The sequence below is a fragment of the Meriones unguiculatus genome, chromosome 14 (assembly GCF_030254825.1).
Source record: "Meriones unguiculatus strain TT.TT164.6M chromosome 14, Bangor_MerUng_6.1, whole genome shotgun sequence".
In the NCBI taxonomy this organism is placed as follows: Eukaryota; Metazoa; Chordata; class Mammalia; order Rodentia; family Muridae; genus Meriones; species Meriones unguiculatus.
In genome coordinates, this window is record NC_083361.1 from 69,267,782 (window position 1) to 69,337,896 (window position 70,115).

Below are 70,115 nucleotides of genomic sequence, written 5' to 3' on the forward strand. Positions count from 1 at the left end.
CTTTATAAGAGTTGCTATTGTCATGGTGTCTTTTCACAGCAATAGAAACCCCAGAGGCACCCATTAGACATCTGTAAGGTGGCCTTAGCCCAGGTTGTCACCTTGGACAGACTTCATGCTAGGCTCAAGGGCTCTGATGAGTAGTCTTGTCTCAGTAAATCTGCCTAGGGGAGAGTCCCAGTTTTATAACTCAGCACCCCTGTGCTGGTCAGACTCAAGAAGGCTGCTTCATTTTGCTCAGTTTCCCAGGAAGTGGAACTTGCACATTATAACCCCCACCCCCTCAACAGTTTTAACTGAGAAATGCAAAGTAGACTGCAGGATTGTGCTTACCCGGAAGGCTATCTCTCCCCTATAGCGCAAGGGAAGCCAAGTTATTAGGAGACTTGGTGGGCTTAGAACAATGAAGACAGATCTGGCTCTAAATCCTGCTCTCCTAGCCATGCCGACTCCCGTTCTTTGTTAGCCTCTCTGACTTGAGCTGTGAGGACTCTACACTCTGATGCATATAGGCACCATGTTTATGATAGCATACAAGATGGATATGAATTTATCCCTCAAGGAGTTTATAGCCCTATACGGGAGGCAAGAACCAAAGCCACAGCATGATAACCCAGCATGATGGTGCCGCCTACAGTCTCCGAACACAGGACGTGGAGAAAGGAAGAGCATCACTTCAGTCATCGTTGTCTACATAGGAATCTGAGGATAGCCTGGGCTACACAATACTCTGTCTCAAAGCAAACAAACAACAAACAAAAAGAACCACAGAACATACACTAGCAGACACAGCAATAAGAAGTGCTATGAAGAAAAAGAGTAGCAGTGAATATTGACTGCATCTTCGCTTTGATGGTCAGACTTAGGGGCAGCTGAGCTAAGATCTGAAGCATGTTGGAAGAAGAAGGGGGAAACCAAGAGCAAACCAGACAAAAGAAACAACCAGTGCAACAGCTCAGAGGGCAGACACAGTCGAGGGGACATGTCCTGACACTTGTGGTGTTGGATGACATCACTGTTAGGTGATTATTTCTTCTTCTTCTTCTTCTTCTTCTTCTTCTTCTTCTTCTTCTTCTTCTTCTTCTTCTGCTTCTGCTTCTGCTTCTGCTTCTTCCTCCTCCTCCTCCTCCTCCTCTTCTTCTTCTTCTTCTTCTTCTTCTTCTCCCCCCCCTTCTTCTTCCTAGGTCCCCTAGAAGAGCAGTGGGTGACCTTAACCTCCAGGCATCTCTCCAAAGAACTTAGTGCACGTTAAACACTTGCTGTGGCCTCTTAAAAAAAAAAAAAAGAAAAAACATACAAAAAAACAAAACCTAAGGTTGTGTAGCCATGGCTGTTCCAGAACTCCCTATGTAGCCCAGGTTGGCCTCTAACTGAGTGATCTGCCTGCCCCTGCCTTCTGTGAGCTGCCTCACTGGAGCCTCTTGATATAGTCAAATGACACAGCAAAGGAGGCACAGAGGTGGCTGCTGGGGTGACAGCATGCTCTTTGCAGTACACTTTAACACAGTCCCTATTTGTCATCATCACTTGTTACGTACGGGACATACTTGCATGTTTTTATACAAGTGACAGTGCAGTGGATTTGACACCAGAGTCGCCACAAACACATAGTGAGTTGTGTTAACACAACAGCTGCGATGTTGCTGGATGATAAGAATTTTTCATCTTTACAATAAGAACTGTACCATCACGTATTTGGTCCCCTTGTTGACGGAAATGTGATTACGTGGTACCTGACTGTTCAGAAGGATGGGATGGAACGAGAGCTCATGTGCCGAGGACGTGGTCATCAAGAGACCGTGGTGTTGCAGTGTGAGTCTCAGGAAGAGGCAAGACCAAGGCTCAGACGGATGTTGGCACCAGTCCTAAGAGCAGCGTGCAACCGCTTAGGGCCCGCCGCCACAACTGGATGTAACACACACTTGGTGATGGTGATCTTAAGATCTTAAGTTATTTCTCCTCAGGAAAGAGTCTGTAAGGAGGGAGGAGATCTGTGTATGGTTCACCCAGAGCTGGCAAAGCAGCCTAAGATGTCCTTGAGACTGAGGCTTCTTCAGCTTTCTGCTTGCCCTACTGATCCCAAGTAAGCAAGAAGTGGTTTCACGTGTGACATCACAGGAGAAGAACTAAACAGGGTAAGGAAGCTGTCTAGCATTGGCGAGCAGTGGCCTGGTGGCACGTGCCTGCAGCCCCAGCACTCTACTGTGCAGAATGTTGGGGGGTCACTTGACCTTTCATGGCTCTGTGGTTGCCACTGTCTCTGGGCAGAAGGAGCCCCCTGCTGGTACTTGAGAGCCTGGAACCAACAAGGTTACGATTTCTAAGGGCAAAGGGAGCAGATGAGGAAGGACCCTTACTCTGGAGCCGAGGCCGTGAGTAGGTGGGGAGTTATGACAGGAGATGATTGCATAGATTGCATTCCGCCTTTTAGTAATTAAACAGTAAGCCAGGCAGTGGTGGCACACACCTTTCATCCCAGCTCTCAGGCGGCGGAGGCAGGTCATCTCTGAGTTTGAGCATGGTCTACAGATCGAAGTCCAGGACAGCCAGGGCTACACAGAGAAACCCTGTCTCAATATGATAATAATAATAATAATAATAATAATAATATACATCCAGGCCCGTAATGGGATATGTCCCTAAGAATCCAAAGAGCTGACAGTTCTGACCAAGTAAGTGCCCTGGTTGCATGCTGAACCTCTTTGGTTCCACCAGATCCCTGGTAAAGCTTCTGACTGGAGCAAATGGGGCCAGGTCCTCTCGGGATTCCTGAGGCAGGCAGGGTACCTGTGGGGAGAGACTGCCTGGTCTTGACCTATGTTATGGAAGCCTGTGCCCTGCTTCTTGCTGCTGCGGAGCCAGAAGTGCCAGAGAAGCAATTGGTTCCTGTTTGTCTGGGCTGCCGCCCTACAACCCAAGACCTCCTCGCTGCGAACACCCACCTTCTAGGCGCTGTGACAGGGAAGGTGGGGCTCACATCTGCTCTGTGAACCCTACCCTGAGCCAGCTGGAAGCAAAGCCACCTGGGAGACAACATCAGGGCCTCCCCCACTGCTGGCCCAAGGCTGACAGGAGGTTCTCTCAGGGCGTGCTGATGGAAGGCTCACAGGGTGTGCTCTGCATTTCCTCTGTGCAGTCAGGCGAGAGCCAGGCTCCAGCGGGGAGCCCACATTCTGGCTTCTCACCCTCGCCAGATTCTGCACCCCTCCCTCCCTCCCCCACCATTCCAAGAGGACTCTCGCTCCTGAGGTTCCCCGGTCTCGGGCTACGGAACACGCCTCAGACCTTGGCAGGCTTTAGGCTGCACTGGATCTCTCAGGAACAGAAGCGTCACAGGGGCCATCCAGGCAAACTGTTGGCGGAGTAGTTTCGTTCTTACTCAGGATGTGGGCTGACTGCCCAGTACAGCCATCCCTTGCAGAATTCACACTGGGGCTCACTTGGAAAGTCATTCTGGGACACAATGTCCTTCACAGTGCGGATCCTGAGCACAGACTGTAATTCACAAGGAAAGGGGTCCAATTTCCTTGTGAACTACCCACAATCCATCCTGCCCTCCAAGCAGCAGATGGAAACATGGGTTAGATACCTCCAGAGCAAGCTCAGAGTCCCCAGATCCCAGCACGGGGAGCAGCTGGCCACTCAGTCCACCTCAGGTTGTTTCTCTTTCGAAAAGTCACTCCATTATGGTACTTGCTCTCTGTCATCACACTCCCTCAGAGGACAGCTGGAAAGATGGCGGCCAGCACCTACTTCACTGAGTCATTGTGACTGAGGAGTTATTGAGACGGTGCAGACAGAGCTCGGAGCATTGAACTTGCCATCCATGGAGCACTCAAGTAATCAGATGGTTGTCACCGTCTCCTGGGACTCACAGTCTGTCTCAGGACTCCCCCCAACTCCCCCACACACACCACAGTGCTTTTCTCCTTCGTGTCAGGACCCCCACTCCTTCTGTGCCTGTAGGGCTGTGACTAGCAAAAAAAAAAAAAAATAATCTTTATCCCTGACCCTGAACATTGACTTTCCAGCTCTCACCTGTGTTCAGGAGGAAGTGGTAGGCTCTGCCCTGGGAATGGAGGAGTGTGCCAACAGGAAATGCCACAGGAGCCTGCTGACCTGCAAGCTGACTACGCTTAGCCCGGGGGTGACCAGGTTCACCCGTATGCTCGCCTCCTCACGGAACTGAAGGAATGGGGCCATGAAACTTGCTTCTGTAGGCGTGACAAAGTGGAAAGTCATGTGACGTGGTGGCCTAGCTCAGTTGGGAGAGTGCTTGCCCAGTGTGTGTGAGGCCCTGAGTCTGATCCCCAGCACTGCAAATGCCAGGTGTGGTGGCAGGACCAGCCTGTAATCCCAGCATTAGGGCCCTGAAGGCTGGAGGCCCAAAGTTCAAGATCATCCATCCTTGGCTACCTGGCGAGTCCCAAGCCATCATGGGATATAAGAAATCATGTCTCAGTTTTGTTGTTGGTGGTGGTGTGTTTGTTTGTTTTTGCTTTGAGACAGGATTTCTCTGTGTAGCTTTGGCTGTCCTGGAACTTGCTCTGTAGACCAGACTGACTTCGAACTCAGAAGTCAGTCTGCCTACCTCTGCCTCCTGAGTGCTGGGATTTAAAGGCATGTGCCACCACTGCCAGGCTCAATTGTTTTTTAATATAAAAAAATTTTTTATATTAAAAGGTGGTGAGCTAAACAAGAAATAATTTTTTTTTTGCCTGTATACTTAACAAACTCACCGAAACTGTAGAGTTCTCAGCTAATGAGCAATAGAAACCAAAATGAACAGCCCCCTCGCTTCCCCTGACCCTTGCCAGTGATGGAAGGAAAATGGTACATTCAGAAGGAGGAGGTAGCCTTTGCTGTAAAATCCATGAAAGCCAGGTGCCCCATCCTGGAATCCTCGGGACAGCTCGAGAGAAAGGTGTCTTGGTTTTCAGACTATCTCAGCTTGCTCAGATGAAAATAAAACATCTTAGCCCCTCATTGTGTGGAGAGCTGAGCCAGGTGGAAAGTAAACCACGCCCAAGAAGCAGCCATTCCAACACTCCAGCCAATCAGAGATTTGCAAACAGCGTTCACTAGACTGAGTCAAATTCTCCCTGGTTGCTGGCCTTGACCCTGCTGGGTGTGGGTCCCGATGCCCCCCTCTAACCGGCCCTGCACTATGTCTGAGGCCTGTGAGCAGCAGACCCGTTCTTTCCCTTGGTGTTGGATAGTGGCTGTGAGCATGCCTAATGTGAAGGGCTCCTTGCTAGCTCTTTGGCTAAGAGTTTTTCTGGAATGGGAGGTGGCCCCTAAAAGAGCTAAATCAACTGCGGGGCTGCCTCCAAGGAGCAGCGTGGGGCTGGGGGCTGGTGTGCCAGCAGCTTCTTTGAGGCCATTTTGATGTCTGACAGATCGCATGTGTAGTCATGAGGTCTTCTCTGAGGTCTCTCCGTGAGCCAGTACCCTGCTTCCTCACGCTTGTGCCTCCCTCAGCTGTCCTGGCGGGGTGTGTAGGACCTCAGAGAACCAGAGAGCAGCATGAGTGCCAGCGAGGCATCACAGTGAAGAGGCAGGGCACCCATCCATCCTCCAGCCCTCTGTCCTTCCCTGGTGTCTGTATCCCAGTCCCTCAGTCTCCCACCTGCCCAGCCACTGGGCCTCAGAGAGGTTTCACTTCCTGGGTGAGATCCCTGCTGTCCACTCCAACCCTGACGGGAGCATTGGTAAGGGCACAGGGCATCCTGGGCTGTAGGAGGGGAGCTGCCAGCCTGCCAGCACCGGGCTCCCTGCCAAGCCCTTGGCTTAATCCTCAGTTAGTTCCCATCCTCAGCAGTTCACAGATTAAGGGCTAAGTTAACTTAAGAGTCCAGGGTGAATCTAATCTTTGGGCTCCAAACTCAAGGTTCATCTTGTGACGTGCATAACACCAAATGCTTGTTTAGGAGGCCAGCGTCCCTGGTGCTGCGATGTAGGGACTGGGAAATAACCTACTCACTGCTGGACTCACCTCTGGCCTGCTTCTGGCCACCAAGAGGAAGAAAAGGCCAGAAGAGGAGGAGGCATGAGAAGGACAGAAGATTCGAAGTGGATAAAATCCTTTCCCTTCATGGAGGCTGAGGGTGCCCCCTTCAGGATCAGCTCTGGCCTCATCCCATTCTTGCTCAAGGTAAACATTTATTTTATGATCAAGGGGGCACAGCGCCCTGACAGGGGGTATTCTATCTCTGCCAGATAAGCAAGTTTTGGAAACCCTGGAATAGTACAATATCCCATTGAAAAATGAATAAGATAAAATAGTGTACAGTTACGGGGAAATACAGAAAATACCCACGCTCTGTTTATTTCTATGACATCTTCATGTTTCGTTTTGCATGTGCTGTGATCGGTGACCAGGATGGCTGAAGGCCTGGTGGGGAGGCGCACACCTGTAATCCCAGAGCTTAGAATGTGGAGGCAGGAGGATTGGGCATTTAAGGCTATCCTCTGCTACACAGCAGGTTCAAGGCCAGCCTGGGCTAGACGAGACTATTCTCCCAGGAGCGGGGGCTACCCCTACCTCCAGCCTCTTCCAGATTTCCAAAACAGCCAGTGTATGCCTCTGGGTGAGAAGGAGCTTTTGTATCATAAAGAAGCGTTCACTGTTAAAGAGTGTGCATCATTAATTATTGAAGAGACTTTGCTGATCCTGTCAGGTAAGTTTAAATGGTTAGTCTGAGGACTGAAGATGAAAGCACTTCCCTCCACTTTGCACAGGCCGCTTGGGTGTTAGGAAGGAAGGATAGGAGAAAATGGCGTGGCTTTCCGTTTGTTTTTGTGACATGTGATGCTTCACCCTGAGCCACCTTCTGTTTGTGACAGCGATGGTGCTTTCCGGTCTCTTCCAGTTTTGGAAAGTGAGTCGCTGATCCCGTGAGAAAAGGAGGCTGAAGACACGAAGATGAATTTCTAGGGTGGCTAACAGAACGAGGAGGGTGGGGGTGGGGTGAGGACAACCAAAGTGGCTTCCTAGAGGAGGCAGCCTGAAGCAAGGCCCAAAAAAGGTTGGCTCGGGAAAGGGCAGCAGACCGGAGGGCAGGAGCTCGGTGGGCCTAGCCCTGAGTGGGCCTGCTTCTCCCATCTCGTTTTCCTGAAACAGGGCTGGGGTCCCCGCCCCAGCTGTGACCCTGAGCTCTGGGGAGGCCCAACCTACTCCAGCTTTGGACTCTGCCCAGGAATTTCCACAGAAGTGAGCGGGCCAAAGCCCAAGCAGGTTGGACCCAGCCCTCCACACAGCAACCTGTGCTTCGGTCAGTCTTTCCCGCCGCCGCCTGCTCACTGCAAATACGTGAGTAGCCCAGGCGGGTCTCCCCTCTCCGCAGCTGTGCGCCTGCGTGCCCGGGTAGCGGGCATTCCCCAGCTCTGGCTCCGCTCCTCGCGAGGGTGTGTGTCCCGGGAGAGCGGCTGGTGTTTGACCAGCTGCTGTTTGGACAGAGTAGGGTACTCCCAAGGCGTGGACAGGAGAGGGAACTGCCTCGAGGGAAGGGGATCTTGGGGCTCTTATTACAGACGCGCTAAAACCTAAACGCAGCCTCACTGAGGAGAAGGAATAGTGGGTTCAGGACGGAAAAGTCCAGCGGAAGGACTGGCTTCTGATATGTTTGGACCCCGGGGCTGGAACCATGTATTCAAGCTGGGTGAAACAAATACTTCTTCCACCGGCAACGGTTTTCACCTGTTGTAAGAAGCCATGACCACTAGGGCCTCTTTTCTGAACAGTGCCCATGCCAAGCGCCTCCAGCAGTCCTTCCTTCCCTTCCTGGTGGCAGGGGGACAGTTCACTGTTTCTGCTTGGCATGCCTGGAGCTTGCAAGGGCTTGCCTCTCCCAGGATCGGGAGTGAGGGCAGGAAAGGCTCTGTGTGTGTCTCCGTCTCTCTCTGCTTCCTCTTCTCTCACCTGGCTCTCCCTTCAGCTTTGGACCCTCCCTGACCTCTTTGTCTTTCAGCTGAAAGGCCTGGCCCATGGCGGAGGACACACCGAGGCAAAGAGAGTCCATCTCTCTCACACCTGTGGCCCACGGCCTGGAGAACCTGGGGGCCGAGTTCCTGGAAAGCATGGTCTGTCCCCTTCCTCCATAACATCTCCTGGCTTGTCCGCAGCTCATGGATGGGAGGGTCCTGGGTCTGTCTGCGTCCTTCCCTCTGTCCTCTCCTCACCTCTGCTTTCGTAGTGCCTCCTCACCACAGAGCAGCCTCCTTTGTTTCACCCCTTAAACGTGACCTGAGCACCCCCTGTGTGCTCAGCAAAGGTGCCAGGAGGGAAGAGAAGCAAATGATGGGATAGGTTGTCTGAGGAAGACTTGGCTCTCAAAGGACTTGCAATCTTGTCTTGGCTCCCCAAAGGCCAAGCTAAGGACCACAGCTCCAACTGTGAAGCCTGACATGATATACCCTTTGTCCTCGCTCCCTTCCCTACAAGGCTCCCTCTCCTTGATGAAGTGCCTCCCCCGACTACATGGACAGTGAGGCAAGGGGCGCCCTGGAGTCATGCAGTGGGGTGGGCCTGCCTGGGACCTTCTTCAGGGGTTTCCTTCTGGTCTCCAGGAAGCCACGGTGAAATTCTGAGGGCAGGATGTGCCTGCACATAGTAGATGCTCAATGTATGCGCTGCAGAATATAGTTGAGTACCCCCTTTTCCCAGGCAGTAATCCAGTCTATGTCAGTCCACTCGAGAGGCACCGTGTGTGAACAGAGCGGCCAGGGCCTGTCTTGTCTCAGTGCCCTTCAGCCTCAGCTGTCTCTTGGTGGGAAGGCTGGTCCTGACTGTTCCCTATCGGCCTTAGGAGGAAGGCCGGCTCTCACACAGTAACTCAGGCCTGCCGGAAGGCGGAGGCAGTTGGAACAAGGCAGAATGGAAGTCCTTCTCCGGAAGGTAGGTGATCTTTGTGAGGGACCCGGGTCACCAGGGCAAGAGTATTGGAATTCTGTCCAAGGGAGGACGAGGGGCAAGTGAGCTTTGCAGGCCCGAGGGGCAGGCCAGCCCAGGTGCCCATCTTGTAAGCTTGTAAGCAGCCAGGATGCAGTCTCAATGGAAAACCCAATGTGGGTACAGACCTTCTCAGGCCTCGAACCGGCCAGGCCGCCCTGCAGCCTAACCTCGTCCGCCTACTGCCCCATTCAGTTGCTGAGCCACTTTGGGGACTCCAGGCCTCAGTTTGTAACACTCCTGGACTGGGCCAGACTTTCTACTTTCCAAAGAGGCAGAGGGATACGCCCACAGGGTCTGGTATGAGCCTGGGGGGCTCTGGCTGGCCAAACACTCCAAGGACGGAGTGTGGCTCTGGAGGGGTGGGGGGGGCGCGTCCTCTGGCTGCTTCGGGGGAGGGGAGGGAATGGAGAAGATGTCTGTCCCTTCCCTTGGGAAGGGAGCCCCTGAAACCGTAGCAGAGGTTGGATTTCATGAGCAACAAGTAAGCATCAGGAGATCTGGGCAGCAGCCCTTCCACCAGGGACACACAAGTGCCCAATTGACCTGAGGACTAGTGTCCATTCTGGGCCCCTGAGGCAGGAGAGGTGGCCAACGGCATACTTTTACCTTTCTCTTGAGCAGGCACTGAAGATGCAGACAATAAATGTCCCTGTCCCAGGAGAGCCAATACAGAGTTTGAGAACCTCCCCACCCTGCTCAGTGGGCAGGTGGAAGCAGAAAGGAGGTTGGGTAGCCATAGCTGTGCTTTTCTGCGTGTCCATAAAGCCTCACCTATGGGTTAGTTCCCTCCCTCAGCCAAGGGCAGGGGTGGCCCTGCAGAGTGGCCTCCGTGCTCGACAGGTGTGGAACCGTGGCTGTGTCTTTGCACCGCGGTTGCTTTTCAGCCCGGTAAGGTAACAAGGCCTACCCTGGTTCATCCCATTACCGCACTGGAAACATGCTTGAGTAGCTTCCCCCTGCAGGCTGTGGGGCTCCCCACTGGGGTGAGAGTTGAGGCGGACACTTGTGAACCCTGACGGCCCTCTCCTCAGGAGTCTGCAGCTGACTATGCGAGCGAGAAGCTTCTTCAGGGAGCACAGGCAGCTGTTTGGATGGATCTGCATAGGTCTGCTCTGTGCCGGTAAGCAGACCCCACCCTGCCCCGTTCAGAAGACGGTCACTGCCCTCGTGGCCTCCATGTCACAGGGCGGGCTCGTTCACCCAGCCAACCAGTAAAGTTTGTTGAGCACCAACGTGGCCAGCTCAAAATAGCAGCTCAGGGCTCCATCCAGCCCAACCAGACCCCATTCCCAAGCCCTTCTTCAGGAGCACAGGAGTATGCTCATACAAAGCCACACGTCACGTGGGAGGATGGTAACCTTCAGGGTTCATGGTCTCAGGAGAGCTAAGTCAGGGGGAGGGCAATGAGGGTTGAGACCCTCCCACACCACACCCCTCAAAGCACAAAGGTCAAGGGGCAAAGGTGAAAACAGGCAGGGTGTGGGCTTTGATAGTCTAGTGTGGCTGGAGGATAAAGTTGCTGAAGGGTGCCCAGGCTGAGTCTCCTGGGGCTGGACGACTCTGAAGGGAAGGTAGTTGATATATTCGGGAACTTGGATTTGACTCTAAGGTCCAGAGACGTGCATGGAAGGATTTAAACTGAGAAGCGTCCAGGTTGACATCACACTATTAGACCAAAAATGGCTGCAGGAGAGACACAGAAGACACTGAGGCCTCAGTGTGAGAGAGAATGAAGCCAAAGACAGACTGAGCCGATGTGGGGATCCAGGGAGCCATCAGTGCCTGCTGACCCATGACCGTGTGTGCAGGATGGAGGAGGTCTTAGGTTGAGGGTAGCCTCATCCATATAGTGAACTGGAGGCCAGCCTGCGTTACATTAGCTCTTGTCTTCAAAAACAGCTTGGTCAGGGAGATGCAGGCTCAGTGGCTAAAAGCGCTTGTCACGCAAACCTGAGCACCTGCGTTCCACTCCCAACACTGAGGCAGGTGTGGAAGGAGAGAACGGGTTCCTGGCAGCTGTCCTCAGTCCTCCACACCTGTGCGGTAGCATCTGCATGCTGGCCCCGTGAGGTTACAGCTGTCTTTCAGAGTGGGCTGGGCTTGCATCTCAGCTGGTGGGGCTCTCAGCTAACCATGCGCAGGGGCCCCGGGTTCAAGCCCAGTGCTACACAAGACTGGGGACGGAGGCACATCCTGTGCTCCCGCTCTTGGGAGACGGAGGCGGCTAGATCAGAGTTCAGGGTTGGTTGTCGTTGGCTACATGGTGAACGTTTTGTTCCCATGGTATAAGATCCTGGCTGTGTTGCTGTTGTTTGGTTGGTTTTAGAGTAATAATTCAAGGCTGTCTTGGCTCTAGGAGGAAGGGAGGGATGGAGAGAGGGAGGGAAGAAGGGATGGAGGGATGGAGGCCTTACAGCTAGAAGGGGCAAAGAGAGCCCTGTTCTGTGAGAGCCACCTGGCAAGAGAAAGGGAGCTTAATTTCTGCCATGTGGGTAACTTTCGGTTTGTCGCCCCTGAGTGACAGGAGCTTGACTCTGACCACTCCTTCAGAACCCTTTCTCCAGCAGGCTTTAACTGTTGCCAGTTCCTCAGTGTCTACTGACCGTTGACTTCTGCAGGGCAGATGACTCTGGGGTCCCTCTTCTCCTGTGTACCTGCCCTGGGCTCCTGCCTCCCTCCTTCCTGAGCCACTGTGGGGTGTCTCTTCCAGAGCTTCTGTGCCTGCTGCGGACATACAGCGCTCAGAAATTCTTCCTACCTACAGGCCCCATACAACATTCCTCTCTGAAGGCCTGTGCCCCCTTGGGACTCCTCTCAGGAAGCAAGGCCTGGCGTTCCTCAGCTGGCCATGCCACAAACACCCTGGGCTTAGGCCAGTTTGTGAGGTTCAGTCTTCCCCTGGCCCCAGGACCCTTGCTGTGCCCTGTTCTAAGTAATGGGATAGCAGGAGGCAGGTGAGGTGAGACTTACATTTCTGTGAACTGCTTCACCATACATTTTCCATCACTCTTCAAGGATTTTGAAACTCAAAAGCCAGGGAGAGGCATTCCATCTCTGCTGCTGCCATGTTCCTTTTGTGAGGCAAAAGCTCAGACTGGCTCAGTGGCTCATAGGAGAGCCAGGCCAAGGAAGACAGAACTCTAGGAAGAAAACTGTCGTCGGTGAGGCTGAGAGATGGCTCCATCAGTAAAGGGCATGACACACAAGAACAGGTTTCAGCACCTGTCTAAGAACTCCATCATGAATCTGATTGTCCTTTGGGGCAGGAGATGTATTAGTGTTGTGAGGCCTTTTGCACACATTTTGCCAGGGCCTCAGGCAATGCTGGGCAAGCCTCCATCGTTGAGCCACAGAAAACTGCCTGGACATGGGTTCGAGCCAATAGAAAGTTTTAACTAGCCAGCCAACAACTACATTGGGTGTTTTGGGATGCCAGTGTAGCATCAAACCTCTCTCATGGTGAGCGTTTAAGCACAAAACCCATGTCCTAGGCTGACGTATTTCAGTTAACAGGAACAGTTAGCCAGAAGCGGAACAACAGAAACTAAAAAGCAAGGTTAGTGCATTTAGAAACTTTCCCAGAACCATGGACTTTGATGGATTCAGTTTTGTTTTCATTTTGGCTTTTGGTGCTGCCTACATGCTGAGTTTTACAGCCTCGGTGGCATTTCCATCATGGAGTCAGTCGTGCTAAGTCTAGGGGCCCTGTTACAGGAGAGTTCTTAACACCATGGGCAGGCAGCATGTCCGGCCCAGGAGACAGATCAGGGTTCCCCTTAGAGGTCTCAGAGACAGAAGGACAGTCACATACCATGTGGTTAATGAGTAGTCGATGAAATGTACTTGTAGTCAGGTTGCCTGGGCAGCAGGGGAAGCAGAAAGCTATCCTCCTCATTCAGGGTGGGGTCACAGCAGGGGGCGGTTATCAAGTTCCCAGAGTCGTGTAACCTGAGCTTGCTGAACTCTTAGAAAGGAGAGTTGCAGACCCACAGACATAGTAGGGTGCCTGCCATTTCTCTCACAGCAGCTGTGAGGGCGGAGGGAGAGGCTGCTGTAGGTGAGCATGGCCTAACCCAAACCTAACAACAAACTTTTCCCCCTCAGACACATAAATAAGCATACCCCCACACACAAACAGATCATTTATTAACAGCAGAGGATGGAGGCACAAATTTGCACCCACAGAAACATAAATAAGCATTCCCCCCCCCAATACACACAGATCATTTATTAACAGCAGAGGATGGAGGCACACGCTCTGGTGTCATATAGAGTCAGACTTATCCAGCCTGGTCTTCTGTAGGTTCCCTTTGTGTCATTCCGTCTCTTAGCCTTTGCCGTCACTGTATGATGTGCAGAGGCCTTTTTCACACATTTTGCCAGGGCCTCAGGCAATGCTGGGCAAGCCTCTATTGTTGAGCCACATCCCCATTCCCTTAATAATCCTCTGACACAGTAGAGACAAGTGTTTTCCTTGTCAATGAGGAAAGTGAGGCTGGGAGGGACTGAGTGATTTGCCTGACCTTAATGCTCTGGGTGGACGAGGCAGGGCCAGAGGCTGGGCCACCGCAGGGTATGAAGCAGCCTTTTCCCCTGCTGAGCCCTTCAATGACTCCTCTTGCAGCATATACTGCCTTCTTGATCATCGCCTGCCTCCTGGATGTCCAGAGGGCCCTGGCGCTGCTGGTCATCACCTGTGTGGTTCTTGTCTTTCTGGCCTACGGTCTGCTAAAGAGACTTCTAGGGCCCAAACTGAGGCAGTGCATCAAGTTTCAAGGCCATTCTTGGCTGAGTATCTGGCTGAAAAGGTGAGTGAGCCCTCGACCTTAGGCAAGCCTAGGGTGGCTTTAAAGGCATCGGCCAGGTCTGTTTCCACCAGTGTTTTGGTTGGGTTGCGTTGGGTTGGGTTTTGCTTGTTTGTTTGTTTTAATTGTTGCAATAGGTAACTGAGGGCTAAGGCCAGACCTGTGAGAATTTCCTATATTCAGAGAGTCTGGCCACCAAGACCAAGACACCTTTCCAGATGTCTCAGCAGGCCACCCGGGGCTGGGCCACCTACAGAGGTTATGGGAACATCCCTGGAGCCCAGCTCAACAGCCTAGGTTGGGCCAGGTTTAAATTAACCCCTAGGGATTCTGATATAATTAGCCAGGGCCCTGAATAATAGTTTGGTGTTTGATGCCTGGAGTCTGTGGTGAAAGGAAAGAACTGACTCCCAAAAGTTTTTCTGTAGTCTCCGCAGGCATGTACACACACACACACACACACACACACACAGATACACACCAGCAATAACTAATTTTTTAATAAAACATTATTTTAATAGTCCTAGATAAGAAATGGCTTGGTAGTTAATGCTACCATTCTTGCAAAGGACTCGTTTAGTTCCAAGTGCCCACACTGGATGGTCTACAATTGCCTAGAGTTCCAGCAAATATTCATTCCTCAGCAGGCTCCTGCAGTCATGTGAATGCACCCACTCCCACATACGTACATACATAGATACACACACACACAATTAAAAATAAACCTCAAAAAACCAAAAAGCTCTGGAAACCACAAACCACAGGGACGCCATAGAGAGAAGTGGGAGGCCAGCGGGAAAGAGTGTCAGACCCCCTGCCATTGTTCTCTGCTGCCCTAACTGAGTGCCACAGGCAGAGCAATTTATAAAGAATAGAGGTTTACTTCGGCTCTCCGTGCTGGAGTCTGAAAAGTCCAAGAGCTCGGTGCTGGCCTCTGTTTGGCTGTAGGCTTCAGCTCATGGCAGCCAAAGGGAAAGCCAGGGCCCGAGGAAGAGAAGAAACAGGAGAGGCCACCTTGATTTACTCTACCTGCCAGCTACCCTCAGTAACTAATCCGGACCTCACTCATGTCCCCTGAGATTAGCCTGTTTCTCCAAGACCCAATTATCTCTTCAGGCTGCTCCTTCCAGCCCAGGGACAGTTAAATTTCAGCATGCCAAGCCAGACGTGGTGGTGAGCGCCTATAATCCCAGCACTTTGTTACACGGAGGCAGGAGGATGGCAAGTTTGAAGCCAGCTTGGGCCACATGACACTGTGTCTCAAAACAAAAGGAAGTCAACCTGAGTTTTAATGGGAAAGACCACACCCAAGCCATAGCATCCCTCCCTGGCCCGCCCCAACCCCGTGTTCCTCACACACGCGACATGACTGCCCAACTGTCCAGAGTCTCCACTTGGTCAAACATCAACTCGAGAGGTCAGAGTCAGAAGTCTCATCTGAGGGTCAAGGGGAACTCCTCTTAGCTGTCAGCCTGAACATCAAAACAAGTGTTCACTCCCAAAACACATCCAGTCCAGAAGGGTGAGACTCAGGGACATGGGGCAACAGGACCAGAGCAAGTTTGAAGTCCAAGAAGGTAAGACCTTACTTTTTAAAAAAAAATGTATCTTCTATATATGTGTGTGTGTGTGTGTGTGTTTATGTATTGCTTGCATGTGGGTGTACATGATAGGTGTTGCTGGGTGTGGCTGCGCATGCGTGAATGTCAGAGGACAACTTTTGGGAATGTGTTTTCTCTATCCACCATGGGGGTTGAATTTGGGTCTTCCGGCTTGTACTGCAAGCACTTTTATTCCTGAGTTACCTTGCCAGCTCAAGATCTTAAATCTTCAGACTCCAGAATCATGTTTCAGTCCAGGTTCAGCCTCCTGGGCACCGTGGGGTTGGACAGCTCAGCCCTGGGGCTTTGCTGGGCTCAGTCTACAGAGCCGTTCCCCTGGGTTGGAACTGTGCGTTAATGCTGGTGGCGTTCCCAGGCTGATTTTGCCCATAGAACCATCGTTATGGGGTCTCAGGGTGGTCTTATTTCTGGCCACAGGCCATTACACCCACATTCCCAAGACTGCTCCCAGCATCCTTTACGGTCTTCCAGGGAGAGGAAGCCAGGCTCCATAGTTCTTGCACGCTGTGCATCTGCAGAAGCAGCACAGCACGGACAGCTTGGGTCCAGCCCAGGATTGTTATTTGTCCTTCTACGGGGATGGCAAATGGAACTGAAGATGAGGCAGCTAGCTGCTCAGAGAGAAAACTCCAGAGAGCTTTAGGGTTTCTCTGGCACATCTGATTGCTGACGTCTGACTTCTGATTGCTGAACACCTCTGAGGAAACGATGCCAAAGAACCACCCAAAAGAATGGGAGGGAATTCGGGCTGGAATTGCCAAGAACCAGGAAGAGGGTTTGTTCCCAACATTCAGAGCAAAGAACCTGTAACCCACAGGGTATCTCAGTCTCTGGACCACTAAGGGTGTGTGTGTGTGTGTGTGTGTGTGTGTGTGTGTGTGTGTGTGATGCTAACGTTTGGCTTTCTCTCTCTCTTTCTCTCTCTCTCTCTCTCTCTCTCTCTCTCTCTCTCTCTCTCTCTAGAGGTCTAGCTCTTGCTGCTGGCCTGGGCCTGATCTTGTGGCTAGCTCTGGATACCTCCCAGCGGCCAGAACAGCTGGTGTCCTTTGGAGGGATCTGTGTGTTCCTTGCCCTTCTCTTCGCTGCCTCAAAGCATCACCGTGCTGTGAGTGTTCAGCTGGCCACGCAGGCCGGAAGCCGATGGATGCTCCCTGTGGGCTGGGGTGAGATGGATATTCCTGTTGGGAGAACACCTGAGGCTCAGCCGGGGAAGAGCGGTGTGCGCTGGGCTACGTTTCCCACACACCTGTTGAGGGACGATGCTGGGTAGGACGTTATCGGTCTAAGCGGAAGCCCCTGAATTCCCCAAGGGGCAGGGGGCTTTCTGGATAGGACAGCTGACGTCTTTCTAAACTCACAGGCGCTGGGGATATTTATTTCCTTGTCGATGTGTCCCTCAGCTCTGTGGGCCCAGGAACCATCGTACCCCAGAAAATAGGGAAGCTGAACTTCCGGTTCTGTGGGAGAATCCAAGTCTACCCTGAAATAATTAGCTTAAAACACTGCTTCCTGAGGTCAGCTTCCATGACCAGGGGCTGCAGCCTCTCCTTGGAATGTATTAGAAGTGCCAACTCGGGCTGGGGAGATGGCTCAGTGGTTAAGGGTACTGGCTGCTCTTCTGAAGGACCCGGGTTCAATTCCCAGCACTCACATGGCGGCTCACAACTGTCTGTAATGCCTATTCCAAGGGATCTGACACCCTCACACTAATGCACATAAAATAAAGTTAAATAAATAAAAATATTAAAAAAAAAAAGAAGTGCTAACTCTTGGGCTTGACTCCTCACATAGTGAGTTAGAAACTCTGGCATGAGGCTGGCCCAGGGGGAAGTCCCTGCTGTGCATAGGCTCTTCTCTCATTGTCTCCATGGTAACCACAGAGCAACCATGCCCCAGAATCAGGATCCCTGTGTGCTTCAGAGAATGGCTGCACCAGTGTCTGATGCCCTCCTGCTAGGGAAAGGTCAAGAAGTCTTCCTGTGCTGAGTGGGAAAAGCAGCCCTAGGGCCTGGGCTGTCCTGTCTCATGGGCCACTCAAGAGACCTGAAGTCTGGGTGCTGAGAGTGCAAAGAGGACAGACAGGGAGGGATCAGGCAGGCAGAAATCATCGTCACTGAGTTGGAGAGGAGCTGGGCTTGGGCAGGTTCATGCCTACATCCTAAGGCATGGTCCAAGAACCGAATGCCACGTCCTGTTCCAGCCCAGGCAAGCCGCACATCAGCCCATAGAATACGGTACTATCTGTCTCTATCTCACTGCTGCCGAGAGCCTGACCTCGTCTAAATCCCATGTGGCTGTTGGCAGCAGACCCAGGGCTAGGCTGGACCCAGGCAGCTACAGGCAGGACAGAGCTCATGGTGTCCCCCCTGCGCTCCTCTCCTCCACCCTGTACCCCATCAGGGACCTGTGGATTCCCCCAAGCCGAGCTCACTAAGATCTTTCCTTTGGCTGGCAGGTGTCATGGCGGGCTGTGACCTGGGGCCTTGGGCTGCAGTTCGTGCTTGGACTCTTTGTCATCAGAACAGAACCGGGATTTGTTGCATTCCGGTGGCTAGGTGATCAGATCCAGGTGCGTATGTCGGGCCCTGCTCCTGGGGAGTTGGGGAGAGGCCACTTGATTCAGGGAAGGCAGGTGTGGAGGTCCCAGAGATGGTTTGCAACCAGGGCCCCATATGGGTCTGGCCTGGAATGGTGGTGAGGTTCTTAGGGTGTGTGGGTGCCAGGCCACATGACCTGCAGTGGTTTTCAGTGGCTTAGGATATAAATGAGTTAAAATTTCTAACAACAGAATATTTTAAAAATTATCCACTTGGCATTTGGATTTAGAAATAATGTTTATTGAATTCATACTTGGTTTTTGTTTGTTTGGGTTTTTTTTCAGTGATTTTTTTAAATAGATTTTTTTTAATTTTTTTAATACATTTTTTTAATGTACCCCTTACTGGTCTGGATCTCACTATCTAGAACAGGCTGACTTCACATACACAAAGATCCGCCTGCCTTTGCCTCCCAAGTGCTGGGATTCAAAGCATGGACCTGTGGTTTTTACTGTTCTGAGTTGGTCCATTTAAAAATTCTGGCTTAATTGGTGTACATATGTGTGCGTGCATGCATGTCTTCATGTGTACATGTCTGTAAAGGTCACAAGATAATCATGGGTGTTGTTTCTCGGGTCTTGTCCACTCTCAAAATTTTGAGGCAGGGTCTCTCACTGGCCTGGAGCTTGCCAAGTAGGAGAGCAGGCCAGAGACCTTGAGAGGTGTCCACTCCCCCAGCACTGAGGTTTTCAGCACCTGCCTCCACTCCTTTTGTAAAGCTCTGGGGTTGAAAAGCCCTGGGTCCTGTTCTTATGAGGCAAACGCTGTACCACCTGAGCGATCCCCTTAAATTCCAGGCCTTGTTATGTATTTGTTTTACTTTTTGAGACAGTCCCATTGTGTAGCCCAGGCTGGCCTTGAGCACCTGGCAATCCTCCTGCCTCAGTTTCCCAACTGAGATTACAGGCATGAGCTGCTACTCCTAGCTGGTACATCTTGAGGCAGGAGGGCCTGAGGCCTTGCCATTCTTCTACCAGTGCTGGGCCCAGGCTCCTGCTCACGCCAGCCTGGGTTTCTGGCCATGCTTCCCCGTCCTCCCTTCCTAGCCCCTGTCCCTGTGTTTGTGTTCCCTCCAGGTCTTCCTGAGCTACACCGAGGCCGGCTCCAGCTTCGTCTTCGGGGAGGCTCTGGTCAAGAACGTCTTTGCCTTTCAGGTCAGTTGACTCTTGCTCCAGCAGGGGTTGGCAGCTGCTGCTCAGGTCCAGCTTTGGGAACGAGCTGAGCTGAGAGGACGTGAGCTCCGCTGATGAGGGCTTCTGTGGGTGCAGGCTGGTCCCCAGGATGCTAATGAAGTCAAAGCTCAGGGCAGGGAAAGACCAGGTACTTGTCTATCAGGTGATGTGCTAACATTTTGTAAAATTTGGGGAACTTTGCTATCTCTGCATTATTTTCCTTAAACGTGAATCACCACATGACACAACTGCTTAGGCTGAGGGCAGGAAGTGTTGGGGTGGGGGCTGAGAGACAACCCCTGACGAGGCCTTAGCTTCTGACTTGCTGCAGGGACACTGGATCTAGAAATGCGGTCTCCTCTCAGGCCCCTCCTGCACCACCCCTCACAGCCAGCCTCTTCCACAGATTCTTCTTCAGCCATAGGCTACAGCTCCCTCCCTCTTTCCTCCTTCTCTTCTCCCTCTCTCCTGCTCTCTCAACAATTTATTGTGCATCCACAGCCATGCAAAACAGTATAGGAGACGTTAAGGTTAAAGTCACCCTTCTGTTTTAAGGACTCCATTGTCCCATGCAGAGCCCAGCCTTGGTGTAGAACAGAGCAGCTCATGCTGGGGACATTGCTGATGTGGTCCCCCCTTGCTGCTCTGGACAGAGCTGTGACTATCTTCCTTCTCCCTCTGGTAACCTGGTCAAGCCTCTGAAATGAGTGAGGACTTTAGTAAAGCCCCCCCACACACTTTAGTATAGCCTGCTTTATAGCCTAACTGTCCAGAGACCCTGAAGCTCATTTCCAAAAGCCAGGCAGAGAGAGTGATGGCCTGAGCCCAGTTGTCTGCCTCTGATGCCAGAGGAACAAGGAGATGAATCTCTGTTGCCTGTCTAGACCGCTAAACCCTTGAAGGGGCTGCACAGGCGATGTTGGTAGGGTCTGAAGTTTCTGCCTTTAATTCTTACTCTGGTCAGTGCTCCCAGAGCCTTTCTACTCTGCTGGGGATGTTAGACCCGGGGGATTTCCAACTTCAACTGTAGACTCGGGTTCACACAGAGCCAAACGAAGTTTAGACTGTTCTTCTGGGCACAAACCCTGACTCTTACCAGTTTTCCTTGGAGCTCAGTGTCTGCTGTGCCAGCGACTCTTTGAGGAAAATCCAGCCTGTCCGAAGAGTTTGAATGATGACAGTGCTGCAAGGAAGGGGGAGGAGGGTTTCCCATGTGCCTGGCCCTGGGCAGGTTTGGCAGATTTGCCCTTCAAGTTTCTTTTTTTTTTTTTTATAAGATTCATTATTTATACAACATTCTGCCTGCACACCAGATCTTACTATAGATGGTTATGAGCCACCATGTGGTTGCCAGGGATTGAACTCAGGACCTTTGGAAGAACAGTGAGTGTTCTAACCTCTGAGCCATCTCTCCAGCCCCGCCCTTCAAGTTTCATTATGCAGAAAAGTGTCAAGAAGGGCAGCCTTGGCTATGCTACAAGCTCACCTGAACACTTTCCCCTAGCGTGTGGGGACTGCTCTCTCCAGATCTGCCTAAGCAAGTATCGGGCACCCAAAGTTCCAGGGGAAAGAGGTGAACATCTTTCTTGAAGCCCCCAGAGCTTCTCAGCTTTTAACAGAGCACGGTGGCTCTACTCAAGTGAAGGCTGGGGCTTTGTATCCTCCATGCGGCCTTAAGCCCCACAGAGCCATGGCCAGGGACTCTGCTGTTTGCTGAATGAAGTAGATGAGTGATGGTTCTGGAGTGGTCCTGGGAAGTCCCTCTGTGCCTGCTGGGGAGGCTGTGCTCAGTGAGCCAACGGATATAGCCCCTCTGGCCAGGGTAACATGGTCCAGTGACTGTGTGGCTCTGGAGGCCTCTCCCTGTGGTCTCATACAAGGACTGAACTACATTTTTAAAAGCTGGTTTTGTTTTTGTCTTGAGACGGGGTTTCTCTGTGCAGCTCTAGCTGTCCTGTAACTCTCCCTGTAGGCATCTGCCTCCGAGTGCTGGGATAGGGTCTCATGTAGCCCAGGCGGGCCTTGACCTCATCACAGAGCTGAGGATGAGCTTCTGCTACCCATGAAGTGCTGGGGTAACAGGCATGCAACCCCATGTCAGACACGAAGACTCTCCTCTCTCCAACCTCCCCGGAAAGACCCAGGGTTTCTTACCCCTCCGGGCCCAACGGTGGCCTTTGAAACGATTCAGGGCTTTTAGAGACCAGTTTGTCCCAGTCAATGCCAGAGAGTCTAGTGTGGTTCTCAACCTGTGGGTCCCTACCTCTTTGGGGGCTGAACAACCCTTTCACAGTGTTGCATATCAGATATCTTGCATATCGGATAGTTCCGTTACAATTCGTAATGGTGCAAGGGGGAAAAAGTCCTAATAACTGCTACAGCTTACAAAGAAGAGTCGTGGCCAGACTTCATTTCAGCCCCATAGCAACCCTTCAGAGAAAATCCAATTATCCCTTTATAGATGAGGGTCCTGAGGCTCAGCGCGGCTGATACTTGTCCAAAGTCACAAGGCTAGTGAGTCAACATTGGAGCCCCGGCCCAGTTCTTGGTTTTTTTTTTGTTGTTGTTTTCTGTGCCCCAACATTAGAGCCTTTTTCTTAGGTGGCAAGGGGCTCTGGGCCTTAGAACATTACTGGCCCTTCCTTCTGGCTTATAGAGGGTTGCATTCTTCGGGGTTGCTGGTTGAGGGTGGCAGCAAGCCACTTGCACCTAGCTTCCCCAGGAGGAGGGGGCAGAGCTCACAAACTAGAAGGGCAGGTGGAGCTGGTAAAGGCGCCAGAACAGCTGCAGTCTCATGTCCCCTCTGCTTGGCCTGCAGGGTCAGCTCCGTCCCTCACACCATGTTTACCCCGTCAACACCAGATGTTCATTCTTGCAACACATCAGCCAGCATGGGATGACTCTCCTCTGCAGCTGGACAAGGCCTGGGCAGGGTTCTGACTGGGCTGCATTAGATAATATGAGCATGCTTGGATCAGTTACGCTGTCTCCCCCAGCTGGAGCGGCTGCGCTCTCGTGAAGCTCTGCTGTGAAGCTGGGGCCGTGGGGCCAAAACAACCTGATGGTGTGGAAGCAACCCTTAGGAACACATCCTTTAGTGGGGTGGTGGTGGCACCTGCAAAGCGGAGGCAGGAAGGAGGATCTCTGAGTCCAAGGCTAGCCTGGTCTGAAGAGGCACTTCCAGGACTGGCAGGGCTACACAGAGAAACTCTGCCTCAAAAAACAAAAACAAGAAAAAGGAGGGGGAGGAGGAGGAGAAATTGCACCGTTTGGAGAGGCAGGCCCTGGAAACGAAGGCAGCCGGCTAGATCGTTAGCCTCTAGTGTCCAAGCTTGTGTTATGGGTCTAGTTTAGGACCAGAGCAATGATAACATCCTGCCCGGGAGAAGCAGCAATGGGCTTGGCGCCTCTAGCTGGTTTCCTTCCTTAGTGTCTCACTTCCATAACTTGGGCTGTATCTGGGAATGTGGGCTGTTCTTCCTGGCCAGTGTGTAATTCGTCAGGTAATGAAATGTGTATGCAGGAAGACAAACTCAAATTGGCTTCCAGGCACAGAAAGACTGATTTCTTTTTATTATTATTACAAAAGATTAATTTCTGTGATTGGGAACTGCAGGGACTTCAGGTCCTTCTGGACCGGGTGCTCGACATGATCTGGAATCCATGTGCCTTGGTCTGATCTTGCCTCCGTCCAGGTTTTAGCTATGAGCAGGCAGTCTTGGGGTGACGGCGAATACTTACCATGCTTTAGAAGGGATGATGGGAAAAGGGTGGGAGGAAGGGAGAAAGAGAGAGCGAGTGAGACAGAGAGACAGAGAGAGAAACACAGAGACACAAACAGAGACAGTCAGACAGAGAGACGGAGACTGACTTTCTCACTATTTGCTGCAGAGTGGCTTTTGGTCTGGCTGACAGTGCTGACTTTCACTGTCATGCCCACAGGAGCCCATGGGCTGACAGTGGGAAAAGGGGGCTGTCGATGGACATGAAAGCTACTGCAGGAAAAGAAGGAAGGGAAGGAGCTCCCGGCCAGCAGCCTGTCTCAAAAGGCCCCCATTCTAGACTGTCAGTGTTGCTGGGATGCTGCTATGTCCTTCCCCCTCTGGCAGTGGCTGTTCCCTCCATTCTGGAAGAGCAGGCACACACCTGCACAGGAGAGATTTGAGCTCTGTCTGCAATTCACCCTTTAGAACCACTGAGCCTCAACTGTCAGTGCCAGGCAGGAGCTCTGTGGCCTTTGACTTACAGAAGGTCTAGCCAAGCCCTGGGACTAAAGCTGGCCACCATCACCAGAGGGGCAGGGCAGTCCAGGGTTAGACTTGTCACTGCTAGTGACAGGAGTCAGCGGCCCTCCTCACACTCCGAGGAAACACCAATCATGGTGTGTTTTTCCTGTAAACCCAGAAGCACCTTTGATAACGCCAGGAATGCGTCCATGCTAACAAAATAGCAAAGATTCAATATTCAGTTAGGGGAAGGTAGCACGTGGCTCAACACTGGCTTAGCCTCAGCGGTTTGCAGTTTGATACCCAGCTCCTGGGAGGCCTGTCGTGCAGATGAATTCCTGGTCAGTGTGTTAGCCAACAGCAGTCTTAGCAAGTACACACACACACACACACACACACACACACCTTTCAACCTTGGGACTTGCCCTTGAGGTAGGGTGTCTCTGTTGGGTGCTGAGTTGAACTCAGGGCACTTCCTGTGAACCTCAGACTCTAGTCCAAGCCTCTGGCCAGTGTCCACTCTGGGAAGCCTTCCCCAAGCTCCTGCCGATTTTTAGAACCCAGGTTGTCTCCTGCTGGGACCTAGTCCAAATCATCTCTTCTCCAGGAAGTGGAATCACCCTGGGACTTCTTTAGCCTCCTGCTTCTCCTGGGCCCAGAGTCCCACACGGTCCACGTGTCCCCCTCCTGGCTGTATCCACTTCATTAGTCATCTTCCCACCCACCCCCATCCCACCCCCGCTTTGGCTCCATCTCAGTTCTAGTAACTTTCCACCCAATCCCCCTGTGCCCCCCTCCTCACACCCCAGCTCCTGCTTGCTGGCTGGGCCCGGCTGACCTAAGATCACACACTCCCTCCTCCTCTCACAGTGGATGGCTCCAGCCTCTGGCATGGGTCCCACCTACTCAGCTAAGCCGTGTTGTTCAACTCCTCTCCCCTGAGGAACCCCTAAGGTGAAAGAAACTTTTTATCTCCCCAGAGTTTGGGGGTGTCTGCCTAAGGCGAACTCTAACCCCCTCAGCACGGTTTTCAGAGTTTTCAGAGAAGGATGGGAAGAGAGCGGAGACTGAGCGGGAAGGCTGAAAGGAAGGACATGGGATGGCTGAGGAAAGAGAGCCAGTTTGAATAGGTTTGATTTCCAGGCAGGATGAAATTGTTCCAAGGAGTGCGGTGGAGACTCTGGAGCAATGGTCCTCAGAGTACGGGATGCTAGGATGATTCCTGCTGGGTCACCAACAGCAGGAATGTATGCCTTAGTGCCCTAGAGGCTGGAAAGGAAAGCAAAGTGCCACTGCCACTGTGGTCACATTCTGATAAGAAATCCTTCCGGGTCATAGATGCTTCTCTTCTCCCTCCCCTTCCTCTCCCCGTCCCTGCCCTCTCCTCTCCCTTCCTACCTCCCCTCCCTTCCCTTCCTCTCCCCTCCCTCTCCTCTCCTCCTCTCCCCTGCCCTCTCCTCTCCCGTCCTATCTCCCCTCCCTTCCCTTCTCCTCTCCTCTTCTCCCATCCCCTCTCTTCCCCTCTCCTCCCCTCCTCCCCCTTTCCCCTCCCCTCTTCTCCTCACCCCTCCCCTCCCCTCATATGGTTGAAGACAGAGTGAGCACTCTGGGGCCTCTTGCTTAAGGGGAGCGGACCCCATTCATGAGGTCTTCACTCTGATGACTCTCTAATCCTGTCATCTGGGCTTTGGCTTCATCATGTGAGACTGGAGATTCAGCCTACAGCAGGGACACGTGCAGCCCTGAGTGCAGAGAAACAAGCTTTCTCCAGGGCAAATGCCCTCAGCCATACAGGACTTTGGCAACCTTCCTGGCAGTTAGGGGGTCTCTGGGCCCATTCTCAATTGTGTGACCTTGCACAGGAGCCACACACCTCAGAGCCTCGGTGTACCCATTGGTTAAGTGCAGCTAGGTACATGCCCACCTCAGTTGCTCTGAGGTTTATCATCGGATATCTGGCACACAGTAGGCATCAATGTCCTTTCATCCTTCCTCCGTATCCCTGCCCCGAGTTACCTGCTTGACTGCTATCCCAGGCACTGTAGGTCCAAGGTGGTTCTTGGGCTGTGAGATCATACTGGCCACAGGGATTATTATAACATGTACTACCTTAGAAAATTAGAGCCTGCCTTCCCTCCTTCCCTCCCTCCCTCCCTCCCTTCCTTCCTTCCCTTTGTGTCTCTCTCCTATTCTTTTTGGTGCTGAGTCTCCTGGGCCTCACAGGCTGGGCAAATGCTTTGCTACCAAGCTACCTTGAGACCACTTCTCTCCCATTTCCCTTCCTTCCTTTACCATTCACCACTTGAGCCCAAATGCACCTTCCCTCTCACCAGCAGCTACTGTCTGTGGTTAGAGCATGCCTTCTGATGCCCACTCTGCCATCCCCGACATGTCTTCCTGGCTTGAGCCTGGGGCTGTTGCCCTGGGGTCCCTCACACAGCTAACGGCACCAGCTGACTAGACAGCACGCAGATCTGGCTTCTGGGGGAGCAGAATGACGTCACCACCCTGGGCTGTGAGTAGTTCCAGTTCCAGGGATTGGTAAGGAGGAGTTATGGGGCAGAGGCAGGGTTTCTGAAGCCAGAACCTATGCTTCCCGTCATGTGACATCCCCAGCAGCAGGGGATGGAGTAGAGCAAATCCAGAGAAGGCCTGTGCTGTTGACTGGGAGGGGGGAGGGGCACCCTCAGCCAGACTCCTTTCTCATCCTCAGCTGGGCTGTGGGAGCAGAGCTTTGCTGCCACCTATGACCATCTACCTGTTCTAGAGAGAGACTGTGCAAGACTCTCCCTCCCCGAATCACTACTAACCAGCCCCTCAGCCTTCCCGGCTAGCCTGGCCTCCCATCCGTGCCATCTCCCTTGTTCTTTCTCGGCGTTACGTGGCTTTGGTCTGTGCCCACACTGTTCCTCTGCCATTGCTCTTACCTAGTGAGGCATCTTGCTAACTGTAAAAGTCCGTCTCTGGCATTGTCTCACCAGAGTGCTGAGACCCCCTCATAGACAGGCCAGGCCTGCTTGCTCTCTGTCATTCTTCTTTTGGCCATTCTACCTCCAAGTCCTCAGCCTCCTAGACTCTTTATTCTCCCCTCACCTTCGAGCTTCAGGCTCCGGGGTCCAGCTCTGCACACTTGAGCAGTTTTCTGTGAGTGGTGTCTGTTCTGTTACTTCAGCTGGACCATTTTCTTTGAAGATAACTTTTCATTCATTCATTGGGTCTATGCGTGGGAGCTACGTATGTGCTACCACGTGTGTGTGGAAGTCAGAGGACAGCTTGTGAGAGTCGGTTCTTCTCTACCATGTGGGTCTCAAGGGTAGGTCTTAGGTCACCAGGCCTGGTGTCCAGCCTTTACCTGCTGAGCCATCTCAAAGGCCTCAACTGCATTTCTTTTCTCTTCTTTTCTTTTCTTTTTTCAAGACAGGGTTTCTCTGTGTAACAGCCTGGCTATGCTTGACTCAATTTGTAGACCAGGCTGGCCTCGAACTCATAGATATCCACCTGCCTCCGCCTCAACAAAACAAAACAACAACAAAGAAAAAAAAAAAAAAAGAAAAGAAAAACAAATTTCCCATGGCCCTGGCACACAGGACAGAAGTGTTTATTTGAAAGTAGTGCCTTCTTTCCCTTTTGAAAAAGATTTTTTCAGTATGTGTGTGTGTTTGTGTATGAGTGTCTCTTTGAGCTTGTGATTGTGTATGAATATATATGAGTGTCTTCGTGTGTGGGGGTCTGTGTGTGAGAGTATATGATTCTGTTATGTATAGTGAGTGTCTGCATCTGTGTCTGTGTTTGTGGGGGCTGTCTGTGTGTCTGTTTGTGAGTGTGTGAGTGTAAATATGTGTGAGTGTGTTTTTGTATGGGTGAGTATGTGTGTGGGGGTCTGTTTATCACTATATGTCCATGTGTATGGGTGAGTGTATATGAGTGTGTGTGTGTGCACATCTGTGTGTCTGTGTGTGAGTCTGTGTATGTGTGTGAGTATGCATGTATGCAAGCGTCTGTGTGTGTGAGAGAGAGAGTGTGTGAGTGCTGGTATGCATCTGCCTTAGTATCGGTGTTGAAGTGAGAAAACAATGAGCCGATTCTCTTCTATGTGTGGGTCCCAGGGATCAAACTCTTGGCTGAGCCAGCTTGCTGGCTCCCAGTCCATGTTTTAATATTCCAACTCTTCCACTTCTTTTATTTATTTATTGAGACAGGATTTCTCTGTGTAGCCCTGGCTGCCCTGGAACTCACCCTGTAGGTCAGGCTGGCCTCAAACTCAGAGATCCACCTGCCTCTGCCTCCCAAGTGCTGGGATTAGAGATTTGTGCCACCACCATCTGGCAACTTTCCCACTTTTTAATGAGAGGAAATGCCCATATTATTAGCAACTATTCGGGACTTTTGAACTATTGGAAAAGCAATAACAGGTAGGACAGACACTTCACTGGAAAGAAGAACCTACGAGGCACATGTCCCCCAAGCCCCAGCCCTCAGCCACTCCGTTTCAGATGCCTGCTGCCACCGTCGCTTGCAAGCCCTTCGAATGATGTCCCATGTCCACACACACTTCCTGCCTTTCCCTCATGTAATAACACAGAACATGCTCATGGTAAGCCTCTTCGAGTTTAACAGGCTTAGGAATCGCCTCACGCGTCCCCACAGGGAGCTTCTCCCTTCTTTCCTATTCCCGACCTTTGTTTTCCGCATGAGCACTGAGGGGTGGCAACGGGCTCGGGAGAGGGCCATATACTCAAAAGCAAGCTTCCCAAGAGACTCCGAGAGCTTCCTTGTCCTCGTTTCCCAACATGAGCTCACCGTGTGTAGCCACGCTGTGGGCAGCTACATCGGCCCTCAGGCAGAAGACAAGCAAATCTGCCCGTACCAGTGACAGTGAGCTACAGCTGGGGCTGGAGAGATGGCTCCGCAGGTGAGAGCACGCTCTTGCGGGAGTCCACGTGTGGTCCCCGGCACCTGTGTCTGGCATTTCCTTAGGGCCTCCCGTAACTCCAGCTCCAGGGTGTCTGATGCCCTCTTTCGCCTTTTGCAGGCCCCTGCACCTGCATGCCACACCCCTCCATACAACTGAACAACAAACCTTTAAGAATAAATAAATCAGCTGGGTGTGCTGGCGCACCCCTGCAATCCCAGCCCTCGGGAGGCAGAGGCGGTCAGATCTCTGAGTTTGAGGACAGCTGGTCTACAGAGTGGGTCTAGGCCAGCCAAGGCTACACAGAGAGACCCTGTCTTGAACCACCCCACCCCCAAAAAAGAAATAAATAAAAGAGCTGATGTAAGAAAGCCCTGGGGTGGGAAGGGAAGGAATGGGTTTGAGGGTTCTGACATGACTGAAAAGGAAGGTGACAGGATGAGATGCTAAAGGTGGGGCCAGGATAAGTCTGCTCCAAGCTGGATGGCCCTGAGCAGAAGCAGAAAACCACCATAAGGAGGGTCCCCTAAACTGGACCCTCAGTGGGGGGAAGCCCACCCAGGCCAGAGTTATAGACCAGAAGGAGAGTTCACGAGTGTGCCAGAGCTGAGCCAGCAACTTTACCCTGCATGACAATCCTAAGGAGTTCTCTTCACACTAGCCGTGAAGAAGCAGATGGTAAAAGGCAGCCCCTCTCACAGCCCAGCAGGGGCCTGTGTTGGGGAAAGAGAAAGGGTGGCCTTCGGATGGCCTACTAGGAACAGGGGAATCAGCAGTCCCGTAAGGAGCCCCTCCCCCCAGGATCACCTGGGACTCTAGCACTGACCCCAGAGCTTCTCCCTGCTCTTGGCAGACCTCTGAGAGACAAGGCTTTGGCTCCCTGGGCCCGCCCCACACCTCTAACCCAGGATCCTCTGTTCTCCGGCAGGTGTTACCCATCATTGTTTTCTTCAGCTGTGTCATGTCCATTCTCTACTATCTGGGCCTCATGCAGTGGGTGATCCTGAAGGTGAGTCCTCAGGCCTGCGTGCGGTTCTTCTGAGCCACCAGTTCCCAGGTTCCCAGCCTTGTAGAACACTGTCATCCCAGGAGGCCCCTGCCCTCAGCATCCACACTCTCCCAGTATCCCACGGCTCAAAGTTTACCTCCCGACCCTAGAATTCCTTGCTTTCTGCATCCATACCTTCCCAGAATCCTCTGCTCCCAGGGTCTCTTGCTCCTGAAGGTCATGTCTTCTAGAATGTTCTGCTCTCACACTGCATCTTCTTTTCAAATCCATTGCTAATCAAACATCCCTTCAGAAGGTGTCTTGTTGTGATACTCGGGAAAAATGGCACAATTTCCAATGCTGTCTCTATGGGAGAGAGGGTTGGGGGTCTATGAGCTGACACAGGCTTTAAGGGGAAAATTATACCAAAATGATCCTGAGAGATTATAACACCAGGCCACATTGGCCAGACCCAGCCGGTATAAACGTGCTTACTTTAAAAAAACTATTACAGCTGGGCTCATATGCCTGTATTCCCAGCACTTGGGGAAGGATTTGCAGGCAGATGTCGAGGCAGCCTGGTCTACAAATCAAGTCCAGGACAGCTAAGGCTACACAGAAAAACCCTGTCTCAAAAAGAAAAAAAAAAAAAAAAAAAAAAACGATTACAAGCCAGTCAGTGGTGGCATACATCTTTAATCCCAGCACTCAGGAGGCAGAGACAGGCAGATCTCTGCCTGTCTCTGAGTGAGTTCCAGGACAGGCAGGGCTACACAGAGAAACCCTGTCTCAAGAAAAGAAAAGGAAAGAGAGACTATTACATTTGTTTATTCACTAGTTAGTTTATGGAGTGTGCACATGCACGTGTGTGCACGTGTGTACATCAGGATGTACGTGTGGAGGTCAGAAAACCTCTTGCAGGAGTCGGTCGGATTTTCTCCTTCTGCCTTGTGGGACCTGGGGATCCAACTCAGGTTGGGCACCTTTACCTGCTACGCCGTCTTGACAGCCCAAGCGCGTTTAGGTTTATAAATTCGGCGTAAGACTGGGATGTAGGAGACAGCATGAGACCTGGCAAAAGATGCTGAGGTTTTAGCCAGCAGAGCTCAGAATAAACCAGCACCTTGGGATAACAAGAACAAAAAGTGACCCACGGTTGTGTTAAGAGCACGCCCTGCAGAATCCAAAAGAGGTGACCGACTGGCCCTGGATCCGGAGAGTGTGTTTCACCGTGGGCTCGGACAGATGGTGCTGCAGGCAGAAAAGTGCGAGGGCTTGCACCCGCACCTTCCACCGCAGGGCTGGAGTCCAGAGAATGATGGGCGCGGACAAGAAGAAGAGAGGAGGGAAGGAAGGCTAATCCCAAACAGAGCCTGGCCGAGGGCAGGCTGAGGGGCGGCGGCAGCGCAGAAACATTCCCAAGAAGAACGTTCTAGTACAGTGTGTCTCAAACCCTTTGCCGCTGAACTCTAGACCCTGGCATGTCACCAGTTGTTACTTGGAAAAGGAAAGGAAGTCCTGTAGCGGAGTAACTGAGGAAAGTTAGGCATTATGGTGAATGAATTTAAACTTTTTATTTTTTTTATTTTTTTTTTAGACAGGGTCTTATTATGTAGCTCTGGCTGCCCTGGAACTCACTCTGTGAATCAGGCTGGCCTCAGACTCACAGAGATGTGCCTGCCTCTGCTTCCCCAGTGTTGGATTAAAAATGTGTGTGCCACCAGGCCCAGCTAACAGATTTGTTTTGTTTTGTTTTAATTATTTATCTAGGGGCTGGAGAGATGGCTCAGCAGTTAAGAGCATGTACTGTTCATGCAGAGGACACGATTGGGTTGCCAGGGTTCACCTTGCTGGCTTACAACTCCCAGTAACTCTAGCTCCAGGGGATCGGATGTCTTTTTCTCCAAGCCTCAGGCACCTGCACATACATACACGTAAAACAAACAAATACACACACACATATCACACACATCTCTCTCTGTGTGTTATGTATCCCACAGACTTGTGTAGCAGTCACAGGACAACTTGTAGAAGCTGCTTCTCTTTCCACTGTGTGGGTCCTGGGGCTCATCAGGCGACAATTGCCTTCGCTTGATGGTCTAGCTAGCTGACGCTCCACCTCATTCTCTGATAGGATCTCTCGCTGGAGCTCACTGATTTGGCTAGACTGGCTGGCCAGCAAGCCCCAGGGATCCCCATGTCCCAGCCTCCCCAGCGCTGGGGTTACAGGTGCTGGTGCTCTGTACATGACCAATGGAGCCCAGTGCCCCTGATCGCCTCTTAACACTGTCCCAATGCTAATGAAGTTTCAGCGTGAGTTTCGGGAGGCCATTCAAACCACAGAGGGCCCTGGGCTGGAGGGGAAACTTTTAAGTCGCCTTCACTCCCAACGCCTTCTGACTGGGCTTGATGGTGTCCGCTCACGAGTGCTCTGGCTTCTTCCAGATCACCTGGCTGATGCAGGTCACCATGGGCACCTCAGCCACTGAGACCCTGAGTGTAGCAGGAAACATCTTTGTGAGCCAGGTGGGTACCGCAGCTACACCGAAGAGACTGGAGCGGGGCAGGGAGAGCCATCAGAGCCTGTCCCCGGGATCTTCGAAGCCTGCTGCCCAGGGATGCTCCATCTGGTGGCCGCATGCCCTGCTGTACCATGCCAAACCCAGACATGGCCTGTTTGGCACCTCTGCCCCTTCAGCCTAGGCTTTTGCCATCAGCTTAGATACTCATAGGCCTCAGGTGGGGAAACTGAGGCCTCGGGCAATCTGAATGGTTTGGCCAAGATCCCTCGGAGATAAGTGAAGGCACGGTTAGTTTTTCTCCCCTTGGGCAGGACTCTTTGCTCTATATCACTGTGCCTCAGTTTCCCTCTGTCTGCAATGTACTTTTGAAAGTAACTGTTTCTGAAGGCACCAGGACTCCCGACTCTCTTCAGGCCTGACCTTTCCAAGAAGGAGACTGTGGCAGCCAGTGAGTCCCTAATACACCCTCGCCAAGTGACTCCTTATTCCACTGGGTAGTTTAGGAATGTTCAGAAGATAGCCGCCTGTTTTTTTTTTGTTATGGTGCAAACACATTAATTTCAAAGGGTTTTATAGTTTGCATGTTTGGTGTTGTAGGTGAAACAGCTTGCAAAATAACCCACCTCTGTCTCTTTCCTTCTGTCTCTGTCTTCTTGGCTTTTTTGTTTGTTTTTTGAGACAGGATTTTTTTTCTGTGTAACAGAGCTCTGGCTGTCTTGGACTCAATCTGTAGACCGGGGTGGCCTTAAACTCACAGAGATCTGCCTGCCTTTGCCTCCTGAGTGCTGGGATTAAGGGCTTATGCCACCATGCCCAGCTTTCTCTCTCTCAGCTTTTGTTGTCATTATTTTGAGAGAGAGGGGGAGTCTTATGTAGCCCAGGCTGGCCTCAAACTCGCCATGTAGCCAACATTGGCCTTCAGTTGATCCTCCTGCCTCCACCTCTTGACTGTTCCCATGACAGGTGTGAGCTACCGCCCAAACCTCTTTAAGGTGTTCACACTGAGCCGGTCACTGCGGCTCACGCCTTTAATCCCAGCACTCAGGAGGCAGAGGCAGGCGGATCTCTGTGAGTTCGAGGCCAGCCTGGTCTACAGAGCAAGTTCCAGGACAGCCAAGGCTACACTGAGAAACCCTGTCTCAAACAAACAAACAAACAAACAAACAAGATGTTTATACTGAGGCCCAAGAGGAGGAAGATCCAAACCACGGAAGCCTACCTATTACGAAAGCTTGGAGATGCAGCCTGTTTCCGTGCAGAAAACATAAATAGTAGCGGATGTAATACTGGTTGTCATAAAGAGCTCCCAAAGCACATTAGTGTGTCTAAGTCGTAGGTCCAACTGCTCTAGACCTTGGGCTTGCTTCATTTCCATCAAAGGGAAGGATAGAGTAACGAGCCTTCGAGGTTTGCTGACATCGTCCATAAACAAGGACTGCCTGGGCCACCGCAGCCCACACTCCCTCTCCACGGTTTTACAACAGCCGCAGGGCTGTAAATGCTGTGGCTGTGCCCTGCTCTGGAGCCCTGAGCTCATCCTTCCTCCCCAAATTCTGGACTGACGGTCTGACGCGTTTCTTACCATCCCCGTCCCAGCTCAATAACTCAGTGATATCTCAGGTTCACCAAATAGGACCTGGACTCCCTCCCTTGGCACAGCTGCACACTTCCAAGGGTTAGAGGAGGCAGTGGCATCTCCCAGGAGATGCAGACGACTCAGCCATATTGCCTTCCCCGTGCAGCTCTGCCCATGCATCCCATCTGGTTCCAAGTCTCTCAGCTCTGTTTCTGCATCCATCCGGCACTGGTCCCGCCCTTCTCCCTTGCTGTGAGCCATGTTGCCAGTCTCCTGGACCACTGTACCCACTGCCCGTTCTCCCTGCTTCCATCCTCACTCCTGGCATCCATCCTTAGACATATGCCTGAGTAACGCTTCAAAAACACGGATGAGAAGCTGGGGGTGTGACTCAGTGGTAGAATGCTTGCCTAACATGGGCAAACCCAGAGAGGTTCCACCCTCGTCTCACACACACACACACACACACACACACACACGCCATGCCATGCCCCACCCAAACAAGTGAACTTCTTCCCCAGAGCCCATCTGCCCTCTTCTGCCTCCATGTCAAACTAGTCCCCCCACACACAGCGCTCTGTGACAGATCCTTCTTCCTCCTCAGCACTTCTCAAACTTGGTCAGTCTCATTCCTGTCCCAGGGCCTTTGTTCTGTCTGTATTGCTTACCTTTCTTGTCTCTTAAAGAAGGAAGACGATGTTTGTTTTAACTCACAGTTTAGAGGTATAGTCTCTCATGACAGAGAAGGCTCGGCAGTGCGCGTGTGAGGGGAGAGAGGCAAATGCTGGCGCTCGGCTGTCTTTCTACTTTTTATTCTGGGGCCCCAGCCTACGAGATGGTGCCTTCCATGTTCAGGGTAGGTGGATCGTCCTTCATCAGTTAGACCTCTTTGTGTGACAGCTCCCTTACAGATGCACCAAGAGGTGTGTTCCCGTGGTGACTGTAAATCCAGTCACGTTGACGGCGAAGATCCACCATCGCACTCCCATCTCCCTATCCTGCCGAGCAGTATCGAGAATGCCAGGGGCCCAGAGCTAGACCAGACAAACAAAGAGTGGCCCAGACTTCCTCCACAGGCCCCAAAGCAAACCACGACTGCATGCCCAGTTCCTTCCTTGGTGGTATGCCTGGCCTCATTAGAGGTTCAGGCTTGTTTCCCCTCCCAAGCCTCTGTTTGCTCCTCTGGAAAACGAGGCTCCTTTCTGGTAGTAAGCAGTGAGGGGAGGCGCCTGAGTGTGAGGCACATGGTATGTATCAACACAGGGAGCACTGTCAACCAGGGAGTGTGGGATGGAGGTCCTGTCCCAGAGGTGGGAAGACAGTGAGATCCAGAGGGGCTCGGCTGAAGAGGAAGCCACCCTTCTGTTTCCTCCTCTGAGATTCTCCTTCCGACACTGTGACCACCACTCCCAGAGAAGGGGTGGTGAGAAGAACGCCCAGCCGCCACAGCTCACTGTCTGCTGTCTGACTTGTTTGTAGACCGAAGCTCCTCTGCTGATCCGGCCCTACCTGGCAGACATGACCCTCTCTGAAGTTCACGTTGTCATGACTGGAGGCTATGCCACTATTGCCGGCAGCCTCCTGGGCGCCTACATCTCTTTTGGGGTAGGTAGAACCTTTCTCTGCTTGGCTATGCCAAATCCCTGAAATTGCCTTTCTGGAAGTTCCGCCTGCTCCCAGTCACAGCTGCCACGGGGTTCCCCTCTCTGTCTGAGAGCCCAGCTTTTCCTGAGCAAGGCAGACCTGCTTAGGCATCACACAGGGCCACCGGGGCAGATTCCCAGAATTCCCTTTACTAAGCTCAGGCGATTTAACATCCCCATTTTATAGATAAGCAAACTGAGGCTCAGAGAATAAATTAATGGTCAAAGCTGGGATCCATCTGACTCCAAAATGCAGCTTACTTCTTTCTGGTCCCACAGCTAGGCTATCCCTGGAGATCTGCCCTCCTAAATGAGGCTCTCCTTTCCTGGGCCAGTCCAGTGGTGTGAATCGGGCCCCTAATTCACAATACAACAACATGGGCAGAGAAGAAATTTTGATTGTCACAGAGAATGCTCAGTGAAACGCTATGTGCCTGTCTGTGCTTTCGCATACAAAGCTTCAGTTTGTTTATTTTTTTTCCCTGTGGTAACTATCAAAGATGCCTTTGGTTGTTACAGGAGTGAATGAAGTATTTGTTTTGGTGTTTATTGTTTTTGTTGTTCTTGTTTGAGACAGGGTCTCAGTGTGTAGCCTTGGATAACCTGGGGGTCACTATGGAGCCTGGCCTCAAACTCATAGAGATCTGCCTGCCTCAGCTCCCCCAGTGCTGTGGCTAAAAGTGTGTGCCACCATGCCCAGTGTGATTTGGTGTTTTGTTTGTCTGTTTTGAGCTAGGGTCTCTCTGTTGTAGTCCTGGCTGTCCTGGAACTGTCTACACAGACCAGGCTGGCCTTGAACTCACAGAGACCCCCCCTGCCTTTGCCTTCCAAGAGCTGCAATTAAAATTTCTCACTACAGTGCCCAACTGCTTTGATGTTTTTAAGGCAGGGATTCCCTGTGTAGTCTAGGTTGGTGGACTCCTATGTTATCCCAAGGTTTGGGATTACACCTCCAGACATGGTTTATATGATGCTAGAATTTGGATACAGGGCCTCAAGAACACCAGGGGAACAGTCCACAAACCAAGCTGTGTCCGTGTCCCAGCCTCATGAATGCATGTTTTTGTCGTTGTTGTTTTGTTTTGTTTGTTTGTTTGTTTTGTTTTGGATTTTTGGTTTTTTAAAGCTCACATCGTGAACTGGTAGTGGTCCAGGCCCCCATCCCAGAATTTGTGAAGTAGGATCAGGATGTCAATCAAGGCTGTCGAACAGCAGGCTGAGAGATGGTCCAGCAATTAGAGGCCAACGCAGGAAGAACTTGAGTTCAAGGACCACCTGGGCCACGTAGCAAGATGCTGTCAAAACAAAAACAAAACCCAGGTGGGCAAGACAGTGCAGCAGGGAAAGCAACTGCTGCCAAGCCTGCGTGGAGCTGAGGGCAATACCCAGAGTTCCATGCTGGAAGGAGAAAAGCAACTCCTGAAAGTTGTCCTTTGCCTCCCACGTGGGTGGGCATGTCCATGCACTTGGGACACACACACAATTTCTTTTTAAAAGAGCTGCAGTCCCAGCCTTTGGGAGGTATAGGCAGGAGGATCAGAAGTCCTGGGTCATTAACTATACATAGAGCTGAAGGCTATCCTGCCTCAAAAGTCAAACAAAGGTGGGGGGAAAACGGATAAAAGTGGAAACCCCAAACTTTGCTGCTGGAACTGTTCCTCACAGTGACACAGTGACATATTAGACACACTGCTTTCACCCCCTAAGGTCTCTAAAAGTCTCTGCTCAGGGCCTTGCCGTCAGTCTTAAGAATCGTTTGTCCCCATGTTCTTTCTAGCCACATGAGCTTTGCAGAGACCTCCGTTCATTAACTAGGACTTAAAAGGCAAGCATTGTAGCTCACAAATAGTGCTGGACTACCATCTGGAAAGACCTGAAAAACATAAAATAAAGCCAGGCTGTAGTGGCACACACCTTTTATCCCAGCGCTTGGGAGACAGAAGCAGGCAGATCTCTGAGTTCAAAGCCAGCCTGATCTACAGAGTGAGTTCTAGGACAGCCAGAGATACACAGAAAAAACCCTGCGTTAAAAAACAAAATAAAATACACACCTGTCACCACCAGTGACCTCAGCACTCCAGAAGCTGAGACAGAAGAATCAAAGATTCAAGGCCAGTCATGGTAACATAGAAAAAAACCCATTTAAAACAAAATTAAAAGAAAATGGTAGGCTGTGTTGGACACACAGTGGGGCTATGTTCAGTAAACTCATCTATAACACATAGGTTGAAAATACATGGAGTATGTCTAACCAGCTCCATCATAGACAGTACACAAGCCTTCCCCTGCCCCATGGGCCAGACCTGGCTCTGAGGCTTGGCTGGCTGCCACCACCAGCTTTGCAAGAAAGCATCCCACTGCCGTTGGCTAGCCTGGGAAAGATCGCAACTCAAAATGCCAAATGCAGTTTCTGCAGAATGCTTATCACTTTAACAGCACCTTGACGTAAAAATTACTTGTTTGAGCCTGTAAGCCAGAGACCATCAATATCAGAGGACCTCTGTCCCTTTTACACCATCTGGCTTAAAACTCAGCCTCTTCCTTCTCTTTTTCAGTCATGAGTCCAGGTCTGGCCCCCGGGGACGTTTTCCTCCCAGCTGACAACCTGACAGCTCTTCTCCGTAGCCCTATAGGATGTGCCGAGGCTGCTCCAGGGCTCCAAGGTGAAAGCCCCAGGGTGCAATCGTAGCAGGGTCTAGGAGATCGTCTCACAGACAGACCTTCCTCTCCCCGTTCTTCCCGCTCTACCGCTCCCACCTCTGGCTTTGGGGAAGCTCTCTCCTGCCCCCACCGGCCTGTCTCTGTCACTGCCTGGCTGCCCGCCTGCGCGTTCTCTCAGCTCTTTCCCAGGGAGACTCCCAGCTTCTTTGTTTTGTTTTTGTTTTGTACAGCTACGTTTCAAACTCAGGACCCACATACGCCAGCCAAGTCATTGAGCTATATTCCCAGGCCTCAGATCCTTTATTATCTGTAAAATTTCTACTCCTGTTTGTGTATGAGCCCAGGGGGCCCACATGTCAAAGGCATGCCCGTGCTGGGAGGAGGCCGACTGGAGTCAGTTCTCTTCTTTCACAGTGGGTACTGGGATTGAACCAGGCGTGTTATGACACAAGCTTTCACCTGCTGAGCCATCTCCCCTCAGCTCACAGATTTCTCTTTGCGGAACAGCCCTGACCCTTTCCCGCATTGCAGGTAGCTGACACAGTAGCCGTGAGCTACTGAGCACTTGAAACGTGACCGGTTCAAAATGAGGTGGGGGAGGGGGAGGATTTGCACAAAAAAAAAAAAGAATCAGGGTATTTTATTAAATAAGTTTATGTTATTAATGTGGGTAGAAAGAAAAACTTTGGAGCTATGTTGGGTTAATGAAAACACACTAAAAATTAAGTAGATCTCTCTCTCCTCCTCTTTTATTCTTTCTTCAGTGTTAGAGAACAAACCCAGAGCCTTAATTCCAAATGGTAGGCAAGTGCTGTACCACTGAGCTACGGTCCCTATTTTTAATTTTTTTTAATGTCTCACTACATTACTTAGACTAGCTTTGAACTGGGGACCTCTTGCCTTAGCCTCCCAGATAGTTAGCGTTACAGACTTATACCCCGAGGCCTGGCTTTCTTTGCACTTTTAAGAATGTGGCTCCTGGCCACAGTAAGTGTGTTGGTGCGTTTCTGTGTGGTGTCACATGACTCGTAGGCTCAGCAGCTGGGAGGAAGAGGAGAAAGATCACAGATTTGAGGTTGCCATAACTCGGAATTTAGCCTGAGCTACACACCACCCTATCTGAAAGAACGTGGCAGGTCTAAAATTATAAATATGGTCTCTGTTGTGACTATATTGGACAGTGCCAGCTTAGGCCTTCTCTTTTGTCACAGGTGCCCCTTGACTGAATCATTTTGTTGTGACCTCCACATACATTTCCAACTCTGCTGATGTTCCAAAGGTTCTAGAATAGACAGCAGCTTTCACTGGAAATCCAAACAAACACAGTCTCTTGGTGCAGGGGTCTCTGAACCCAAGCTCACCCAGGAATTGGCCACTCATGTTTCTTATTGAATTGTCCCCGGGTGGAACAGGGTCTGCAAGACCCTGAGTGGGCAGAGTGACTCTGTTCCTTAGTTTCAACATCTGTAAAACGGGCAGATGTACACTGGCCGCAGTAGATGGACTGAAGATGGCAGACACCACTTAGCACGGTGAAAGTGGCCATAGTAAGATCAGAAACATACCCTGTGACTGGCTCTTCTATTTCCTTTCTCTCTAAACACCTTTCTGAAAGGTGATGTGCTCTTGTCCTCTGTTTCCAGAGGGTAGAAAGGGACCTGGGGGGCTGGGAGGGAAGACATTCTTGAGGCAGGGCTGAGGGAGGTACAGAGGGGCCACGGTAGGCTGGTGTGGGATGACCAGCGCTGGCTTCTCTGCCCGAACGCCGGACTCCACCTTTCTATGAAGAGCAGGAATGGCTGCTGTGTGGTTTGAGGCAGTAACCACAATGGCTCTAGAATGTGGGTCCCCCACTTAAGGTCCAAGCTTACAAACTTGGTGCACTCTCTAAGCTGAAGATGTCAGGGTCCAGACTGGGAGGCAGAGAAGCCCTCAGACTCCAGGTGTGGTACTGCCCACACACTGGAGCTGGGCAGCCAAAGAGGAGACAGGTGACACCCTGAAAGTTCAAAGAGGGCACCCACCCAAACTGCCCCTTAGCCAGAAAGGGTCAGGGTCCTGGGCCTACCATCTCTGCTTGCGACAGGGAAGAGGAGTTGGGGCTCCTGCTGGCCTGTTTTCATGGCATGAGCTTTCTGTTACTAAGACAAAGCACCCCAGGGAAACGCTTGAGAATGGAGATTTATTTTAGTTATTATCACGCCTTTAGACTGTGGGCTTGTGCCGAGATGGATCATTACGACAGAGAGGGTGTGGTAGAACAGCACATTTACCTCTTGGCAGCCAAGGACGCAGAAAGACAAAGAGGAAGAGTCTGGGCACAGGACGGTCCCTTGCAGGTGTGTCCCAGTGACCTAGTTCTCCCAACCCGGCTTTCCCCTCTCATTGTCCTCAGTGTTGATGGGTTAGCCTGCTGGTTGCAGGCCGCTCCCTCCCTGCTGTGGATTGTAGCAGTTGAGGACCAAGCCTGCTTACTGGGCCTTCGAGAGGGCCACTTCATTTCCGCACCCTGAGTGGTTTCTGCTTCTGAGTAAGGAGAAACAAGTGGGGTTTAGAAAAAAGAAGAAGGATTTCAGGGCCTGAAGATGCTCAGGCCTCCTTCAGCCCCCGCACTTCCTGGCTGTTCCCCGGGAGCTTCTGCCCTCTGCTTTTATTAGCTTGGGCCCATGTAAACTCACCTCCCTCCTTTGCTCCTCTCCCCGCTCCCTCTTTTGAGACAGGGGTTCACTGTGTAGCTCTGACTTTAGCCTGGAATTTTCAATATAGGCCAGGCTGGTCTTGAACTCACAGAGATCTCCCTGCCTCTGCTGAGACTAAAGGCATGTGCCACCATGGCCAGAAGAGGGCATCTGTTTCAAGCTGGCTGTTGAGGGGCTGGGAACTGGACTTAGTTCTTCTGCAAAAGCAGTAAGTATTTGTCACTGTGGAGGCATCTCTCCAGCACCACCCATCCACCCTTTAAAAGTAGGATCTCACGTGTCTAGGCTGGCCTCGAACTCACTACATAAGCAGGGATGACCGCGAACTTTTGATTCTTCCATCTTTGCCTCCAGAGCGCTAGAATCACAGGGCTGTACCACCCCTCCCAGTTCCTGTGGTTCTGGGGATGGAACCAGCCAGGGCAAGCTAGACAAATACTCTGCCCACTGAGCCGCATCCCAGACACCTTCTTTTTCTTCTTAACTGCAGTTGGCTTACTACGAAATTGAAGGAGAAGAGACCTATTTTAATTTTCTGTTTATAAAAATGATATGGAGTTGAAAGATACCAAAAAAAAAAAAAAAAAAAAAAAAGCACCAAGAAAGAAAATTACTTCAAACCCAGCTCACCAGAGACAGGCAGTGTGCTGACAATTTGAGGGGCTTTTTCCTGGACTTCTCTCTAGGCAGTTTGGTTCTCCTCCTAACCCTCCCCTCCCCCCCGTAGTTACAGTCCTGCTCTTCATGAGATTTTGTGGACACTTTCCCACGTTACCATGAGAAGCATCCTTTTCTAGAGACCGTCCTTAGGATGGAGCGATGGCTCACTGGGCAAGAGCACTGGTTGCCCTTACCGAGAACCCACGTTCCATTCCCAGCATCACTGGCAGCTCACAGTCATCTCTAACTCCAGTTTCAGGAGATCTGAGGCCCCCTGCTGGCCTTCTCAGGCACTGAGCACGTAGGATGCATACGCACACAGGTAGGCCAAATGCCCATTCCCACAGAATAAATAAACAAATCTTAAAAAAAGAAAAAGGCCATTTGCTCACCCTTCGTTAGATGGTTGAGTTGGTTCGGCTTTCACAGTCTGGCGAATAGTGCCTCGGAGGGAAGATTGTCCCGTCTGTCCCTGGAGCAGTGAGGTATGTACTTTAGAAGCATCCCACCCCCTCAGAATTGGTGCTGTTTTGCCATCTTGTTGGAGTACTTGTCCAGAGACAGCCCCACGGCCTCCAGGGCTATTGAAGTAGGCCGACTCCCTGAAAAAGAGTTCCCTACTAGAGGACTGAGTGTGACCGGCTGCTTGGAAGTAGTGAACTCCATGTCGCCCTAAGTATTCAAAGATCGAATATCGGGGTCACACTCCTCTACCTGAGCTACACAGAGCCACACTGGGTGGGGGGTATGGGCTACCCATTTCATCCATCCCATCTCTCACTTCTGGTGCGTTGACTGAATCTGCCACAAACTCTCCAGCCAGTGGAGATCATTAGTCAGAGAGACAGCCCGGGTGAGGAGGAGGGCCTGTGAAATCGGAGCCGAAGGCCATGTTGGGTTTTAGTTCTTCTTCCTTTATTGTGAGCAAGTCCTAGCTGATCGTCTGGGGCACCCTTTCCTTGCCTGCAAATGCGGGTAGCATTACTTGCTCTGCCTACCTTAGAGAAGTTCTTTTTTTTTTTTTAAGGACCAGTCTTTTCTGTTATTTTTTATTTGTGTCTCGTTTGTGTGTATGTATGTGTATGTGTGTGCAAGAGGACAGCTTGTAGGAGTCGGTTCTCTCCTACCATATTGGTCCCAGGGATTGAACTCAGGTGGTCAGGCTTAGCAGCAAGTCCCTTGACCATCTCGGCCATCTCGTGCACCCTTGCAGGAGTACTGCCAGATCCTCTGGACCTAAAAGGGGTTATTAACGACCATGCCAGCATGAATGCAGTGACGTCATGCTAATGGGGTGAAGAATGTGTCCCTCCGCCATCACATTTCTTCTTCCTATCCCTTATAGCCCCTTGTTGTTTGTTTGTTTGTATTCTGAGACAGGGTCTCAGGCTGACCTTCAGCTCACTATGTAACTGAGGACGACCTTGAGCCTCCTGTTTCCACTTCCTGAGTGCCGGGATTACACGCATGCACCTCCACACATGCACTTCCACGCCTCGTGGCGTGGTTCTGGAGATCAAACCCAGGGCCTCATGGGTGCTAAGCAAGCACTCCTCTCTTACCACCCCTAGCCCACCCTCTCTGCTGCCCTTGCAGATTGATGCTGCCTCCCTAATTGCTGCCTCTGTCATGGCGGCCCCTTGCGCTTTGGCCCTCTCCAAGCTGGTCTACCCGGAGGTGGAGGAGTCCAAGTTTCAGAGTAAGGAAGGAGTGAAGCTGACGTACGGGTGAGTATGGCAAGGGTGTGGGGGCAGAGGTGGGGGGGACAGTGCTGTCCTTGACTCATTTCTGTCTTCCGTGGAGCTCAGGCTCTTTCTTGGTCGGTCGCTGTCTTGGTGTGGCTTCGCATGCAAACACACACACTTTAAAAAAAAAAAAAGGTTTATTTATTCATGTATTTTATGTACATGAGTTCTCTGTCTTCCTGCACATCCAAGGGGGAACCAGATCTCATTAGACATGGCTGTGAGCCGCCATGTGGTTGCTGGGAATTGAACTCAAGACCTCTGGCAGAGCTCTTAACCGCTGAGCCCAAATGCACTCTTCAGAAAAAAAAAATTACTAATTTATTTAAAGTGTATGAGTATTTGCCTGTGTGTGTTTGTGTATTCACACCATGTGCTTGAAGAGGCCAGAAGAGAGTGTAGAATTCCCTGGACTGGAGTTATAGATGGTTGAGAGGCTCCATGTTGAGAGGGTGTTGGGAATGGAACTTGGGTCCCCTGGAAGTTCAGCCAGTTACTCTTTTTGTTTATTTGTTTGTTTTTCAAGACAGGGTTTCTCTGTGTAGTCTTGGCTGTCCTGGAACTCACTTTGTAGATCAGGCTGGCCTCAAACTCACAGGGATTTGTCTGCCTCTGCCTCCTGAGTGCTGGCAGCAAAGGCATGCGCCACCACCGCCTGGCTCAGCCAGTTACCCCTAACCTGTGAGCCATCTCTTTAGCCCAAGCACACTTGCTGAGGCGATTGATGTAGGAAAATGAGGAGTTGAATGCCAACCTGACTACGTAATAAGATCAAGGCCAACTTAGGTTGCATAGGGAACTCCACAAAACAAAGAAAAACAGCAACAACAGAATAAGGAGCACTGATTCCACTTTTCAACCCACAGTCCCTTTGGCCTAGGTCAAGGTTCCAGAGCATGGTTGACCTCTTGGCCTCCCATTATTCCCGGCCACCTTCTCTGCATGTCTGACCGCTGACCACCAGGTGGCAGCCTCACATTGACAAAAGGAATTCCTAACACGCCCCGGTCTAAATCACCGCTATTAACACCCAGACCTTGACAAATGCTGAAAAGCCGCTGGCTGTGCTGTGCCTTGTCGGTAATCCCAGCACCTGGGAGACGGGAAGGTTAGGACTCGGAGGCCATCCTTACTGCAGAGGAAACTCCAGGCCAGCCCAGGCTCCGAGAGGCCCTGTCTCAATACTCCCCATGCTCAGCAGCTGAAAAGACTGCAAACCACCCCATCAGCCTCTCCCTTTTCTCCTCTTTAACTGACTATGTATCTGAGGATGACCTTGAGCTGCCCATCCTCCTGCCTTTACTACCTGAGTGCTGGGCTTACAGGAGTGTACCATTACGCCCAGTTTACAGGGTGCCAAGGATCGAACCCAGAGCTTTGCACATGCTAGGCTAGTACTCTACCAGTTGAATTATATCTCTAACCTGTAGTTTGTGTTTTCTAAGACTTATTTATTTTTATTATTCACGCAGTACTCTGCCTGCGGCTGTGCCTGCACACCAGAAGACGGCACCAGATCTCATTATAGATGGTTGTGAGCCGCCATGTGGTTGCTGGGAATTGAACTCAGGACCTTTGGAAGAACAGCCGGTGCTCTTAACCTCTGAGGCATCTCCAGCCCCCTAGACATCTTTTTATTGCATTTTATGTCTCCTGTGTGTATGTGGGTACATGTGTGCCATAGCACTTATGCGGAGGTGACAGGATAGTCACAGAAGCCTTATCTTCTTTCTGAGAGTGAAAGGGGGCTGCTGATCACAGAGAAGGGACCCAGGTTTCTGAGGATAGTCACAGAAGCCTTATCCTTTCTCTGAGAGTGAAAGGGGGCTGCTGATCACAGAGAAGGGACCCAGGTTTGCAGGCTAACCTACAAGATAGTAGTTGCTAGCTCAGTGCATCTCTGGGCTCTTGAAAGCAGGCTGGTCCCACCCAGCTTTTGCGGGAGTCAGTTCTTTGCTTCTGCCATGTGGGTTCCAAGCATCTGACTCGGGTCAACATCAGCAAACACCTTTTTTGTCTGGACATAGTCTCCCTTCCTGGCTGGCTTGGAACTTGCTGTGTAGACCAGGCTGGCCTCAAACTTACAGAGGTCTGCTGGGATTAAAGGTGTGTGTCCTCATGTCTGTCTTCTGGCCTCTTTTTTAAAATAAGGAGAAACATGTTCTTAATAAAATTTTTTTGCTCAATCCAATATATTAAAAAAAACACATTTTCGTTTTATCATGTGATCAATAAAAATATAAGAGGCCAGACATGGTGGTACAGATCTTTAATCTCAGCAACTGGGAGGCAGGCGGGTCTTTGAACTGGTCCATGTAATGATTTCCAGGACAGCCAGGTCTACACAGAGAGACTCTGTCTCAAAATAAAAACAAAACCAAACAAAAACCAACCCTTCTCCCCTAAAAAAAACCCAACCCAAACCAAATAAAACCAAAACTAAGATATTAAGATACTTTCCTCTCTCTTTCTCTCTTTCCCTCTCTCCTTCTCTCCCTCCCTCTCTTTCCCTTCCTCCGTCTTCTCAAGTCCTCAAACTCTGAGGGGAATACTACATTTACAATATAACTTGGTTAGGACCAGCTTGCTTTCAAGTGGCCAGAGACACCCTGAACTATCAACTTTTACCTGCAGCACATCCCAGAAACCCGGGTATTTTCTCACTCTTTGATCAGCAGGTCCCCCCTTCCCTCTCTTTGAAAGTTCTTCTCTCCCCTTGTCTCAGAAAGAAAACAAGTCTCCTTGATTCTGAGGCCCTCTGTCCAAGGTTCCTTTTTGAACTTATAAGCCAGGGACCTTTACTGCTTACATGCCAGTAATGACACTTATTGATCCCACTGGTAGAGACGCTCGGAACCTCGTGGAAGCAGCCAGCTCTGGGGCTGCCATCTCAGTGAAGGTCGTTGCCAACATTGCTGCCAATCTGATTGCCTTCCTGGCTGTCCTGGCCTTCATCAACGCTGCCCTCTCCTGGCTGGGGGACATGGTGGATGTCCAGGGACTCAGCTTCCAGGTTCGGCCACGGTGGAGGGGATGGTCTCGGGACAGGGAAGGCTAGATAGAGTCGCAGAAGAGGCCTCCTCTGTCCTATCCAATTCTCCTGTCCTTTTATCCTCAGCTCATCTGCTCCTACGTCCTGCGGCCTGTGGCCTTTTTGGTGGGGGTGGCCTGGGACGACTGTCCAGTGGTGGCTGAGCTGCTGGGCATCAAGCTGTTTCTGAATGAGTTTGTGGCCTATCAAGAGCTTTCCCAATACAAGCAGCGACGCCTGGCAGGGGCCGAGGAGTGGCTTGGCGACAAGAAACAGTGGATCTCTGTGAGTGTCCGGATCCCTTCCTGGCAGCTCGGGGATGGCACAGCGTTCCCTTGGGCATAATTGCTCTGTGTTTCCCTGGGCCTGTCACGGCACTTAGCCGCCCATACCCTGCCATCCTGGGAGACCAGACAGGCTTGGCTGTCAGCTCTCTCCAGCATCGGGGCTGCCCTGTGGGCTTCAGAAGGAGGTTTGTCGAGACCGAGTTCTGGGTGGGCCACAGCTGGCTTTGGCCTTGGGTGGGTCCCTGTGTCTTGCCTCTCTTTTGGTAAACAGGGGTATAATTCCCACCTCCTCTACCTCAAAGGAGTGTGTGCGAGTGTCGAGTGGGCTAGAAGAATGAGCGAGCTCTGAGACCGTCCACCACAGCCCCTGATGCTATACAAGGTGCACGGTTTAGGGCTCGGCTTTCTTGTTAACATTTATTCTAAAAGCACGGCCATGAACAGAATTATGTAAACTCGACGAAATTTGCCTTGCCAAAAGAGTCCAAAGTCATGACATAATGTTGGGACTCAAACAATGTCTATAATCTCACTCCCCTAAGACAACAGACAACCGCTTTTTTGTCCATTTTCTTCTTTTTCACGTATTGTTTTGGGAATAGGGATTCATGTAGCCCAGGCTGGCTAAAGATATATGGAAGAATGACCTTGACCTCCTGGTCCTTCTACTTCTACCCTTCGGGTTCTGGAATTACAGGTGTGAGCCTCCAGGGCCAGCTTCTCTCGTCCTTTCTAAGGCAGAATTTACACAGTTGCTATCCCCAGAACATAATAGCCAGTGGTCGCCCTCATCACTGTGATGTATGTAGCTTTTTATTTTCAGCAATGGAGACCGAGCCAGGCCCTCACACATGCTAAGCACTGGGCCACATGCCATCTGAAATTTAGTTATCCTTTTTGTTTGTTGGTTGGTTTGGTTTTAAAGACAGTTTTCCTGTGTCACCTTGATTGTCCTGGAACTTCCTCGGTAGACCAGGCTGGCCTTTGCCTCTTGAATGCTGGCATGAAAGGTGTTTGCTATCATTTCTGGCTCCAAAATGTATGTATCTTTAAAATATATGATAATAATTATTTTAGAGCATGCACATACCATACCATACATATGGAGGCCAGAGGACAATTTGCAGGAGTTGGTTGAACTTAGGGTGTCAGGCTTGCCGGCAGCATTTTACCTGCTGAGCCATCCCACGGGCCCAAATTTGAGTATCTTACCATCTTCTCTAGTCTTATGCCTAGACTGTGTTTGATGATATGGAAACGAATATCTCCATGTGCCGAAGGCATATCTCCCTGCCTCCTGGGTCGGGAGCTTCCTGAGTTATGGGTGAGCAGAAGCCCACGGACAGCAGCTTTCCTAACTAGTGTGCTGGTGTCCCACTGTAGTCACGGCCAGAAACACAGCAGCACCGGAAGTCTGCGTTTAAAAGCAAGATCTGCTCATTTGGAAGGGTGTTTGAATAGCATGCCCAAAGCCCTGGGTCTGATCCCCAGCACTACCTAAACTGCAGCTGTGGTGGTTGGTGGAGGCAGGAGGATCAGAGGTTCAGGGCCCTACATGGAGCTAAACCATTATAGTCCCACACAGCCCATCATCTCGTGTCCCCTCAGGGGTCTAAAATAAACTTTATCTGTGGTGTGAGGCGTGGGCAAAGTGGACCATTTTGGCCCCTGACATTTCTCTCTAGAAAATTAGGCAACCATTCAGAACACGGTGGAAAAGAAGCACTTTGAATAATATCCTTTTGTATACCCGGTGTTCCCTGTCCTTCGCGTGGGCCTTGCCGCTCCGGGCAAGCACTGCTATTCTCACATTCCAGATGTAGAGCTTGAAGCCAAAAGAAGCTGTTGACGTGCTCAAGCTGATTCTAGTGGGAGCAGGCTGGTGGGATTCCCAGTGCCCGACTGTGCAGCCTGACCGCCCGAATTGAGATCTGGCTTACAGGTGTTTGCAGTGACCAGAAAGAAACAGGAGGCTGCGGAGTGGGGAGAAGGGGTGTCCTCAGATTGCCCTTGGCATACAGAACCAACCTGAATCACATCCCCAAAAACTGGTAGTTGGGTGGGGGGGGCGTAGCTCATGTGGTAGAGTGCTTGCCTAGCATGCATGGAGCGCTGGGTTCGATCCCCGGCACCGCACAGACGGGGCATGGTAGTGTCTGTAACTGCAGAGGTAAAAGCAGGAAGCTCAGGAGTTGGAGATCAGCCTCGATATCATGGCCTTCAGGACTGCTTAGGACTATTTAGGCCTGTTCTAAAACAGGAAACAAAAGGTAGGGGCTAAGGACACAGGCTGCAGGACAGCTGAGAGAGGGGCTCGTGTTTTGGGGGTAGGAAAGCATGAGCTGACAGAAAGTGGGGGTATGAGTCTGCAAATGAGTATCACGGGTTCCTTTTCGGCTTTGGCCTTGGAGCCCCTCATGATTCTCACTTGCCGGGACTTGGCAACCAGGGGGGTTCACGGCCTCCTCCGGTGAGGCCTCCTTATCGTCTGTGTTTTCAGGTCAGAGCAGAAATCCTGACGACATATGCCCTCTGTGGATTCGCCAACTTCAGCTCTATCGGCATCATGCTGGGAGGCCTGAGTGAGTGTCTGGGCTCTGCAGCAGCCAGGAGCCAGGAGGTCGCAGAGGGATGGTGGGGAGGGGGTGATGGAGACAAGGATCGGAGTAAAGGATGCGAAGTCATAGGTAAATGAAGGACAGACACCCTCACCCTCTCCCCTTTCTGCTCTCCCACTTTCTTCCCCTAAAATGTGAGGTTTTCTGGCTCACCTCTATTTCCCACTGTGTCCTCACAGCCAGCCAGAGGGAGGCAGGGCCCCCATGGATGTGGTTCTGCACGGATGGGCACGGCAGCCTTTTGAGGCTGGCCTGGTTTAAGACAGAGTAAAGCTGTGTGTCGAAGAAGTGAAGGGAAGGCCAGGAAATGGCTCAGCTGTTCAAGGCTAGCCTGTGCTACATGGGACCCTGGCTCATAAAAACAAAAACAACAAAGGCAACAATCAGCTCTCTTTCCCTCCTCCTGCTTCAGTGGGTGTAGTGAAAGGGACATCACCAAATGCTTTGAACTAGGCCAGAGGACAAAGAGGAGGTGGGCAGGGGGGTGGGTGGCTGCCTTGGCCCTAAGCTCTCTTGCTCCCCTGCAGCCTCCCTTGTCCCCCAGCGGAGGAGCGACTTCTCCCAGATCGTGCTGCGGGCGCTGATCACAGGGGCCTGCGTGTCCCTGGTGAACGCCTGTGTGGCCGGTGAGTGCCAGTCCAGAGGGCTTTCGGCCCCGTCCCCCGCAGGCAGGGCTGGCCCCTGGACCGGTCCTCCAAGCTGCTCTCTCTGCAGGGGTCCTCTACGTGCCCAGGGGGGTCGAGGTGAATTGTGCACTTCTTCTGAACCAGACCCTCAGCAGCAGCAGCTTTGAGGTGTACCAGTGCTGTCGCCAGATCTTCCAGAGGTGAGCGCCCAGTCGGCTGTAGGTGGCGGCTAACCTGGAGACACAGAGCAGAAGACCCGCGTACCCCCGTGCTTTTGGCACTAGGGGGCAGTGTGGGGATGCTATGGCTGCCGCAGCAATGACTAGGAGAGGAAGAAAGGAAGGCTTTAAGGACCAACGCTGAGGAGGAAAGGTGGACCAGAGATGCGCTGCAATTTTCCCAGGGCTGCAGAGCCTACTAACTGCTACAGAAGTGCCCTGGACATCCTACTGTGGTTTTTGCTTTCTTTTCAGCACCGGCTTGGAGTTCGGCCAAGAGGCACTGGACAACTGCTGTCGGTTTTACAATCACACGAGCTGCACCTAGCTGGGACTGAACATCTCCCCACCCCCAGGGCTCATCCATCCCAGAAAGTGTCCTCAAGGAAACCACGGGACTCATCACAACCTCCATCCTACAGTCCGGAAAGGGTGCTGCAATGAATGGAGACAGCAGGAAATGGAAGACGCCTCCCACCCCTGGTCACGTCGCTGCTCCCCCATGCTCGACCTTCCGTGTGAACTCTGTGTCTGTTCTGCTCCCTGGCCCTCTGCGGGCCAACATCCTGGTCCTCTCTGTCCTCTTTCCTTGGGATCCTCATGTGCACCTCTCCAGAGCCTCCTCTCTGCTCCCTCCCAAGTATCCAACTTGCTAGGTCGGTCTCTAGAGACACCTTCCTTCACTCGGTCCCCAGAGTGCCTTCCAGACTGGTGCCTGCAGGGCATCATTTAGGCGTGATGTCAGGGCAGCCCGAGGTCCACTTTGTTTGGAACTCTGAGCTGGATAAAGTTAGGTAGGGTTTGTGGTTTTGTTGTATTTTTGTTTGTTGGTTTGTTGTTTTGTAGACGGGGTCTCAGGTAGCTCACTCTGGCCTTGAGCTCATTCTGTAGCTGAGGTGACTCCTGCTCCTTCAGCTGCCATCCTCAAGAGGTGGAAGTGAGAACTTACTTGCACTGCCAGGAGATCTCAGTGGGTAATGGCATCTGCTGCTAAGCTCGAGGAGCTGACTCTGGTCCCTCGGGCCCCTACAGTGAAAGGGGAGGTGACTTCTGACCTCTACACGTGTGCCACGGCACATGCCCTGTCCCCTCCCAACTGAAAATAATAAAAGGTGACTTTAAAACCTGTGTGTGTGCCACCATACACGCTTGGAGATCAAAGAACAGCTTTTGAGAGCTCATTCTCTCTCTATGTTTATATAGGTTCTGAGGATCAAACTTGAGTCTTCAGACTTGCATGGAAGCTCTTTTCCTGCTGAGCCATCTGGCCGTTCAAAAGCTTTCTTTGTTGGTTTTGTTTTGTTTTTGATTTTGTTTTTTTGCTTGTTTGTTTATTTGTGACAAGGTCTACTAGATAGCTCTGACTGGCCTGGAACTCACCATGTAGGCCAGGCTGGCCTCAAACTCACAGAGTACCTCCTACCTCTGTCTCCTGAGTGTTCAAGGGCATGTGCCACCTCCAGCTCCAGGAATTTTTCTTAGCGGAAGCATCTTTTTGAAGGTTTCTTGGAATATAGTTGGACAAATATCTCAGAGTCACAATGCTTTATTTTCCCCAATTGTTACACAAGAGAATGTGTGCACAGCGCTGGGATCAGACGCGACTCTTGGTGCTTTATAGTTTTCTTTCAGTCCTTACAACAATCCTGTGAGGTTGGCACTATTGCTATCCCCAGTTCGCAATGCCCCAGAGAGGTTTAGTAACCTGCCCAAAGAAACATACCTAGAAAGAAGAAAAAGGCAGGATTTGAACCCAGGGCATCAAATCCCATAATCTGTGATGTGTAACTTCTCCACTAGGCTACTGGGGGGAGGGGAAGGACGGACGGACTCTGTTAGATTACTATTCTGATCGTCCTTCCTGCCCCTCCTCCAACAGGTCAGGTTTTGATGCTTGTTTCCAGCCCGTACTGCTTAAGTCTTCGTCAACTTGACAAAAACTGAGTCACGTGGAAAGAGGGAACCTCAGCTGAGGAACTGCTCCCACTGGCCCTTGGGCAAGTCTGTAGCGTACTCTTTTTATTGTTTATTGATATGGGGGGGGCAGCCCACTGTGGGCGGTTCCACCCCTAGGCAGGCACTCCTGGGTTGTATAAGAAAGCAAACTGAACACAGCAGAGAACAAACCAGGAACCAGTGCTCCTCTGTAGCCTCTGACCCTAGGTGATGGCCTGTGACTGAGAGGTGCAAAGCAAACAAACTCTTTCCTCTCAAGCTGGTTTGGGTCAGTTTTATCACTGCAACAAAAGGAAACCAAAGAAATTGGTACCAGAGAGTAGAATTTGCTGGTTTTAGAGAGGATTGGGGAACTTGGGGCTGGAAAAGCTGTTGAGTGCTTAGAACCTAACGGGCTATTCTGTGGAATCTTGGGAGACAAGCATGTCGAGAGAGGTGCGGATGATGGAGACCGGGCTTGTGAAGTTTCAGGGTCCCTCGAAGACGGTCGTGGCTGTCAAGACTGTATGATAAGCCTGTGATATTTTAAATTAAGAGTCAACAGAGGTGAACCCTTTAGCTTACTGAGACAATCAATGCTAGTGAGCTGGCATGAAAAGTCAGCTGTGATTAATATGAAACCAGCACCACTGAGGCAAGATCATCTAGAAACTGTTTCCTCAAGATCAGCACACAGAAACTGGGCTACTGGAGTGCCAAGGAGGTATATCAAGCCGGCAGCAGAATGGGACAATGTGAGTCTCACCTGTAATACTGGGATTGAAGGCTCGAAGGAGTCGCAGAGAGCAACGAGGAGTCCACGAGGCTTGGAATTATGTGGGACTAAGAGAGGGCGCTGGTGAAGGTGTGGCCTCAGTTGCAGGGTCAATGCTAGTACTGAAGGGGTCATGGAGGGAAGCTGAGGCACAGTACCATATGCCAGAGTTGGAGTCCCTGAAGAGTCCAGGAGAAGACATTGGTGAAGGTGTGGCCTCAGTTGCAATAAAGATCCAGCATATGGGAGATGCCGAGACTGTGGGATGACCACGAAGGACAGCAGTGGGGGTGGGGTGGAGCTGGCCTAAGCCTATGAGACAAGCTGTGCGTGCTGGAAATGACAGAGCTGGAAAAAGAACTGCCCGAGCCCTTTGGAGTCCGGAAGACCATGGGTGAGTCCCAAATGTCAGACACTGAGCTTTGTACAATGTCGGATTTGGGGTTTACTTTGCTCTATTACAATGGTGCCCTGGTTCTTCCCTTTTGGAATAAGAAAGAATGTAATTTAGTTTGGCGTCCACAGTTAAGAGATTTTGAATATTTAAATTTGTTTATTTTTATTGTCTGTGTGTGTAAGAAATGTATGTTTGTGGGCACACTTATACTGCAGTTTGTGTGTATGGGGGGGCGACCGGCAGACAACCTTGCACAGCCCATTTTCTTCTTTCACCTTTGTGTGGGTTCGAGGGACTGAACCCAGATAGTCAGACTTGCATGCCAAGCATGCCTTTACCCGCTGAGCCATTTTACTGGCTCTAACTTAGGGTTTTGTTTTTTTTTTTTGTTTTTTTTTAACAACTTATTTTTATTTTATGTGTTCGAGTATTCGTCTGCCTGTACTTATGTGTTCAATGAATACGTCCTAAGAGATCAGAAGAAGGTGTTGGGCCCTCTGGAACTAGAGTTAGAGACAGCTGTGGATGCTGGGATCCTGGATCCTGTACAAAAGCAGCAAGTACTTTTAACCCCAGAGCCATCTTTCCAGCCCCAACTTAGAGTATTTTAAAGAGCTATTGAACTCTTAAATGATAAATTTTTTTCCTTCTTTTTTATTATTATCATTTATTACAGTTTATTCAGTTTGTATCCCAGCTGTGGCCCCCTCCCTTACCTCCTCTCAATCTCACCCTCCCTCGCTCTTCTACCCCTATGTCTCTTTCCTAGTCCACCGATAGGGGAGGTCCTCATTCCCTTCTATTGGACTCTAGCCTATCAGGTCTTATCAGGACTAGTTGCATTGTCTTCCTCTGTAGCCTGGCAAGGCTGTTCCCTGCCACTGAGTTCATGCCAGAGAAAGCTCCTGCTCCCCTTACTAGGGACCCAGAAGCAGAAAGACACATATGGTATATACTCACTCATAAATGGATATTAGCCATGTAATATAGGATAAACATATAAAAATCTATACTCCTAAAGAAGTTAAACAGCAAGGAAGACCCTAGGGAAGATGCTCAATTCTCATTCAGGAGGGCAAACACAATAGACATCAGAAGCAGGAGAAGACAGGGAAGAGGACAGGAGCCTACCACAGGTGGCCTCTGAAAGACTCTACCCAGCAGGGTATCAAAGTAGAGGCTGAGACTCATAGCCAAACTTTGGGCAGAGTACAGGGAATCTTATGAAAGAAGGGGGAGATAGAAAAATCCGGAGGGGACAGGAGCTCCACAAGGAGACCAACAGAGCCAAAAACAAACAAACAAACAAACAAACAAACAAAAATGGAGCCCTGGGGGCCCTGAAGAAAATGATACCCTAACCAAGGACAATGCATGAAGAGGACCTGAAACCCCTGATCAGCTGTAGCCCATAGACTCAGTATCCAAATGATAGAATTTTTAAAGACCGTGGGACTTTCAAAAGCTGAACCATATTTTATATTTTGGTCTTAGTATTAGCACCAGTTCTTGGAGACGAGAAAGGAAACCTTACAGGTTACATTTTAACAGTGATGTGTTTATGTGTCGAATTGACAAGCAGACATCTGTGCTCATTCGTCTCTGTGGACATCACTTGGGAAGAAGGAACCTCAACTGAAGAATTGTCACCATCAGATTGGCCCGTGGGAATGTCCTTAGAACATTTTCTTGGCTGTTAGCTGACATGGAAAGGGCCAGCCCCCCGTGGGCAGTGCCGGCCCTAGGCAGGTGGCCCTGGGTTGTATGAAAACCGAAGCTGAGCAAGTCAATAATCAAGAATCCTCCATGGCCTCTGCTTTAGTTCCTGCCTTAAGTTCTGCCTTTGGTCCATCGATGATGGACTGTGATCGGGACATGTAAACCAAATAAACCCTTTCTTCCCCAAATTGGTTTTGGCCAGTGTCTTATCACAGCAGCAAAAGCAAACTAGGACACCTGCCCTTGCTTCTGAAGTTTGTCCCTTGCGTGCCCAACCCTGTCTCTCCTGCTCCATCTGGTCTGCTCCCATCTCAGTGCTCATTTCCCCCAGTAGCTTTGGCTTCAGGGACCTTCATGTACCTATTTCTTCACCCCTATCCGTCACCTCCAACTTCCTTCCCAGTTCAGACTGTACTCACCTGAGGCAGAGGGAACACAGGGTCCAGTGTGGCAGTTACTGGCTCTACCACAGCGAGCTGGGTCCTGTTTGACTCCACCATGGATTTTTGTTCCAAGGGCCCTGTGGGTCCCATAGTTGATCTGAGTCCCAGTGCTGGAGCCCTTAGCTAGCTCTGCATTGTGGAGGCTTGGCCTTACTCCTGGACCCACGGCTATGGCTCTGGCCTTTTCCCCCGTAGCCCTCCATTTGACCCCTAAACTCTCCTCCCACCACCTTTGAGCTATTATCTGGACATTCTGCTGAAATTGTATGCACAGCTGTTTTCTGAGATCAAATCCCCACCCCTTCCTCACTTATCTGTTAGGTCTAGCTGTCTTGATGCTCTGGACCCCAAGCCTACTTACTACATGGCCAGGGATGTTCCTGGAAAAATGGCACCCCTTGGACATGGGCTTTACAGTTTTTCTTATCTAGCAGGGTGCTGGACTTATGTTTGTGAAAATGAAATACAGTTTCTCTGAGAGTCCCATGTGGAGGCGGTACTACTGCTCTGGGGTTGGACACAGGGTTCGGGGCTCCTTAGTCACAGAGAAGTGGACCTTTATCGTGTCTTACTCCCACCATTCTCTTCATCTGCATCCACAGAAGCTAGGTGTCTCTTGAGGATGGGGCTACAAGTGTGTATTCCTTAGAGCAGTCATGGTTGCTGGTATCCAATGGCCAACATCCTAGGCAAAAGCTTCTAGGCTGAGCATGATGGCCCATGCCTATAATACCAACGTTTGGAAAGTGGAAGCAAGAGGGTCAAGAATTCAAGAATATTCAAGAATTTAGGTATACAATGAATTAAAGGCCAGCCTGAGCTACACAAGTTCCTATTTCACAACAACAGAGAGAAAAAAACAGATAACATCTTTTAAGCTAGGTTGCCTCCACCAGTCCCTCTGACAGTTAGGACAGGCATTGCTAATCAATCCCAGCATCTCTCTCACCATACCCAGAAGACTCACTGCTGTAAGAGCCCACCACCAAGAATTTCAAAGTTCCTTTTCAGAAGAAAAAAAAAAAAAAAACAAAAAAAACAAAAACAAAACAACTTTACCTCTGCGCAAAGAAAATAAACTAAAGCTTGCCTCCAAGGATGTTAGATTTTGGCAAGTGCTCTAGAAATTATGGGCAGTGTAAAGCAGAGAAAGTTTCCTGAAAAAAGATGGCGTCCATGTAGGTGACCTGTCTATGTCACACCAATGAATTGTGTGTTCTATAGACTTATATGTTGACAGTGTAACCTCTGAGGTGGCGTTGGGAGGTGGGGCTTTGGGAGGTGATGAGGTCCTGAGCATGGAAGCCTTATAAAAAGAGACCCTAGGCAGTTCCTAGGGTCATGGGATGTGAGGTTAGGGTCAGAATGTACCACTCCGTGAGCCAGAATGAGTTCAGCCATGCTGGCAGCTCGATATTGAACTTCTGGCCCCCAGACCTGTGAGCAATGAATCCCTGTTGTTTGGAAGCCGCTCTGCTCATCGTATTTTGTAACAGAGACTGATGTAAGAGAGAGCCCCACCCTCATGACCTCATCTGAACCTAATGACCATCCGCAAGCCCCACCTCCAAATACATCACGCTGGGAGCCAGGGCTTCATTACAGGATCTCAGGGGCTAGGACCTAGTCCACAGTACCTACAGTGTCCCAAACCCTAGTGGAGCTCGAGAGAGCAGCAGGAATCCAGACCCTACATGAAGCCAAAGGATTGGGTTCCTCCGAGGAGAGGGGAGAGTCAGGGAGAGCTGACCCTCTTGCCTCTACCTCCCTACCAAGTGCTGGTATTACAAATGTGTGCCACTATGCCTTGAGCCAATGCCATGTCTTTAAAAAAAAAACCAGCTTAGTTTATGTGTATGCTGTACAAATGTATATCTGTCATACCCGGTCCTCTGAAAGAGCAGCCAGGGCTCTTAACCACTAAGCCATCTCTCTAGCCCCTGGCATGCTTTTTTGAGACTGTTTTTATATTACAAAGTGAAAATAACGCCAGATGGATTACACAAATTCATTTCTACCAAGGGCTATCTATTTAAGCACACAATGTGCTGCAATATTTGGAATGTCTACAAGATAATAACAGTACTTATTTATTAAAAAATTTTTGCCAATTTGATAATTCAAAAACTATTTTTATTTATATCAAATATGTCACTGTGATTGCATATTTCCCATAAGCATGTAGACTGTGTTCTTCTGTAGTTGGTATAGTAATAATCAACATATTTATTACTTTAATAATAATAAAATTATTATTGTGTTGTTTAGGGACTCATGGCAGGAGAAAGAGATATGTGCTCGGTACACATGCAACATCCCCAATCCTTACAGTTTTGGGATTTAAAAAAATAATATTTTCAATCTGCAGTTGTTTGAATCTGTGGGTTAGAAACCACAGATACAGAGGGTGAACTGTAGATGATTCCATTGTTTTTATCATGAGTGCGTGTGTGTATGTGAGTGAGTGTGTGTGTGTGTGTGTGTGTGTGTGTGTGTCAGGGGGGACAACCGCAGGTGTCCTCGCTTCCCCTTGTTTGAGGTGGGGTCTCTCTGTTGTGCTTTGATGTGGATGCCAGGCAGGCTGGTCTAGAGTTTGGGGATCCTCTTTCCGATCTGTCTCGGTCTATGAGCGCTGCAGTTATGGTCAAGGTGAGCTACTGAGGTGGCCTTTATGTAGGCTCTGGGATTTGAACTCACTGGGCCATCTCCCCAGCCCAGGCCTCAATTTTCTTTTTAAAGCCTCAATTCTTTATTGTTGGAGTTAATAAACTAACTCTAATTTAAATTGTTATGAAATGGTCTGCATGTTAATCCCAATTTCTGTGCCTACATTATTGAAGATGTGAACCAAGTGTCCATGGCCTACATTTCAGTTTTAAACATACGTAATTACGTGGGAGTATGCATGAGCTACAGCATGCCTGAGGAGGTCAGAGGTCAACTCAGGGGCGTCAGTTATCTTCTACCACGTGGGTTCAAGAGAGCAAGCTCAGGTGGTCAGGTTTGGTGGCAAGCCAGCTCCCCCCCCCCCAGGCCCATAACTTACATTTTACGTAGCTTTGTCTTTAGAGTATTTTTAGTTAGCTAAAACTATTCAGAGATTTTATGTGCTCAGAGACAGGGCCTGTATTTGAAATTCTCTCAGGACGGCTGGGACAAGGCAGATTGTGTGTGTGTGTGTGTGTGTGTGAATGTTTGAGTGTGAGTGTGCGTGCAAATGTGTATGAATATGTGTCAGTGTGTGTAGGAGTTGTGAATGTGCGTGTAATTTTTTATTTATTTTTCTTTCTTTCTTTTTTCTTCGAGACAGGGTTCTTTGTGTAGCTTTGGCTGTCCTGGACTTGTTTTGTAAACCAGGCCGGCCTTGAACTCACAGAGATCCACCTGCCTCTGCCTTCCTGAGTGCTGGGATTACGTGTGTGCACCACTGTGCCCGGCTGTGTGCAAATTTTTTTTTTTATGCTGAGTTTCATGAATACTATGCTGGCTTCAAGCTTGTTATGTAGCAAGGGATGAAGCTGAACTTCTGATCTTCCTGCCTCCTCCTGAGTGATGAGATTGTAAGTGTGCGCTTTCAGACCCAGTGTATATGGTTCTGGGGATCAGTGGCTCTGGGGCTATGAGGCAAGCCCTCCTGCAAAGTGAGCGACGGTACCTTTCATGTGAGAGGATGCGTACAAAATGTCGGAGACGATGGAAGAAGTCCGAATAATTTATACAGCTATGCCTCTTGGGGACAGTGGTATGACTCCCGTCTCTTAAGTGTGGGCGATCCTAGAGATGTGGTTCCAAAAAGCACGGCATGGAAATAGAGGAAGCAAGAAAGGAAGTTTGCAGGAGAGAGGCCTCCTAGGTCCAGTTAACACCAGCAGGGAGGGGGGCTCCGTGGCACACACTCTCCAGAAACAGCGCTGAGAACGGCACCTCCCCTCTGTGGTCTCCCTCCCTCAACCTAGAACCTCAGTCTAAACAGGAGAAAAACACTGAACAAACTCAAACCATGACATAATCTATGAAACATTTGACCACGATGCCACATAACTGTCAGAGCCTTCGCCCACAAGGAAAACCTGCCCAGTGGAACCTAAGGAGACGTCGTGACTAAGCGTGACATTGTAGTGGTTGGACTGTGTAGCCATGCTCGCCCCCACCCCCTCAGAGCTCAAGCTCGAACCCCCATCATCCGTGAGTGCAGCCTTATTTGGAAATGGAGTGCTATGGTTTAGATCTAGTGTATTCGCCCGTAGGTAAAATGTTGGAAGTTTGCTCCCCCGGCCTGTGAGATGCTGGGGATGGAGGCTGGCGGAAAGACAGTTCACTGGGGGGATACTTCACTGGACCCCATTTCCTTCCTATGTCTTCTTCTTTGCTTCCTGATCCCCTTACTGTGACCCTTAGCCAAATGACTTAGCCAAAGACCACAGACCAAAACCTCTGAAACCAGGCTCCAAAGAAGTGGATTATCTTCTTCCTAGTAGGTGGGTTAGCCTGGGCATGTTTGTCATAGTGATAGGAAGCTGACTAACACGTAGGTCCTGGAGATGTAAGTTAGGGATCTAGGATGAGCACATCCTGGATTTAGGTCTGACAGGGAATGGCAGGTGTGAAGTGGAAGGGACAGGGAGAGCTGAGACTCAGACCCAGAGATGCACACAGAAGAAAGGCGTGTGAAAATCAAGGGAGATCAGAGTCCTGCTCCCACAAGCTGGGAAAGGACGGGAGCCAGCTGGAGCTGTGGGGTGCCGAGAAGGAGGCTTCTCTGTGGAGCTGAGTCAGCCGGACCTGTAGATTGCCAACTTCTGCCCCCCAGAATCCTGAGCATAGACCTCTGCTGCTGTAAGCGAACCACTTTATGGCACCCAGTTAAGACAGCCTTGGGAGACTGATAGAGATATCCTGGATGGGATCCTGGAACAGAAAAAAGACATCGGTTGATGGGGGTGTGCATCTCTGTGACCACCATGGCCAGCAGAGGAATGATCAGCAGGAGGCAAGAAGGCAGTTCAGCACAACTAAGTAGCTGGTGTTGGTTCAAACTTCAGGAGTCTGACCCCAAGTAGTTTATTTTAGGCACATTTAAGCACAGGACAATTTGGCGAAAGATTTCCTGGTGATGATTAACTCAGTTTTGTATGCACAATAAAGCTTGAGATGTGACTACATCAAATCTCTTCTTAAAGCATATGTGACACCTTCCATAAAGATGGGTTCCATAAACTGACTACATGTGACACCTTCCATAAAGATGGGTTTTATAGGTTGGCAAGCTAGCTCACAGTAAGGGTTTGAGGAGGATCTGGTCTGCTCTCAGCCACACAGATAGCGCAAAGGTCACCGGGCTATTAAGGGCGTGCGCTTTAAGGGACATAACAGATTATACGTCCCTCCCTTTGAAGGGACAACCCCACCCTTCTCTGTGTGTTTAACATTCCCATTTCCCTAGTGCAGTGGTTCTCAACAGTTGGTGTACTTCATAAAAACTGTTTTATTTACATTTTTTATATCTCTTTCTCCCTACTCCATCCCAATCCCTTCCCACACCCCAACACCAGATAAAAGAGAGAAAGGGTTAGTGGGAGAGGGGGCACAGTTCTCTTAGTTGCTTCCTGCTGGTCAGGGTTGTCGGGTTCCTTGGAGCCAGGCCAATCCTTGTTTCAGGAGATCTCCATCTTCTTGTCTCACAACAGCAACCAGGAGCCACAGAGGAGAAGCAGGAGCGCCCCAACACCCTCTGGGCTCTGGCATTTATTCTCTCTCCATAATTCTCAGATTTAAACTATCTGCAGCTGGGAAAGAGCTCCAAGGGGCAAATAGTTTACTGCTGTGGACCATCTGAATCAGTCCCACCTCCCACACCTGGGATTAAAACCAAACCATGTTTTTATCTCAACCTTCCTAATGCTGTAACCTTTAGTACATTTCCTGATGTATTAAACCATGAAATTATTTTTGTTGCTACTTCATAACTGTAAATTTGCTCCCATTGTAAATTGTAATGGAAACATCTGTGTCTTCTGATGGTCTTAGGTGACCCGTGTGAAAGGGCCTGCCAACCATCAAAATGGGTTCATGACCCATAGGTTGAGAACTGCTGCTCTAATGCTAATTTGTGAGCACAAGGATCTCCATGCCGCCCACACGTCAGGGAAAGACTCCTGAAATCCAAATCAAATATGGAGTTCAGCTCTCATAGCACATTGATAGTGCTTCGTTGATTGGAATGAGCCATAGTGTCTCAGTCTACTTGGAACGCAACAACACAAACAAACCCAAACTGCGTGGCTTATAAACAACAACATTTCTCTCACCATCCTGGAGGCTTTGACGTCCAAGATCAGATCCAGCATCTGGTGAGGGTCATTCTCTCAGAGATGACTGTCTTTGCTGTGTTCCCTCGTGGTGGAAAAAGCCCGTGAACTGATCTAGGTCTCTTATAAAGGTACCAAGCCCATTTGTGGAGGGACCGCTTTCACTCCATAACCACTGCCAAAGCCCTGATAGGATCACCTTGGAGGCACAAAATTCAGCCTAGCGTATAGTAAAGCCTGGCATTAGCAATGGGGGACATAGGCTGTGGGGCCTATGGAAACTCTGGATTGTTTGGGCAACCTTTCTACACATCTAAACTTCTGAATGAGATGCAAAAGCTTATTTTGTTGAATCTGTTTTTTCATTTTGTGTGCACACGTGTGGGGGTGCATGTTCCATGTCAGGGCATGTGAAGGTCAGAGGGCATCTTGCAGAAGCTGGCTTTCTCCTTCCACCGTGCGGGTCTCAGGTCCTTGGGCGCAGTGGGAGGTGCTTTCACCTGCTGAGCCATCTTGCCGGCCTCTACTCTGTATTCCTGAGAGAATCTCACTGTGCAGGCCAGACTGGCTGCAAACTCAATCCTTTTGCCTTGGCTTCCTGAGTGCTGGGAGCAGCTGTGCGCTGCCACTCCCAGCTCCTAAAAGTCTGTTTTGAGAAAGATGTCACGGAGGGGAACTCCTGTGTGGACAACAGGAGTTGTCCTGTGTGCAATTTAGCCTGGAGTACCTCTGCCCTTGACAGTGACACCCCGGGTCTGAATTGGTATCTTTCTGCCCTTCTTCCTGTGACCCGCTTCTCACCTCTGCTTCCCCTCACTAACTCAAGCTCATGCCTTCGGCTGAATATGAATGAGGCCTGACCTCCTTCCAACCATGTGGTAAACATCATCGACATGAAATTACTTATGACTCACAGCTAGTGAGCCCCAAGTTTTTAGACGGGGCCTTTAAACATCATTTTGAGGGTGACCACACCCCTGCCCCCCAGCACCTCTGAGAAATTTTACACTGGTGACATGGAGGGTGTCTGTCACCCATGGGTTTTTTGTTTTGTTTTGTTTTGTTTTTTTGTTTTGTATTTTAATTTTTAAGACTCCACTCCTAAGAGTGATTCACCGATCAAACAGGAATGAACGCCTGACCCAGGAAGAGCCAAGTCCATATTCTTGCCAATGGCCTTTCGGATTCATGAAAAAGAATATGAATTATAAAACCCAGAGACAGAGAGCTGGGAGTGGAGTCACCACCACGGGGCTGTCTGAGAGCTGAGTCACCCCCTCCTTCCTGCAGCTCACTTGTTCAGCTTGGCTTTGAGGGTGATGAGGGCTGAATTGTTGCTTAGGTTTTGTTTTTGGGTCAGGCTCTCCCTCTCTCTACAGATTGGAAGGCTGAATTCTGTACAGACCTTTCCTTTATCCTGGGTCAAAGGAGGGAAACTTCTCTTTGTCGTGGAGAAGACTTCGCTTAGATTATTCACTCTCTGGAGCTGCTCGGGCTCACGTGGCTACTCATTCTTTGCTTAAAGCTTGTCAAAGACCCAGCCACCCCAGTGCATCCCTATGCCACACTGGAGAATTCTGCATCTTAGACTTCCTGGGGTTTCGATTTCACAGTAAGAAGTGTTCTGTTTTGATCTGTCTTGCTATTCTGGTTGGTTCAAGAAGCAGCCTCCCCTCCTGCCTGTAACTGTGTCAGTCTTTTTCTCTAGTTACCAAAGTGATAGTTTGTTCATTAATTTTAAAAAAGTCGAATCTTATAGATAACTCGTGTTTATTTTATTTTTCTTTTTGATGCTTTGAGTCAGGGTCTCATTCTGGCCTGCTGCTTTCTAGGTAGAAGCTGGCCTCAGAGTTGTGGCTATCCTCCTGTCTCAGCCTGTTGAGTACTTTGGAGTTCAGACCTCTATCACTACACCTGACTCTTATAGACACAATATAGGAATATTCTAGTCTTTTTCCCTCATGATGGTTCTTCAAAAATTTTTTGGTACAATTTTTAAATTTTAATTTAAAGCTGGGCTGTGGTGGCACATGCCTTTAATCCCAGCATTCGGGAGACAGAGGCAGTCAGATCTCTGTGAGTTTGGGGCCAGCCTGGTCTACAGAGCGAGTTCCAGGACAGCCAAGGCTATGCAGAGCAACCCTGTCTTGAAAAACAAACAAACAAGCAAGCAAACAAATAAGCAATTTTAATTTAAAAATTAAAAAATTGATTCTGTGTATCTATATGAGGGTATGTGGAGGTCAGAGGGCAACTTGAAGGAGACAGCTCTCTTCTTCCACCATGGGACCAAACTCAAGGCTCCAGGCTTGGCAGGAAGCAAAGCTTAGCCATCTTGACCATGAGTCCTCTTCAACTGTTTAAAGATGGCGACCATCCAGGTTTCCCTTCTTGGAGGCTGGGACCTTTAGTTCTTCCCACTGTTCCTCAAGTAACTCATGTCGAAGTTTCAAAAGTCCCCCAGAGCTGATTTTAGCTGTTCTGCATCCCAGCTCAGGCAGCTTATGAGTCACGAGCAAGTCCGCGAGGAAGCCAGTGAACAGTGTGGTAAAGACGACCTCATGGGTGTAACCGAGTTGATGTAATGGGGTTAAACACTGGATAAGGCCTCAGCAGGGTTCTCAAAAGAGCAGACTCCTTAGGAAGGAGGAGTGTTGAGAGGCTGCGTGATTGCTTCGGAAGCCCCTGACCCTCGGGGCTTACGGGTGAGCTCAGGAGAGGTTGTCACTGTGAGATAAAGTTCCAGCTTAGATTACACAGGGGCCTGGAGATATGATGGTGCAGGAACGGAGTGGACGGAACTTTATATATCAGGAGGTCCTGCTTGGCTACCATCCAAGGCCATACCCAGTTCCTATTCTACCTCGCAGTCACTTTACATTCCCAGAGGTAAAATGTTATTGCCACTTTGGACAAGTTCTAACAATGTGGAATAGTGAGGTGGGGGTTATTGGGTCAGCAATTGTGTGTGTGCATGCATGTGTGTGTGTGTGTGTGAACATGAGTGCAGGCGCCTGCAAAAGCCAGAAGAGGGCTTTGAATCTCTTGGTCTTTTTGGCAGTTTAGCCTCCTGATAAGGCTTCTGGGAATTGAACTCAAGTCCCCTAGAAGAGCAGTGAGTGCTTTTAACTGCAGAGCCTTCTCTCTAGCCCCTAAGGGAGATTTTATGACTAGAAAAGAAAGGGAGGCCAGCACAGGTAGGTCCTTATTCCACACTTGAGGATGCAAGCTTTCAGAAAGGACACAGGGCAACACACCTCAATGAGGAAGGAAAGGCAGCAGCGACAGACGAAATCAATATGCAAATAAAAATCAAGGGCCTTGCTCAGTAGCTAAGAATTTTAATGTGTGTGTGTGTGTGTGTGTGTGTGTGTGTGTGTGTAGATACACACACACCATATTGTGAACATGGAATTGACAGAACACTTTTCTCTTTGTTTTTATTTGTTTTATTTTTTGAGACAGGGTTTCTCTGAGTAGCCCTGGCTGTCCTGGAACTCCCTCTGTAGACCAGGCTGGCTTCAGACTCACAGATATCTGCTTGCCTCTGTCTCCTGTGTGCTGGGATTAAAGGTGTGTGCCACCACCAGCACCACCACTGCCTGGCCAGAGAACAGTTTTCTCCTTCCACTGTGCGGGTCTTAAGGATAGAACTCATGTCTTCGGACTTGGCAGCAAGCACACCCTAGCCCCATCCCTGACCCCCTCCTCCCATGCATCTCACTAGCCCAGACAAGAATTTTTAATGTTTTAGATACCACAGCGCTATTGGCAATAAAATGGGTGTTGGGCTATGTATCATTTGTTATTTGTTCTATGATTATTAAGGGGGTTTTATTTAACCCCCATCACAGTTAATAAGACATAGACACCTGTTAGATTTTATAACTGCCTTATTTACCCTGGGCTGGGCGGATAGTTCACCTACGCTGTCTCAATATCCTCACCATCCACCTCCCAGCCCCCATCCCATGCCATCCTCCTTAACCATCTTCATCTGAACTACTTTCCATCCATAATCTTATAAATACTTGCTTGTGTTCTTTATTTGGGCCTTTCCACACCATAACTGGAGTCCTTTCTCCTAGCCCATGTGTTTTCTTCTCCATGCTAACCCATCTTTCTTCCTCCTCTCTTCCTGTCCATCTGCCTTCTTCCCATGATTCTCCTCTTCCCAAAGCCCAGGAATCTTAGCCATGCCTACCCCATTCTGCTCTGCCCAGGTTTTAGGCCTTTTAATCAACAAATCATGCATAACATCTTAGGCAGGTTTACACCACAAGGATAGGTGTATCCGGGCAGGAACCAGATCTCAAGGGCCAATAAGCAGCATCAAGATACAAGCGTCAGGCCAACCTCCATCCAACACCACCGTCTGTCTGGAGGACAGTAGCCAGCTATAAAAAGGACAGCTAGTGGGTATCCAATGGCCACTGTCCCTTTTTCTCTTTGGTGATAGCTATAGTCTAAAAGGGTTCATGGTCACTGTCCTATTCTTTTGTTTTGTTTGTCAACTTAACACAAACTAGCACCATCTGGGAAGAGGAACAACAGTTGGGAAAATGTCTAACCAGACTGTCCTAGAGGTAAGCCTTTGGGGGCATTTTTTAAATTAATGATTGGTGTGGAAGGACACAGCCCACTGAAGGCGTGCTATCCCTGGGCGGGTGGTCTTGGGTTGTATAAGAAAGCGGGCCGAGCAAACCATGGGGAGAAAGCTTGGAAGGAGCACCCTTCCATAGCCTCTGCGTCAGTCTCTTGTCTCTCTCTCTTTTTAATCACAGCAATAGAAACTCTAACTAGAATGGTCACTTAGGATGCAGGTGACATTTCCCAACCCCCTTGGAGCTAGGTGGTCAGATAACCAAGGCCTGGCTGACAGGCTAAGCCGTACGTAGCCTGTATCATACCTTTAGAGGAAGGCTGGGCAGAGTTTTCCTTAATAAATTCATCTTCACTGTCAGCTTGGCGGACTTGGAATAGCCAGGAGGACCTGTCTCTGGGTGTGTCCACGGAGAGTGCCTGCAGATGGGGTAACTGAGGGGGAAGACTCACCCTCAGTGTGCGCCACATTGCCCTCTGCTCTGGGGTCCTGAATGGAATAAAAAGAGGAGCGTGAACCGAGCCCCAGGATTCTCTGCTCTCTGCATCCCAGTCTGCCTAGATGGTTAGCGTTCCTGCTGCATAATGCCGCCATGAATGCTTCCACATATCGGCTGCCATGACGGACCGCACTTGGTTGAACTGTGAGCTAAATTAAATCCTTCATCCTGCAATGGAATGGGCCAGATACCCAGTGCAGTTTGAAAGCACCCTTGCACTGTAAGTACTTATACAAATGAGGGTATCAGATTTTAATTTATTTCAACTAATTAAATAATAAATAAAAAATTAACAATGAAACTGTGTTTACAAAACCAGGTTCTGGGCTGAGGAGATGATTCAGTTGGTAAAGCGCTTATAGTATAAGCACAAAGGCCCAAGTTCAAATCCCTGGAAGCTATGTAAAGAGCTGGACCTAATGGCACGCATCTACTGAGAGAAAGCATGGAGAAAGGAGGATATGTGGGGTGGGTGATGCCTGCCATCTAAGCCAAATCGGATGCTTCCAGGCTTAGTGAGAGACCCTGTCTCAAAAGAATAAGATAAAAGTGCAGCTGAGAAAGATATTTTTTATTTTTATTTTTTTGTTTTAATTTTTATTAATTACAATTTATTCACTTTCTATCTCCCCCGTAGCTTTCTCCCTCCTCCTCTCCCAATCCCTCCCTCCCTCCCTCCTTCCCCTTGACTTAAATGAGAGGGCTCTGCACCATTGCGCATTTCTGTTTCACAAAGGTTTCAAATGCAGGTTACAGGAAGGTGCACCATCTTGTACAAAGAGGACAAAGACAAGGTGCTAGGGATGGAGCAGGCTCAGGTTAGGAGCTTAATTCCTGACGTGAGGCTGCCGTAGACCGTGCTCAGGAGCTCTACCTCACTACTTTGCATGGCACCCGGGATAAACAACCGTGGAGGAGAGAGGCAAGGTTCGGAGCAGGACTTCAGAGGCTTCTGTCTGAGGTTGCTTGGTCTGATTGTCACAGGCTTGTGTTGAGGCAGAGCATGTACCAAAGAAAGCATGGTCGGGCAAAGCCGCTTACCCTGTGGTAAGAAAGCACAGAGACAGGAAGCCATCAGGGCCGATCCATTGATGAGCTTAGAGGCCTCAGGATCCAATTATATCTTAGTGATTGGCTTTATGTGCCAGGGGCCAAACACATGAGCCTTTGGGGGGAGACTTCACATTCAAACCCTAATAGACTATTCAGTCTCAAAGACAGTCTAGACTAGACATTCTTAACTTGTGAATCAGGTCCCTTTCACAGCAAAGGCCTATCAGATATTTACATGATGATTCATAACAAAATTATGATTCAGCAGCAAAATTACAGTTATGAAGTAGCAACGAAAATAATTTTGTAACAGGACTTTTATTCGCCTGGTTCAATTGTTGTCTTGGAAGCTTATCGCCTCAGTCTGCTAACCTAGGCCTAGTCCTGGAAGCTTCTAGCCTCTGTACAATCTAACCGAGGCCAGAACATTTCCAGCCTCTGAGCCCTGCTTCTTACTGAGCTCAATCTTTTTCTGTTCTTTCTGAGCTTTGGCTGGTTGGTTCAATTCAACTGTTCTGGCTTAAACTCCTCTCCCAGCTGACTTACTCAATCTGGCTTTTCTCTCGGCCTCTGAATTGCTCTACTTGGCCTCAAACTAACTCTAGCAATTGTTTCTAATCTGGCTCTTTGTTCTCTGGCTCATTCCATCTTCACCCAGGGGGAGTTCTCTCTCTACAACCCATCTCTCTATTACTGTCCTAGTAAAACTGCCTTCTCCCCTCTGCAGGGCCCCTTCAGTAGCTTCCCTTTCCTTTCTCTTCTTTCGAGAGCTGGGTGTATCCTATTCTGTCAACTCTTTCTCTGATTCGACACTTTGTCTGTCACTCAATTACACATCACTTTCAAACATGTGTGCTTCCTTCTACAAACTAACTTTACCTTCATTGTTTGGGATTAAAGGCATGTACCACCATGCCTGGACTTAATTTTTTCTTTACCTGAAACTTGTTCTACAGCAGGCTGGCTTTGAACTCAGATCTGCTTGCTTCTGTCTCCTGGATTAAAGACATGTTTGTATTCCAGCTGGATCACACAGACCTAGAAGATCTTTGGATATGATCTCTTGCCAGAACAGCCATGTTCTGAATTTAAAATCTTCTACACAATTTTATGTGGGGGTCACCACAATATGAGAAACTGTATTAAAAGTTCGCAGCATTAGGAAGGTTGAGGACCCCTACTCTAGACTAAGTCTGTCTGGGCTGCACAAGAGAGGGGTACATGTCTGACTTGTTTTTTTACTCTGCCAGTGGACAAGAAGGGCAAAGCAGGAGCGTGACAATACAGGCAATGAACAAAGGGGGGGGGGGGTCACAGTATTATTAGTCCGGTGCTCATCTCCCATGCACGCTGGTTTCATGCTAATGTGGGGCTGATGGGATCAATGGAGATCCACCCTCTCTAGCAGAGTCTAAACGTAGAATATACTCGCCACTGGCCACAGAGACTTAGAAAGACTAAATCCTGATCCACATAGGAGCGGGGGTGGGGGTGGAGGGGGTAGAGCCAGGTGGAGCAATGCAGCAGCGTCAAGCCTCAGAGTCACTGAAGCAAGAACTGAGCAAAAGGGAGGTCTATGGTGTTGGAGTGTTCAGCGTGCGGTGACCTAGTTGCTCCGGTGAGGGTTACTGGCAACTGACCACAAATCAGCATAACCTGAGTAGGGAGCCTCACCTGAGGAACTGTCTTGATTGGCCGTAATTGATGTGGGAGGCCCCACCCCCAACGTGGGCCGCACCTTCTGGTAGCCGTGAAGACACAGGGCTTGGTAGGAGGAGATTGGCCCTCTCCTTTGTCACTGCTGCTGCTCCCTTCCCCGGACTCAGAACCGGAGCTTCCAGCCTTCTAACATTGACCAGTGGCTCTCCAAAAGCCCTCAGGTTTTCGGAGCCTGGTTGGGGCCGCTGAGCAAGCCAGTAAGCAGCATCCCTCCAAGGTCTTTGCTTCACTTCCTGCCCCCAGGTTTCTGCCCCCAGGCTCCTGGCCTGCCTTCCTTCAGAGAGGGACTGTGAGTTGGTAATGTAGGACGAAGTAAACTCTTTCCTCCCCTGGTTGCTTTTGGTTAAAAGGGTTTGTCAGAGCAACAGGGAAACTAACCAGGCGCTGGTCTACCCGGAAGCTTGGCCTAGTCTAACCCATCTGTCACTTCCTGATGGGGATCAGCAAGATGTCGCCGGAAGAGACACTCTCAGTTCCCCCAAGAAGCCCTCCCGCCTGTCAACCCTTCCGGTTTGTGTTCAAAGCCACAAGAACAAGAGAAGGACAGTTTGCCGAGAAATAGCCGGGCATCGTGCGAACCCCCGCACGGTCATGCTGTCCTCGGACTCCACCCAGACACCTTTGCGGGGTGGGACTCCTCGTTTCTCCTCTGCCGTTAGACAGGTGATGTTCCAGGGCTCGGGGCAGCCCGGCTGCACGCAGAGCTGCGCACTCCTAACCACCAGGAGACACCTTGTCCTCAGTGACCCTGCCTGTCCTCCTAGCTGGGTGTGGCGGAGGTCTCCGGGTTCCTCAGACAGCATCGGCCGCTCAGCTCCAGCTTCCCCCTGCACGCAGCTTCTTTCTCTTTCCAGGAAAGACGGAATTCCTTTAGGAATGGGAAACCAGTGCCAGGTGCCGTAGCTCATGCCTGAAACTACCTGTTGTGTGTTCTACGCTGCCTACAGACAAGGGGCAGAGAGCAGCACCAGTTGCTCAGCAGAGGACTCTCACCTCTAGGCCTGAACCTGAGTTTGATACCCAGGACTCGCTTGATGGCGTTAACCTCCTCACCAGTGCTGTGGGTTTTTACTCCTTAAAACATCTTTCTCACTAAGATTCAT

General features: G+C 50.3%; 1 protein-coding gene across 6 annotated transcripts; it reads left to right on the top strand.

Moving 5' to 3' along the window:
• The first annotated feature begins 5,870 nt into the window (after positions 1–5,870).
• Positions 5,871–50,685, top strand: Slc28a1 (solute carrier family 28 member 1). Of its 6 annotated transcripts, XM_060367441.1 has the most exons (20): positions 5,871–6,154; positions 6,382–6,680; positions 7,124–7,312; positions 7,971–8,082; positions 8,808–8,896; positions 9,985–10,073; positions 13,578–13,761; positions 16,344–16,485; positions 17,836–17,949; positions 19,054–19,131; positions 29,216–29,296; positions 31,721–31,801; positions 34,853–34,978; positions 42,633–42,763; positions 45,626–45,794; positions 45,900–46,097; positions 48,600–48,681; positions 49,245–49,343; positions 49,432–49,543; positions 49,817–50,685. In XM_060367441.1, exons 4-20 carry the CDS (start codon positions 7,987–7,989, stop codon positions 49,887–49,889), a joined length of 1,944 nt encoding a protein of 647 aa, XP_060223424.1. In that variant the 5' UTR covers positions 5,871–6,154; positions 6,382–6,680; positions 7,124–7,312; positions 7,971–7,986; the 3' UTR covers positions 49,890–50,685. The 6 variants fall into 6 exon arrangements, with proteins under 6 accessions (XP_060223424.1, XP_060223422.1, XP_060223423.1 ...); XM_060367439.1 differs by having other exon boundaries at positions 6,382–7,312; XM_060367440.1 differs by lacking the exon at positions 6,382–6,680 and having other exon boundaries at positions 6,873–7,312.
• The last annotated feature ends 19,430 nt before the right edge of the window (positions 50,686–70,115 follow it).

What these genes read in the sequence shown, in the direction of transcription:
- Slc28a1 (XM_060367439.1), top strand. Translation starts at nt 7,987, where the DNA reads ATGGCGGAGGACACACCGAGGCAAAGAGAGTCCATCTCTCTCACACCT. An exon ending in TGGAAGTCCTTCTCCGGAAG is followed by an intron (nt 8,897 to 9,984) that starts GTAGGTGATCTT and finishes CCCTCTCCTCAG; the next exon opens with GAGTCTGCAGCTGACTATGC. An exon ending in GGTGAACGCCTGTGTGGCCG is followed by an intron (nt 49,344 to 49,431) that starts GTGAGTGCCAGT and finishes CTCTCTCTGCAG; the next exon opens with GGGTCCTCTACGTGCCCAGG.